We start from the raw sequence: 72,089 nt of genomic DNA, 5'->3' as shown, positions 1-72,089 counted from the left end.
TTATTTTTAAAGGCAGGTTATCACTGTCATTGGTTTGTCCTCTGTTCATATGGTAATAACCCTCCCCTCATAGGAAAGAGAATATCTAGATATAACTATGATTTATAATTTCCTCTGATATTTCCTGATGGAGGTTATACATTGTGCAAAGGACTAGCATACAAGATACTGTATCATCTCTCTCTCATCCTATTTTGTATCTTTTTTTCCTGCTTTCCCTGTGTTGCGATTTCCTATGTAGCAGCTGTGAATTTGTGCCACCTTTTGCTATTACCTAGAGCAAAAGAAGCACTTTTATATATTAAAAGAAAAGGAAAAAAAGAAGAACCCATCATACTTCAGGTGTTAAGTGAGGGAAATAACATGCAACTAGGAGAAGAGGGATATATATATATATGAGAGAGAGAGAGAGAGAGGTGGATAGATAGATATTACATGTACAGTCTAATATATGCATCCGATGAAGTGAGCTGTAGCTGACGAAAGCTTATGCTCAAATAAATTGGTTAGTCTCTAAGGTGCCACAAGTACTCCTTTTCTTTTAGTCTAATATATAACATTTTATTTGAGCCCTTACAATTACAAAAAGTCCTCAGAAGAGTTTACAATTTAAATTTCAGACATGAAACAACCAAGAACTTCTCATTAAGAAATCTTATTGTGTTTAGTCAGGAAGGTGAGGAGTTGAGTTAGCCGGTTGCATCACAACTGGGCAGCATTGCCAGAGATAAATGTTTTAACTACAGTGGCAGAAGTAACAAGGCATACAAATGAGAAGACAGTTTTACAGAGCAGGAGCTGCATCCTATAAAAATGGCTGACATGATTACAGAGCCATTTGAGGGAAAAACTGTGTTCACAAATGTTAGTCTCTCAGACATCTGAAGCACCTCTCCTGTTTAGGAGGAGTGGCTTTATTATAAAATAAATGTCAAAGATTTACGTTGTATTGTCCAGCCTATAAACAGAGTGGCTATCTGACACACACAGTTGGTGATAGTATACTGCCAAGCTACAAAAGTAAAGAGTAAAATTTACTGGCCAAACCCAACAGTGGGGTGGGTGTGCCCATGCAAACGAGATCAGCCCCTGAAGTCCTTTTCCACAACTCACCACCAGATGTCAGGGTAGAGCTCATTCTGACTTTTCTTACACACATAATCCCACTCTATGTCACGGGGACATCACAACAAGCATCTCTTTGTAGGAGCAGGATTGTATAATTGTACTAGAAGGAATGAAGGTATCAGTGTATGTTTTGATTTCATTCTAATAGCCACCCCATTTTGAATAGCACAAAGGAATGACCCTCTGGAACTATGAGAGATTCTGTTTCCCATGCATCACAAATTAGGCCCTTTTAGTTTTTGTTTTAAGGTTTAGTTAGTAAGACATAGGATCTTATATCGTGTGTATGTAAAGTAGATTAGAGGAATGTTGAAGACCTGGGCCCCAATGTGAATTGTTTTGGTTATAAGATGTAGTAAGCCTTAATTTACAACGAAGATTTAATTTACAATGTCTTTTCTCTTGATATAAAATACTGCTGTATTCTTAAAGGTCTCTGTGAAAGACTGTTTGTGTGAAAGAGGAATGTATGCATCAGGAAAAGATAAGGTGTGAAGGCCATTGTTAGACAGTCAAGGAAGGGGTAGTGAAGAGACTTAACACCAGAGAACCATCAATGCACATCCATAATGAAGGAAGGGCAGACTGAGGACCCTGATGTGGATGCTGGCAGCCCTAAAGACAAGATAATTGATTAAATCAAAACCAGGACAGGATGACCCTCTCAGAGGTGTTTTGGAATGTTAACATCAAAAGATAACACCAATTAAGGAGTAACTGGTCACAAACTGACACAGCAAAATCCATAGACTTCAACAGAAGAAAAAAAGACTATAAGAACAGGGTGCTTGGCCATGGGACTTTGGGTTCATCTTGCCATACTCCAAGAGCATCGAATCGCAACTGACAGAACCCGGCTCCCCTCTGCGACCAATCTGGCTGGCCACTAGATTGATCCAGACTCTGGACTGCTAATTATAAACATCAACTGGAGGGACTGTGTGCATGGTGTGTGTGTGTGTGTGTGTGTGTGAGAAAGATTGAAAAGCATATGCTAACTGTTGTATTCTCAATAAATGCGGCATGCTGCCTTCTCCCCTATAAAGATCCCATGTGCTTCTTATAAGTATAACATCTGGAATGTAAGGGCAGTTCAGTCTGTTCCTCACAAGTCCCAGGCCTCCTGCCCAGGCCCTGGCTGTGATGCAGGGATGCTGTGTGTTGGACACTTGCTCTGGCAGGGGCCACACACTCTCAGGTTCTAGGTAGCAGGACCCTTCTTCCCAGCATGGCCCCCCAAGTCTGGCCTACAAGGCTTCTTGGCTGGGGGCATCTCCCTGCACTGGGCCTGCTGCCCAGGGTCCCCCCTCACTTTTCCCAGCTGCTCACTGCACCAAGCTCCGGACTGCTCCAGCCCCAGCTCCACTCCTCTGCCTCAGCGCCGCTGCTGCTCCTCTGCCTCCAGCTCCCTGGGCTACTTCTCTGGTCCCTGTGGCTCTGGTTACTGCAGCTTTCCCCATAGGCACCGACTTCCCCTCTTTTCCATGGGTGCTTGACCCCCCACCTCTGCCCTTGCCCCCACTCCACCCCTTCCATGAGACCCTGCCCCCATTCCAACCCCTTCCCCAAAGTCCCCGCCCCATCTCCACCACCTCCCTGCCCCTATTCCAACTCCTTCCCCAAATTCCCCCCCCAACCCCGCCTCTTCCCCGCCTCCTCCTGGAGCTTACTACACTGCCAATCAGTTGTTCGGCAGCAGCCAGGCAGGAAACACTGGGAGGTAGGCGGAGGAGCGGGGACGCGGTGTGCTCAAGGGGGTGGGGGTGGGGAGAGAAGCAGGAGGTGGGGTGAGGGGAGCTTGTGTGCAGGTGGGTGCAAAGCACCCACTAATTTTCCCCCTGTGGGTGCTCCTGCCCTGGAGCACCCATGGAGTTGGCACCTATGGCTCTCCCCACAGGACAGGTCTGCTCTGTGAGCTGCTTCTGAGACTCCACTCCCAGCATCAACCTGCTCCCTGGGCTGCTTTTCTGGTCCCTCTGGATCTGGCACAGCTCTGCTCCCCACCTCACCTTGGGCTCCTGATTTTTCCTTAGCTCGGCCCCACTCTGTCTGACCCAGGCAATTCCAGCTCACCCAGAGGATGAGACCCCCTGGCCTCCTGACTCCCGCCCTGTCAGTCAGGCTGACCTGGAGCATTGGCCTCTCCCCATTGTTCCTGGGGACTGTCAGTCTCAGGGTCCTGATTTCCCATTGACCCTTCCCCTTACTTTTGGTACTGGGAGCTAGCAACTAAAACACCCCAACTGAGTTTTAGCTGTAAAGCTGGCTACCATGTGCCTAACTGAATGGAGATACTAAGTGCTGCCTGCCTACCCCTTAAGGCATAGGGGTGGAGTCAGCTATCCTTTTATGAAGATAAAAAAGGCCACTGAAATGGTCTAACTAAAATCGAGCATGGCCTATTGTGGGATCAGGGAGTGTGGGAGATTTCCATTAGTTTGGTTTCAAAACTTATTAGATTCGTCCCTCAGGTGAATGTCAGACCTATTTCCTTGTCCTTAGGTAATACAACCACTGACTTGGTTTCCCTGCCCAGCTGTTCTTCTCCATCTCAGGTGATATGATCCAGGTTTTCTTTATTTTTAAGAAATAAAATTATTTTCAGCAGACAACTCTTGGCCTATGTTTCAGCCTTTTGCTATTTGAAACATCTGAGAGATTGTTTCCATTATAAATTGCTAGCAGTTCCAGCACTTAAAGAGTAGTGATATAAAGATACGTCAAAAATTCTTTGAAATCTCTGAATTACTATCCCGTCTGCATCTATAAGATAGCTGGGAAAATATGTACAATCCTTGCACTTCTTCCAAGTGAAAAAATATTTATTTTTGTCAGCTACCTGAATTTCCTTTTCAGAATTTTGCAGTATTACAGTGCTTGGGATGTTGTTGCTATTGAGGTGGTTCAGTACTGTTGACTATATTTACAGTAGGTAAGTGTTCATTTTTCTTGCTTCCTCCCATCTACTGTGTGGTTGTTGGACATTGCTTTCATTATGCTCCAGATGTAATGAGATTCTAACACTGCTCCCCCCCCCACCCTTTTTTTTTTTTTTTTTTGGTTCTGCTTCTTCATAACTGGAGTGAGGGTTCCCCCCTGCTTTTTTGGCTTTTGCTTCAACATAGGGATAATTACCATGTGGTCTCCATTTGTCTGTACATTCAAGACCCCACACTAGATCAAAAACAAATCCAGTCGCCTAAAACAGCATTTCCCCGCAAAAGGCATTGATGCATATCTGGCAACTTTTCAATGCCAAATGAGTCATCAAAACATACAGATTGTAAGAATCCTTTTTCGCCTAATCCAATAATGGGTAGGCAGAGGATATAACTTCATCTTCAATATGCTTGCAGAATATATAGGAAAACAAAAGAAAGACATGATTGCAAGGCAGACAAGAACATGCTCTTGTGGAGACAGAAAATGAGAAAAACTATTTGAATCAGGCTGGGCTGAGATTTGAATTGCAGCAAGCTATTTGCCAGAGATTCAACCGCTGGGGAGCAAGTTTATTCCTTCCTCAAACATACATTCACACTCATATCCTCTCATATATTCTGGTGTATGAGTCCCTGTAACAGGGTCAGTACCACCTCTTGTGTGTGCCCCCTTTTCTCTGGCCAATAGTGCCTGCAAACACAGTTTTTCATGGGGGGGCCACACCCACCTGTCATAGATAGCCCTCTTTGGTTGGGCGTGAGTCTGCTTTTGGTTTTAGTTCTTATATTGGGGTGGCACTCACCTCTCACTAGCAACCCTCTGGCTGATGGTTCTCTTAGCAGTCTGTGGCAGCTCAGCCCCCTGGCTGAGCCACACATGCTGTCCCCCCTTCCAGGGTATACAGTCCAGAGTTCTTATCACAGCCCTGGTATGGGGCCAGAGCTCTTAGGCTTCTTCCCAGAGGCACTGCCTTCTTCAGACACCTAGCTGGGGCCATCTTGGTACCCTCAACTAGTCTCCTTTTCAGCAGTCCCCTCCCCCATGGCTCTGTCTGCTATCAGACCAGCAGAGTCCATCTTGGTACCCTTGTCTGCCCACATTAACCTTTCAATGGCTCTGCTGCTATGCTATGCTATTCTATCCAGCCAACCAGTCTTTGGCAGCCTTTGCTGGGCTCAGATCTGTCTGGTGAGTTCTCTGCAGTGAGCAATCTACAAGCCTGCTGTTCATCTAGCCATCCAGGCACCTAGCCCTTCCCCATCAAGCTCCACACAGCAACTGAAGACTCTGCTCTACTGCTTGCCTTTTATCTGGCCTTTGTGGCCCCTTATTGGTCACTCCATCAGCCCCTCTGATTGGCCATTCTTCTGCAGCCTCTCTAGGCTGCCTGGAGGACTTCTCGCTGCTCTATTCTCAGACAGGGTGATGCAGGGCTGTGAGGCCTCCAACAAGGCGCCTCCAGATGTAGTCCACCCTGCCACAGTCCCACATTAGGCTTGTGATAAAAGAACAAATTTATGAAATCTACTGATAATCAAAAGCTGATTCTCAGACTACAGATGAAAAGCAAAGTTTATAAAAAAAACTCTCAAAAATTCCACCAGAAAGTCAGTGAGGAAATTCAATCTGTTCCTAACACAAAAGTCAGGGAAGCTGCTGTTACCACAAGGTGATATTCAGGACAAAAATTATGGAGTCATAATGTGGCTCTAAACACACGTTAAAAAAAAAAGTACGAAAATCGAGTCTTGAGATTCAGAGAGGAAAAATGCATGTGAAACATGAGCCCAAAGGGCATAAGTTCCTTTTTATTAATTTGGGTACCATAGATTGAAAAAGGCAAAGAACTTCTTCTTTAGCTCCCAACTGGTGCTATGGCTACACTACGGTTTATGTTGGTACAACTTATGTCGCTCAGGGGTGTGAATAAGCCACCCTCCCTGAGTGACATAAATTACACCAACTGAAGCAGCAGTGTGGACAGCGTTAGGTTGGTGGAAGAGCTTTTCCCGCTGACAGAACTACTGCTGCTCATTGGGGGTGGATTAAATAGACATGAGAGCTCTATCCATGGGAGATGCAGTGCCTATTGTCTGAGATGATTGTCAATATCTCCTGGAGGTAGGGGGTGTGCATAGGTGCTGGAACTAGTGGTGCTGGGGGTGCTCCTGCACAAGATGGCTTGAAGTGGTTTCCATCATATACAGGGTTTATAGTTTGGTTCAATGGCTGTCAGCACCCCCACTATACAAATTGTTCCAGCACCTGTGGTAGGGTGCCAGTTTGTGTTAAAGGAGAGATGGCTAGACTCTAGCAGAAGAAACAGCCCATTATCATAGACAATCCTCCTAATTAGCTCCCAGTCATGCATCTCCCAGTTTTGGGTATAATTATCAAGAAAGTTGTGATGAAACAGCTCCATCAGGATTTTCATGTCTCTGACCCTGGGTTTTAGGCTCAAGTAGAACACAAAAACTGCTTTGGCTATTGTGAGGGATATTCTCCTCCTGGTCATGGAGGAGATTAAGAACCAGGTGTCCAGGCAGCTTTTCTGACATCTATCCAATGCCTTCTACACCACTGGTGATAAGGTCTTGTTGACATGCCTGCTGACACTATCTACGCTCATTTCTTTCTAAGAGATCCACAGATTTACTCATGCTGGGTTTCCCCAGTGGTCTATTTTATTGATCCGCTTGCTCAAGTGAGTATGGGCCAGGAGAAGTGTTCATAAGGAAGCATGGGTAAGAGGGTCTTTAGCATGCAATGACACATGGATTTATAATTAACTCTTTAGCTTTAGCCATGTCAGTAGAACAATGTACTAAAATCTAATAAAGATTGGAGAATAAGGTAAGGCTAACTGGGTGACTGTGGACTTGATCTTCAGATGGGGTCAATTGGTATAACTCCATTGAAGTCAACTGGCAATTTACATAAACGGAGGTTCTGGCCATGTGTTTTTAATATATATAATGTGCTTAGAGTATGGGATAGTAGTGAATCATGAACTGAACACAAGTGCTAAGTAGTGTTAAAAGAATCAGGAGTACAGAAAGTATCTGTCTCACACCCACCATTGCCTTTTTTCTTGATTTCTCATTTCCCCATGATAAACAACTCCCCCCCCCCCCCCCGCCACGACCTCTGGATACATATATGTTTGCAATTTATATATTTTCTACTTTAATTTTTAGCTTTATCTAGGAGATTTCCTTGGTTTGTTTTTTAAAAGAATGTTCAGTTTTCCCTATAGTTGGACCCTGTAATCCATGTTTTTTGCTTCAGCGGGTGGACCGGCTTTTCATGTTCTCCCTTGTTGTATAAAAACTATCAAAACTGCCACTGTTAATTCACAGTTTGAAAAATCAACAGACAAAAGGAGCTCTCTGTAACCCATGCACTTGGAATGCGAGGTGAGAATGGTAGCTTTTTGCAGCCTGCACATGCCAGGTGGCATTCCTCTGCTACAATGCAAGTTAGAAAAATTTGTTGTAAATGTCATATGTTTGATACATTATTATGGCAAGTGTTTGAAAGGGATGATCTTGTTTTATGTTGATTGCATGTTTCATTTTTAGATTTAACTAATATTTTGAATGATTTGGACATTTATCAACAATGCAACAACAGCAGCTTCAGCTTGCTGCAGAATTTTCCACTGGTGTCCTACACATATTAGGAGAATTTTGGTCCAAAATGCTGCCAAACAGAGTTGTAACAGGAATACAGAAAAACAAAAAGGCATCTTTCATCTTAAACCAGTAAGGTAGAAAAGGAAGAGATTAAAAGTCCATTTACCTTTTATATTGTAAATGCATTACAGTTACTAGTTCCCTACTAAAAAAAAGATTTAACAATTCAACTTTGCGAGAATTTTATATTGCTCAGCTGTCACTTAGGGCTAGACTGGCAAGTTTCAGCGCAGTAAAGCAGCTTTTTGCGTTCAAACTGCAGACGTGTAAGTTTGACTGCTCACTGCCAAGCCACTTTGTGTGCAAAAACTCCTCAGTTGCAGCGCTGCAAAAAACCGACCTTGACGAGAGTCGTAAGGCTATTTGCACAGAGGCTCCAGCGCTCAATTGCTAGTGTAGACACTTGATAGATTTCTGCACTGTAACTGGCCTCCGGAGCTATCCCATAATGCCTCAAATGACCGCTCTGCTCATTGTTTTGAACTTGGCTGCCCTGGAGACATGCGCTCCATCCCCTTCAAAGCACCGTTTCTGACAGCCATTGAGTGCTGTGCTGATCTGCTCCAGGACACAAAGCAAACTATTAATGTGGAATGCTTGTGCTGTTGAACACAGAGGCAGCTCTCTCTCTCTCTCTGTGAGCCCAGGGAGGGAAGCGGGGGTTGATGTAGGGGTTTTCCCCTCCCCCTGCCTCAGGATTGGTTGCTTCCTGCCACTATCTGAACTTACAAGACAGCATGCTGACACACTCTCTGTCCCCCAAAACACACTGTCTCTCTTCCCCCATCCATACACACACGCACTCCCCCCAAACTTCAGTTGGAAAGCAGCTGGCAATGTAGTAGGATGCCCATGGAACAATGGGATTGGGAAACCTGCATCATGTGATGCTGTGCCTGCCCCATGAGGGATCGCAAACCCTTCCCAAAGCACCCTGTGGCCAGTTGCACAGTGGGATAGCTACCCACAATACACTGTTGTCTTTGCCGTTGCAAGAGCTGCTAACGTGGATGTGCTCCAGCATCACAGAGAGCACAGTGTGGACACGCAACAGCGGTTTAATTCCAGCATTTCAATAAAAGTGCTATAACTTGTGGTGCAGAAACTTGCCAGTGTAGACATAGCCTTAGAGGGTGCTCACAATCCATTACATATAGAAATCTATCTAGATTCCAAAAACCCTAAAAGTTATTTCAAAGTTAAGGCCCTGAGCCTGCAAATATTTGCACATAAGCTTAATTTTACTTACATGATTCTACCCTTAGTGAAGTTCTGTTGGTTTGAACCTATAGCTTTGCACTAGGAAATTGAAAATGTACTTTTTAGCTAGGATTCCCCCTTATCTGCTATCAAAAACAACTATGTGTTAAGATAGACCAGATAAAACTATTTTCTATACTGTTTTAACAGGCATCTTTGAGAATTGGTGGAAACAAAGAGCCAAGATATAGGGCCAAATCCTGGTCCCTTTTAAGACAATGCCAAAACTCTCTGTGACATCAGTGGGACCAGGATTATCCCCATATCGCATCTATCTCATCAGTACCTCTTACTTTATTTCCTTCAGATTCCTCGGATAAGTACTATCCGGTCCTGGTTATTTAACGCCCTTGAATATCTCTACTTGCTTCCCAATTTTCTCTTTAGAGACCTCAGTTTCTATCAAGGCCACATTCTGATTACCTTTTAAAGATGGCTTTAAAGTTTCCTTGTTGTCTTCTACATCACAGAGGAGGCAAATGTGTAGTACTGAATCTGCTAGCTTGCCAAACCTTTTAACCTTCAGGTCATGCTGCAAGGCCTATCTGTTTTCCCAAATCTCTTTTTTTTCAACTTCTCTGGGCTGAAACAGTCTCCAAGGGATGGTCTGGTAGCTTGGGTGGCCAGACAGCAAATGTGAAAAATCGGGACGGGGGTGGGGATGGGGGCTAATAGGAGCCTATATAAGAAAAAGACACAAAAATCGGGACCGTCCCTATAAAATTGGGACATTTGGTCACCCTACTGGTAGCCCAGCATAGCTGGAGTGCAGTGGAGTCACCTATTCATGCCCATAGGGCCATCTCCAGCAGGCGCTCTATTGGTGGATAAGGTGGTCTGGGGGCATTCCACCAGCCCAGTGTCAGTGGGGAATCTCTATTATTCTGGGGAATTTCCTGCTGGGGAGATCTGTCTGTCTTCTAACCTCTTTACAGCACAGAAGCAGAGTAAAGGATCTGAAATCGAGCCCAGAACTAGGATTACTGTCTTTATTATCTTCAATTTTTATCAGTCTACTCCACTTGTAGTTGCTATTAAAGTGATTTGCAAAACTTTCTTTACAGACAATTTATTCTCTTCTTCTTCCTTCCTCCCCCTCCAGTCTTCACATTTAGCTATTAAGTTTTGTTTTCTCAGCATTTGGTAAAGCTTGTGATGTTTAGATCCCCTCTGGGTTAATATACTTTTATTTCCTCTATTTTTCTGGTCCACTTCATGCGTTTATAGTATATTTAACCTCCCCCCAGTGACCTTATTACTTTCTTTTGCATGATTTTTAAAAACATTCTTCTCTATTTACTTCTCTTTTGATCTTATTTTATCTGTTTCAGTGCTCAATATTATTTCCTCTTTGTCTGCTAATTTTAGCAGCTTCTTCCTTCCTTCTTTCTGCTTCAAAATAAAGTGCTTCATATTCTATAATCACTATTTTTATCTTTGTCTGTAGTAGGTAAAGCTCTCTGGCATAGCTTGGTCTGTTCTTTCAGCTAGAGTACTGACACCCCTTCTGTTCATGCGTAATCTATCCCCACCCTCCATATGGTTCTTCAAAGAGCTACAGCACCATTGGAGAGTCAGGGGATTCTGGGAAAAGCTATCAACAGAGGCGAAAGAATGTCACTCCTTGAGAGCTACTGGGTGGACTAAAGAAGCTTTGTTGCAGCTCACTTCACTTAACGCCCAAGACTCCAGACTTCACTACAGCTTTTTGAATCTCTTTTCACTTGTTTCAAGTCACTTGATTTTTATTGTCACCAGGTTGATTTTACACTACTGCATTGTCTCACCATGCTACCTGCCTTTCTCCTCCAACTCTTTGTCTCTTCCATTTCCCCTCTCGCATCCATCTCCCTGTCCCATCAATCTCCCTGAAAAAGTTCTACATTTAGAAATGTAGTTGAACCTTCAAGGCATGGTCATAACAAATCTGAGTAACCACTCAATCTCATCCTTCTCCTTCTCCTTCCCTGCCTCATCCTTCCAATTTGTTACACTAGTTATGTCTATAATTAGCCTGTACACTCTGTGGAGAATTATCTATGAAGTGCCTCGTACATTTCTGGATTCTCTATAATTAACAAATAATAGTCACTGAGGACAGGATTAACTGTTTAATCTTGCTGTTTTCCACCCTTCCTGGACGACTACACCATCTTATTTTTCCTCTGTTATCAGTAGGCCATGTGCCTTCTATAGTATACAAAGCAGAGACTCTCCTGCTTTGTGTGTGTTTAGTCTCCAAGTGGTAAAAGACACAGATTGCCTCAGTGATTAATGTTTCATTCTCCTCTGCCATTTTACAGCCTTGCTTTCCCAATTCTACACTAGCCAACAACCCCACCCCTGCCTGCACACATGTATTATGGACATATAGAGAGGGAAGCCAGAAGCCCCACCTGACACAGTCTGGAAATCACAGATTCCCACTCTGTTTTAGTCGACAATATCTTCGACCTTTAAGTTGTACAAACAAAAACATCAAAGAAGAAGAGGTAAGGAATCTTGATATAAAGACAGCAAATTAGACCATAATGCTTCACCCCATACTTTCCATGCAGTCAGAGTCATCTATAGTGCAATGGAAGTCAGTGGTCTAACAGATTAGAAGAACACAAATACATTTTACCCAGAGTATTCCAATTCCACAAAAAATAAAATAAAATAAAATAAAATACTCTGAGAATTTGAGCAAAGAAGTACATTTCCCTGACTGTCAGACATATTAAATCCCACTTTATTTCTTTTATAATGATCATCTGTTGTAATTGTTAAAGTTAATGATTTATGCAGCTCTTGAAAATAAAACCCAGGAATGTTAATACCCAGAAAATGTATTAAAATTTCTCATCTTTGTTTTCAAAACCAGCATAAATCATTATCTTTAAATATATGGCTATGTAATGCTTTTAGGGCTAACCCCATAGAAACCAATGTCAGCACTAAGTAGAGCGTTTGTTAAATTCAGTAGAATACAAACAATATAGCTAGTTAGAACATGTAGAATATAGCTACGCCAGTATAAATTTCAAGTGCAGACCAGGCCTAAGTGTGTTCTGATACTCTCAACAGAATTTAGGGTGTTTGTTTTCCACAGAGATCAACCTTAGATACAAGCAATTCCACTACTGTCTCACGTCCAGTCCCACTCCTACTGAAATTAAAGGGAGTTTTGACATTGACTTAAATTGTTTGCAAAGAACTTTGGATCCTTTAAGTTGAAAAGTATTATATAAATGTAAGATATTCTTAGCTCTATAATCTAGTCATACTTTACATCTCTGAACTGCCTCACAAAGAGGAGACTGACTAAAAGATCAGGATTAATTTAAATGCCAGAATAGTATACTAAATAATAACGCTGTGCAGTGATACAGATCTCTTCAGCTGTGTGCCTCAGAGCACTCTACGGACACCAACATCAGCTTTACAGAGATGCTGGGAGGTAGTGCAGTGGGACAGACTAGATGTTGAATTCCTAGGAGACCTTCTAGATTATTGGTACAGTCCTAAGAGGTCTATAGGCTATAAAACTAGATTGGTAAGGGTTAAATGACTGATGAATTGATGCAGTTGGGGCTCATTTAAGTTGCAGGTCTCTGCTGTCAGATATAAAAATGAAGAAGACTGAAAGGTGTGGCTGGTGATGGGGTATGTGGTGGTTCTCAGGGCACCCAGGACTCTGACTTACCTTGTTATCCCCTGCCTCCAGCGAGAGGGATTCTTATCCATGGTAGCTGCGTGTTGGCTCCCTAACACCACTAGCCTTTCAGTTACTCAAGCACTCTCCTCTGGCCCTGCCAGTCCTGCCTTCACCTTGTAGATTAACCATAGGTGCAGCCCAATCCCCGAGTTCCTTTGAATTGTTCAGCTGTGATGTTGTTTGCAATTGTCTTTAATGGTTTTCCATCGATAGTCTTGAGATTGAGCAAGGTTAGACCATTGAGCCTTGCATTGCATCACTGACTAACCAGGAAGGGATGACAACTCCTTCCAGGTTGAGTGAACCGTCACAGAGACGTATTATCCCCTGGTGACTAACTTTTACATTAAGACTACACAGCATACTTTCAATATAGTTCCATTATTCCTTAAATACTACCCATGCATACATTTCATAATGGTTATGAGTCTTGATAAGTTACAAGCTTTATGTATATACCTTACATTACCTCTTACGGATAAATATCCTGCAAGACGTGTTTGGTGTAGTGAGTTTGTCAGGCCTGAAACAAGAGTTCGCAAAAAACAGGGGACCCTTTGACAAAAGGCCTGTATGTCATAGGGGAGTACTGGTTTTAAACTGGAAGGTCCAGTTTTTTACTTTGGAGAGCTCTATTTTGCTTTTTTTTTTTTTCTTTTTGCTTGAACCCCAAAGGAGGAAATGTGGTTGTTGTTTTTTTTTTTCTGCTTGTACCCCAAAGAACAGAAGGGAGGGCCGTCTTTAAAAACAAACAATTATCCCAAGATGAAATAGGGGAAAGGGGAAAAAGACAACTTTATTGTGTTTGCTTCTTTGTTTACTTGGGTAGCTGCCCTTGCAGTGGGTCAGAGGCAGCCCAGCCGCTGCCAGGTAATTAAATATCCTTACACTGGTTTTAGAGAATTGTAAACAGAGACACCAACAGGTGAAATGATTTGCTCAAGTGTACACAGTAATGCCCAGATCCTCAAAGATATGTAGGCTCCTAACGTCCATTGATTTAAGTGGAAATTAGGAGTCTAAATACCTTTGAGGATATGAGCCTAGATCAATAACAGAGTTGGGAAGAGAACCCAGCAGTCTTAACTCCCATTCCCCTGCAAGTCAAAAAATGAAAAAAAAAAAAATCTCCTCCGTCCTTTATTGTTATTAATTATTTGCACTGTGGTAGTGCCTTGAAGCTCTAGTCATGGGTCAGGACCCCATTGTTCTAGGCTCTCTGCAAACACAGAACAAAAACACAGTCCCTGTCCCAAATTGCTTACAGTCTATATGATTAGGAACACTTGCAAAACACACTTGTACTGGGTAGCGGGAATAATTGTTGTTATGGATTTAATTTTGGTTTCTGGTGACCAGATTTGCAACTAGATTATATTAATGCTCTCCTTGGTTTGTAAATCTAGATTTTAGTTTTAAAAAAAGTGATTTTTTCCAAGTTTTCACAGCTCTTATTTCAGATGTCAGGAAATTTCTCTATTCTCCCCCGCCCCCATTTTTTAATTCCATGGTAAATATTAGGTTACATCTGAAAATCCAAGTGTTCATTTTGACTCTCACCTTCTGTGATTCCCTTGTGTGTGCCCCCACCCCTCATTCAGACTCTCTATTTGGGGACAAAAACATAAGTGCTATTATGAGTGATGTGTTATCCTTAGGAGTTTGGCTCAGTTGGTAAGTGCTATTTCCGCAGGATGAGGCAGTCTTACACAAGAACAAAACACAGTGCTGCACTGTTGGAGCTGCCTTCTTCCAAATGAAATGTTAAAGTGAGATCTCGGCAGGAATTAAAGATCCTTGTGGAACTTTTTGAAAAGAGTGGAGGATAAACCTGATGTTCTTGCCAATATGCCCTCCCTTTCCATAAAACAAGCTGTAGGCTTAAAGTTCCAAAGGGGATTCAATATAGCCTTCTTTTGTATGCTTGAAAATCTCTTTTGTACCTAGTTTTTGCACACTCTCACTTACACAGTGTATTATTTGTGTGTGTATTCAGAAACCCCTTTCGTACTTGAGCTGTGTGCTTAGATGGGTTTTTGATTGTGTACATTCTATAATATACAAATGAAAAGCTATAAATAGTTTGCAGGTAAGTGATTTCTGCACAAATTATATACTCACAAATAACTTAATTTTGAAAATTTGGCCTCTAATGTCCAAGTCTATACAAGTGCTATTTGTGGTGGGGTTCTTATTACATCCCAGAAAGCCTACGTTAAAAGAACATTACAGTTACAAAGTCAAGCATGCAAAAATTAGAAAATGACTGAATTAAGATGGCCTGTGCAGCTTTAATTTGGTCCCTTTGTGCATACACATTGTGAGACAGTCTTTAATTATGATCAAATTCTATTTTTTCTAAGGGACCCCTGCCTCATTCAGAGCACAGGACAGACATTGATCGCTGAATGGGGAGCTATTTAATGTGTTTTTATCCTCACCATACTGTGTCACCCCATTCATTGTGTATTCTGCACCATCCTGCATGGAATACAGAATTATTAATTTAATCATGGGCTTTTCTCTGCTGCTCGTATCATAGTGTCTTACTGCTTTACAAACATTAATGAATTTATCTTCACAACACCCAGGTAAGCTGAGATGGATTTATTATCCCTGTTTTATCCATGGGGAACTGGGGCACGGAGATTAAACTCAGAAGTGTCAACTAATTTTGGGTGCCCAATTTGAGAAGTCTACGATCTGATTTTTAGCATTTTATAGCACTTTATATATTCAAGCACAGCCCCCACTGATGTCAGTTGCACAGCTGTGAGTACTCAGCGCTTCTGAAAATTATACCCCAGATGTCTCAAGTTGGGTATCCAGAAAAAGGGAAATACACAATGGCCACCTGTGAAATTTTTGGTATATGTGACTTGCCCAGTGTCACATAGGAACTCTGTGGCAGAGACAGGGATAAAATCTAATTCTCCAGGGTAGCAATTAACTGTCTTTACCACAAGACCGTGCTTTCTCCTCTGTAGTCCTTTGCCTCGTTCATTACACACTTTTGTAGAGTGGGCTCTGCCAGGGGTTCTCTGGTCAGCGTCCCCCTCTGGATCCCTCGTTATTACCCTTTAACCCCACTCCCATCCCTGCTTTTTCATCTGTTGTCCCCTGTCATTGCTTGCCCCACCCCTCACCCTTCATCTCCTCCCCTCCCCTGACTTTGTTCCTCTCCTCTCTACTTTTGAGTCAGGCAACCCCCTTCTTTTCCTTCACACTGTTGGGTGGCACTTGAAAGCACAGGAGACGCTGTCTCCCAGCACTCATTTACAGTGTCGGTCATCACAGCAGCCACTGGCAGCTGGATGAGTATTGTTGGGCAAGTCCTTCTCCACCCCTGCAGGCCTGGGCTAAAGCATACCCAACGCTCTGTGGAGATGGTGCATGCACAGTCTGGTCATACATAGGAACTGTAATGGGATGGAATCATTCCCAGTACAGACAAAATCTCTGGAAAATTTAGCTGCCAAACTGTAAAAAGAGTCTCTTCTGAACATGCGTGGGGTGTGATTTTTCCAGAGGTTTATAACCTCGTGACAGCGGCAAAAAGGACCAGATTCAATTTTCTTAGGGCTTCCTTAAAGATTTAACTAACACTGGCTTGAGTCTCCACTCAGAAACCTGGAAAACTATATCTTCAACCCAGGGTACCCCGATGGGCAATACTTCCTGACTCACAAATGCTAAGCCCAGAGGCTTATGACAATGAGAACTTGATTAAGTGGGGGGAAAGGAAAGGACAATAAAACAAACTTGGGAAAACCAGCAATTAATAAATCCACCAATTCTATGATGTAAGATGCTCACCCCTCCCCTCAGTGGGCCCGTTACTCACAGTTAGCTGTCCTGGGTTGGAGAAGTCCAAGGACGCAGGCAGGCCAGTGCTGCTTGGGAAGCTTTGGGGCCCTCTACCAGCTGACCCAGCTGGGGAGATTTCAGCTTTAATTGATGGGTAGGGAGGTTAACCTCACCACAGTCCCTTAAGTACACTGCTGGGGCTTCAACCTGAGCTACATCAGCTCTGTTCCAGTCACCACTGCTCTACACTGTCCATTGCCTTAAAGTGGCTGCTCTGTGCCAGCCATTACCCCAAAGCTACCACTCTACACTGTCCATTGCCTCAAAGCCATTCTCCGATCTGTACTATCCACGGTTCTACAGCACTCTCAGCTCCTCTCTTTAGAGAGGAATCAGAAATATGTAAGACCCTTTACAGAGTTCTCATCACCACAAAAGCACTCCCAGCCAAAAGCAGCTCCCTAGCCCAACTATGCCTGACATCATTCTTGGTCAGGATGACACCAGGCACACTTGATGTCAGTGTCTTGTCCTGGTACTTCCCAAGAAGGCGTCTGGCACGTCATTTTCCCCAAATGCAAAATTTAACCAAAATGTCCCAAACTGTCACATCAAACTGAAATGCAAATGAGGCCTGGCCCATTCAGTCGATTCCCTTTGCTCTCCAACAGACGCCAGCAGAGAGTTTCCTCCCCAGTGAAGCTCCTGCCCACCTGCAGTTTTTACGCTGCTCTAGGCTGCTTTTTTCCCATTTTACCAACAGGTGACAATAAAGAGCTCTTTAGTCTGTCTGAGGCTTCAGGGCGCAGGGCTTACGCAAGTCATTGCCCCAAAGCATGGAGGTGCTGGAGCTTCTCAATGAAACAGTTGTAAGAATGTTTTTTTACCATGGACAACACAATACATTTTGCCTAATTTCATTGTCAGAAATGGCTGAGGGCTTTAGCTGAAACTTTCTAAATGATTCAGAGGCAGATACCCAGTGTGGAAAATTTCAGCCCAAAAAATTAATACTTGGCAAAGTTATTAGCAACTGAAAACAGAGTCTTACAAAGGGACGCGTAGGGCAATGTTAACTACAGGTGGCACTATATGCTCTGCCTATAAGTAAGGCAGAACTAAATTATTTTTATTTAAACATTACATAACACAGCAGTGAGAGCCTGTTGTAAGCTGCAGCTGGCTACACTTTTCTGTTTGCTGCAGTCCAGAACCCTTCCTTCCAAAATGAAAGATGATCTTTGATCCCTGCAGCCACACTCACGTTCTTAAACCGTAATGACACACATTTGCTTAGCACATGCCAGGCCCTGGTTAGTGACAACTTTTAGGCACTCAGACCACATGGACATGGTGTAAGAACCTATAGATTAGTGTTACTGCCCTGTCATTACCCCACTTGCTTTATACAATGCTTTGGCATACTGCATTTTACATATGAAGAGCACTTCTTAAAAACAAAATGTATTCTTATTCTGTTTTGTTAGCATTCATGCTAATGCATGCTCAGTGGCTCTAGTAACAAGGTTCTCATATGGGAAGTAGGCAGATGCAGGAAATTTGCTCTCCCCATGAATCAAACAGAGCCAGCATTAATGATTCAGCACAGGGAAAAAAAGAAATGTTTAACACTCAACACTAGAGGAGAGTGAAAACAGAACACACTTTGAAGAATTTCCTTATTGCTACATAGTCCTGCACAGGAGAGGAGCTACAGTCAGACTCAGAATGTTCTGAAGTTTCTCCATTTGTTTAATCTTTGGTTCTTGGCACTGCTGTGATTGACACAATACAAAAAAGTAAAGGCCCAAACAAGGCAAAGGAGGAAAAAAATGTCCTTGGGAAAATGTGAGACACAGTAAATCAAACTAAAACGTAGGCCAGCACAAAGGCTGGTGCAAAGATTGCACTGTTTAGCTCTGTAAGCAGGGAACCAGAGATGGTTTTCCTTCTCACAACTGAATGCAGTTGTTGGGGTTAAGGATGTGAGTTAAGGAAGGATTTTCCGAAAATCAAACAGATGCAGGGCTAGTGGAAAGTAGGGAAAAGCTTATGAGACCTAAATAATGTTTTGCCCAAATTAAGCATTTTCCCCAAAAGTGTTTAAAAAGCAATAAAAAGCAAAACAGAAAAATGATATGCTCTCTAAAATATCTGAAAAACATGATTTTTGAAAAAAACTCTATACCTTTACAGCTACATATATTAGACATCCAAAACTGCATGAGAAAATTCATACATGCTCAGATTTATATTTTTAATTATTTTTTATCAAAAATATTTGTCAGAACAGAACCCGAATGTTAAAAAAATCTCATTAAAAGGAAAAAGTAGCATAGCCTTAAACAGAAAATGTGCCATCAGAATAACCAGCTCATTAGTGTAACTATAGCTACTTACACCTGGTGACTTGGTGGCACAACTCAACTGTCTTTCCTTCTAAACCTGACCCTCTGGGAAAGGATGTATAACAGCAAAGTAGGATCACAGGGATTCAGAAACCCTTGTCTCAGTTTCTTGATAGTGGAGAACAGCTTCCTTTGTTTCCCCTAGTGGAATGACAACCTATTCGGACATTTTGGGTACATCTAAACAGGGATAAAAGCCCCATGGCTGGCCTGAGTTAGATGACTCAGACTCTTTGGGCATGGGCTGCAGAGCTAAAAATTGGCATGTAGACATGAGGGTTGGAGTCTGAGTTCTGGGACTCTCCCCGACTTGGGATCCCAGAACTCAGGCTCCAGTCCGAGCTCAAAAATCTACCCAGCAGGTTTTCAGCTCCAAAGCATGACCCTGTGTCAGCTGACCGAGGCCAGCTGAAGGTTTTTAATCCCTGTATAGACATATCCATAGTGAACCCATGCTAGGTAGCTCCCACGCTGTATAGAGAGGACTAGCTCAGCATTTCTCAAATGCACCCACCGTGGCTGCATGGGGCCACCAGGGGGTTTTCCTGTGGCCACGACAGCCTCCTGGGCAGAGATGGGGGAGGAGGCAAAGCAGCAGCCCCTCCCTGCAGCGCCCAGGGGCTCCAGGGGCAGGCTTCAGCCCTCCCCCACAACCCATCTTCAGCTGTGGTACTCCAGGGGTGGATCAGCCCCCTTCTCTTGGTTCAGCCAGAGGCTCAGCTGGCAAGCTTCACCCTCCCCCCATTCAGCTTCAGCCGGAGGCTCCAACAGTGGGCTTGAGCCCTGCCCCTGGCCTCAGCCACATGGCTCTGGGGGCGGGCTTCAGCCTCCCCCACCTAGCTTCGGCCATGGTGCTCCAGGGGCAGGCTTAACTCCCTTCTCCCCCTTCAGCCTTGGGGCTCTGGCGGTGGGCTCTGTGCTTCAGGGCCCCTTTGCCCCCCAGCTTCAGCTGCGGGACTCTGGGGGTTGGCTTCAGCTCCGCCTCCCTTGGCTCAGCTAAAACCTCTGGCTCTGGGCTTCAGCCCAGGTTGGCGGAGCCTCAGCAGTGCTGGCCTTACCCAGTGCTATGGTCAAGAGGCAAGGAGCGGGGTGAGCCTGGGGTGCCAGGCTGCAGAATAGAGCTCAAGGCAATGGGGAGGAGGGGGAGGAAGCAGCAGCACCCAGGGGAGTGATGGGGGGCCCAAGAGGGTGATGGGGGCCCCAGGGGGATCTGTCAGGGGCCCAGGGGGAGGCAGCGAAGGTCAGAAGTAATGGGTTGGGGGTCGGGGGAGGCAGCGGGGGCCAGGATAGTCCAGAATGGGGAAGGTGGAAAGTTCTATGTTGTGTCATCAAGGTGCCCAGCATAGACTCTCATTGATGGTGTCTGGTTCTCTGTAGGCAGCAGGCTAGTTTATATTTCTGATGTCACGAATCAGAGATCAAGGTTCTAATTTTAGACTTATCAAAGTTAATGGCAACAATCCTATCAACTTTAGTGGGCCTGGGACTTGTTCCCATTCCCTAAATAAAATAATAATAATAATAATAATAATAATAATAATAATAATTTTAAAAATCCCACAATAAAAAAAAAGTCAGTCAATCCTTTGAATCACTTGATAAGTCTTGGTTCACTGGCAGAAATAATGTTGGCTTTAGCTAAAGGCAATCATCTTACTAATGATTATTTTTGCTACTGCATTGTCCCAATTAAATTTAGGCAACACATTTAGGTATTATAAAGACACTGCAACAGATAAAATATATAGGGGAGGAATGTTCAAAAACATATACCAAAACTATTATTTTACCAGAAAACTGAAACACTTTGAAATAAATGTCCATGGAGTTTTTTGATTTGTCAAAAGTTTATGTAAAATGGGAGCATTTTAGCTTGGCTTGTATCCAGTATATTTTAAAATATTAGCAAGACTGGTTTGTATTTTATTTAGCCCATTATACATTTTTGTTCTTGCCACATACTTCTGACTTTGACACCTTACAATTTTAAATTATTATTATACAATATCAGCATACAGGATATAAAGTATATGAAAGCCAGAGTGCCAAATGTTAATCTTAGATACACTGGAGTAACTACCAAATTTACTTTGGATTTACATCAGTGTGACAGATCAGAATTTGGTCCAGTGTCCGTATAGCTGTTGGGAGCCTTTTTTCATAATATAATCACTGAAGGGTCAATAGATTGTAAAATTCATATTTTTCACTTCCAGACTGGAAATATTCAAATGAATAATAATTCTATTGGAACACTAAACCTTATTAGGGTGGTCCAGAGCACTAGTTATATCCTTTATTCAGTCAATTCATAGAGTGACCCTGACTTTTTTATGGCTGAACTGTAAACCCAGCTAGGGATTTGAACACATGATGATGACTTTCCAAGTTGCCTATGTGTTGATCTGGATGGGCTCATTTGGGTGCTAGATCCATAAATGGGACTTGAGTGTTGCTACCCTAATCCTAACTTTAGGTGCCTTGGTGCCTAATTGAATCCATGGCTTCAAGATAGGTACCCCAGCTGCCTAGAAGGGAGAATTAGGCACCTAAGTCAGCAAAATGAGTGGGGAATTGCCTAAACTAGTCAACAGGAAATGCCAAGGAGAGGGGTGTGGCCTAAGTGTTTGTATCTAAGTTGGAGGGAGGTGCCTATCTCTGCTTGGGATTCATAGTCATGAACCATCTCCTGGAGTTAGTTGCCTATGCTCTTTAGTACAAAAAACTAAGGAGGTGGTGTGGGTAACTTTATACCTTCTAGCCCAATGGTTAGAGCACTCACCCACAATATGAAATACCTAGGTTCAGTTCCAACCTCCTGCCTAGTTTGGAAGAGCAAAGCAGAGACTGGAACCCAAATCCCAACTCAGTGTGTATGGGATATTCTGGGATGGATCGCTCTTGATCTCTCCTGTTGAAATTATTCCACTTTTTATAAATAAGTGTTTGAGTAGGGACTTGAACACTGATCATCCATACCCCATGTAGGGTCTGTAACTACTGGGCTATAGAGTCACTCATGCCTGCTTTGGCCCACACATATCCCAAATTCCGGGCAGGACTGAACTCACAGTTAGCCCATGCCACCATGGCTACACTGCTATTTTTAGCACACAGGGTCAATTAAAGCTAGCTTGGATATGTCTACACATATGGCAATCACACATTCCAATTGCAGCATAGACATACCCTAAGATAATTTACCAGGATAATGAGCAACATTTCCCCACCTGAAATTGTCTGACCTGCCCCCTATAATCTAGAGGGATTATGGCCAAGGTATATGTCTGGGAATCCCCAGGAACAGAGATGAACCCAACAGGTAAAGCCGTCTGTAATAGTTCATATTTTATTAATCCCTTCTGTGTTAATGTGGGCACACCCTGAAACTGCTTAGTCTAGATACTGTTACCCTTTCCATTCAGGGAAAAGTGCAATCCCTAGGAGCTCCAGACCCTGTGACCTCAGCAAGACCATATATCCCTCCTTAGTTATGTTCCCCGTAGTGGTAGAATTTTGTTATGTGCCTGTGCTGATCATAAGAAAAAGAGACAATAGGAGCAGATGGCAGATCCATCCTTATTCTGAGAGAGCATCCTTTTCTTTTTAGCTATCCATTGTAGGCCATAAATCATTTTGTTTCTCTTTGTCCCACACACTTCTGTTTTAGATTGAACCTGCATTAAGGGCATGTCCTCAGGTCACCTTTAGCACTCTCAAATCATGGGCCCAGCTGAGGGTGGTTTGGCCTTTAAGGTCTTAAGGCTGCTTTAAGTTGTGTCCAACTACTTTTGGCCCCGGGAGCCATTCCAGAAGCTAGGGAATGCTGGAGCACAGCAATTAGACCAGCTCTGTATCATCAGGGGATTCCCAGACAGCTGGTTAAGCCATCTCTCTGACTAGTTTGCACCACCAAAGCAGTGCAAATCACCCAAGGATGCTGAGGCAGAGGTAAGAACGTGACTCCTTCACTGGCAAATGTCCAGCACATATTTGCACATACATTCTCAATATGCAATTTTGTTTTCCTTATCTCTGTATTATATCTTTTTTTCACAGAGGCCCAGTCACATCACATTTGAAGTTACAAATCTTCTGTGAAAATATGGCAGTTTCCAGCAATATCCTGGACAAACCTTATTGAATTAAGTTTAAGTAACTCAGGTTCTCACTGTATTAAAAATGCAAATGGTTATGTATTATTGTGGAATTGCATGAATGTCTCTAGTGAGGAGACGTGACCAACGTAAACACTGGGAAGTGTTATGAGCTTCATGCAACAATTCAGCCTTTTGATGCTTCACCCTGAAGATGACATCTTTGTCTGCAGATCACCTGTTACATGAAGATTAGATCAGAGATGCAGACTGTATAAAGGAAGGACTCACAGATTCATGGGTGGGCTTGTTTTGAGCTAACAGCTCTTACGAACTTGTGATCACAGAAAAAACCCTTGGCAGGGTTTGAAGGAGTGGTCACTGGCCAGAGCCCTTGTTGGAGTTGGGTGATCTCTGGTAAAGTTATTAGCATGTATATAGGGTTTTTAAAAATTGTTTTAATATGCTTTCTCGGTAATGTTTTCCCCTTAAGAATAAATGGGCTTGCTTAGAAAGAGCTGTGTGGTATCCTACACTGTTGACAAGTATGTTGTTTATAGCCTCTGAGGAGAAAAGCAAAGCATGCCTGCTTAGGCAGTTGGGAATTCACAATGTAGGCAGGGAACTGTGCAGCCTGAAAATACCCTGGCAGGGAGGGAGAGAGATGAGGATCTCTGCCCAAGAGAGGTGATGGAGTCGGAAGCCTGAGAGGGGGTGCCCATGGTGACCATAGAGGGGAAATATTGGTGCAGGTGCCTAAACTGTGACACTCTCCCCCAGAACAGCTGAGTTATTTGAGCACAGAGGGAAAAAATAATTGTCCTTATAAACAATAATTTATGAAATACCCACTACGTCAAAAGTCGCTGAATAGATTTTGTTCAAACTTTCTGCAAAAGGTCATCCATCAGCTGACACCACGCCTGAGGAATTTCACCCCCAAAGGAGAGGTGTTTTATAGAGTACATGATTAATGTCTCCAGGGAGGGATTTTAGATGCAGATGCCATCTCAGTCTTGGCTGGAGTGCTGCTTCAGTGTTACAGAAAAGATTGCATTATGGTGGCTGGGTTGGTGACAGGATAAGCTGTGAAGCTTATTTGTGACAGCGTAAAAAAATTCTGTTGATAATCAGCTCTTTTTTTTTAAAAAAAACACCTCTGGTCTGCTTGGCACTCTCCCAAATTACTAAACTGATAGGTTTCAGAGTAGCAGCCGTGTTAGTCTGTATCCGCAAAAAGAAAAGGAGTACTTGTGGCACCTTAGAGACTAACCAATTTATTTGAGCATAAGCTTTCATGAGCTACAGCTCACTTCATCCGAGCTCACAAAAGCTTATGCTCAAATAAATTTGTTAGTCTCTAAGGTGCCAAAAGTACTCCTTTTTTTTAGACTGATAGACATTTCTATTTAATAATCACACTTTGAAACTTAAGAAGTATCCCCTCTTCAGCTTTGTTAACAGGGAATCATTTAACACTGAACAAATAAAATATATATGCTCAATTGTTTGTATAGAAATAAACACTCTGGGCATCCCCTGCTGTTTAATGAACATGCACTGGGTTAACTAAGAGAGCTGCTGCCACTGACATCTTTGATTATTTGCTAGTGGCAGATGAAAGCTTAAAACTTGCTTGTTCCTATGACAATAAATATGAGTTCACCTTTTGGTCTCCCACCCCAACCCTCCTGTTTCCCTAGTCAAAGTTGGCCCAGCTGGCAAAGGCTTTCAGACTCAGGCTAACAAGTAAGCCCAGTACGGTCTCTCTTCAGAGTTTGCTTATTCTTTCTGGGAAAAAGTCTGTAAACAAAACCTTTAGGCTTCTGTCTACTAAACAATGCTTGGGAATATTTCCAGGCCACAATTTTAAGAAGTGGCTCCATTGACATCAGTTGGATCTGTGAATGCTCAACACAGACTAACATGGCTGCTACTCTGAAACATTTTTTGAGAATCAGGCCACTTATTTATGTACCTAAATATGGTCTGAGGAACCTAATCCTATTGGGATCCAGTTTTAAAAATGTTAATCTGTGTATCTTGCAAGCATACCCCAGCCATTTGAATGAAATATTTCCTGTACCCCATCCAGATGTCGTAGGGTGTATTTCAATGCAAGAATTAGCTTCCTGAAGCTGACACACCAATTTTTGCTCAGGACGTTGGGTAAGATCTTGCTAAACTCATTTATCTAGGTCTGACTTCCAACTCCCATGCTTCCTCCTCTAAAGCCATGATTCCTTTGCCTCTGCTGTGGTGACTCTTGGAAACCTGCTGGTTTATCTACCCTTGTTATGAAGAGTGTCCTCTTGTCCTAGGAGCAGGCACAAACATTTCACTGCTTTTCCCTTATGACTCTTTTTTCCAAAGACGATTGCACTCAACACAGACTCCCCTCATTCTCATGAGAGAAAACTAGATGAGAGTACCATAGCCAATGCTTTTAGCTAGATAAGATTGTAACAGGATGGCTTGCCCGGTAAGGGCTGGAGGGCCTGGGGCTAACCAATTCTGGTCACTGAAAGAGCCACATCTGCTAGGAATCAGGTGATTGCCCTATAAAGAGCAGCAGGCAGCTGCCGTTAGTGGGGATTTTTAGAATGGGTTATATTTCAGCAGAGTCTAGTCATTTGGGACTAAGACTCTAGCTAGGAATGGCTGGGGGTAGCCTGCTAAAGCAGGAGAGACCCTGAGCAAGTGGAAGAAAGACAGCAAAAGGTCTCCTGGCAGGGATGCCTGGGAATAGGAAGGGAAAATATTTGGCTGACTTTACCTTGGCACTTTGAGTTTTATTTTGAGTTTATTTTCTGTGAATAAACCCAGACTCCAAGGAGGGGTATGTTGCCATGGGAAAAAGTGTGTGGAATCTGTAAGCGGCCCTGAAAGGGGGAAACAGAGGCTGGGGATTGTTAAGTGACCTCCGGCCATCGGGGATGCTAAGAAGGCAGCTGACCCTGTTACAGAGACATAGAAAGAAAAAATGACAATGTGACATCTCCTCATACAAGTGAGTGTTTCTCCTAAGGGGAGGAAAGGCTAGCTCCTCTCTTCAACATTCATAGAGGGAGAAAAAATGATGCTCCACTCCCCCATCTTCAATAGCCTTTCTATCAGGCACCTTGAAAATCAAAATATTTCTCACTAATCAGGAAGGCCTTGAGACCTTTGCTTTGGTCCTGAAAGCCTTTTAATCCTCCTTCCCTATTATTGAGGCTTACACCAGAAAAAGGAAATTACTAGACCCCCAAAACTGTGGAATAGCATTTTAAATTAATGTTTCATTTTGGTATGCTTTTATACTCACTCTCCTGCAGCCCATTTAACCTTAGTGCCTTCTCTTAACCCTCTGCATGAACACTATATTCACCAAGTGACTGAGAAGTCAAGAACCTTTCTTCAGGGTCTACTGCAAGGCCCCTGCACAACAATTTGTTTGAGGTTATAAAAGACACTCTTCACTCATACTCTAAATCAGAAGGAGATCCCAGGAAACCAACTTGCTCATGAACCTAAGTGTCTAATTCAGATGGCAGCATGGCATTGCTAATGGATATATTAAAATGCACAGTAAGTTTATTCATAGAAATTCAAGTACATACCTGTGTAAGTTGCGGAAAAGTGGCCATTTTAAAAAGACTTTCTATTCTTATATCTGAGCAACAGTTAATAAATAGAGTATGATGTCAAGCTATCAAACAACCCCAAGGGCATAAGTGGTTACAAATATCCTAAGAGACTCTTTAAGTAGGGTATCCTGGAAGGCAAGGAGTGAAATGGACACAGGGCAGGCAGGGCAGATTGTCCCACATCATTCACCAGAAACCTCTGGAGCTTACTAAGAAGCAACAATTACTTGCTCCAAAATCATGGGAGTCCAATTCATAACTCCTTTCTTGGAAAAATGGAGTATGAGAGGCTTCAGGTTAAGGAGGGGGTGGGGGTCCTCAAAAGGCAGTCACATAATTTGAGGAAAACCTGGGAGAAAATAAAATTATAATGGATAGACAGGGCTTGTCTACACCTACAGTGCTCCAGTGGTGCCACTGCAGGGCTTCGTGAAGATGCTACGTACATCGACAGGTGAGCTTCTCATGTCTGCCTAGTTAATCCATCTCCCCAAGAGGTGGTAACTATGTCAACATGAGAAACCCCATAGCACTGTCTATGCTGGGCGTTAGGTTGGTAGAACTACATCGCTCAGGCGTGTGGATCTTCCACACCCCTGCGTGACACAGTTATACTGACAGGAGTTGGTTGTGCAGAGCAAGCCTCAGAAACTTTTCTCAGCTATAGAAATTTTTTTCTAGGTTTCTACTCTAATTACCATCATGTCTGAGCCCTTGTGAGAGCAAAGGACTCACATAGAGACATAAACCTTAAAAATTCAGACCCTGTCCATGCTCAGTCTCCACGGTAAAAATATATGTTTAAAATATAACATGTATGGTTTTGTTTTTCCTCCTGCTATCTGAGACTTGCTCATCTCTCTACCTTTAACCACCTTAGTCTTAATCTACCTGTGTTGCAATGAGGGAACTGACCAAGAAAAGCCAATGTCTGCTTTGCATTGGCCATCCAGAGGATTTAAATTTAATGAAGTTACTTTAATTCAGATTTAAAACAGTTGTGTGGAGATGTGCCAGAGTAGGCTAATAATGTGGTTCAGAATGTTCGGATGAAGTCATATTTTCTTTTATTTTAATATCACCTTTCAATCAGCTGTTAAAATACTTTTTTGTCCTTTATCCATTAGATAATTAAATGTTTGGCAAGAAAGTATATTTATGACAGAGAGCAGTGTCTGGAGAAAGTCTTTAATATTTACTCACATTTCTGAATCTCCTCAGAATGTACAAAACCCTATAGTGATTATCTTAATAGCTCACTTTCATTTCAGGGACTCCTGGATGCTCTGAATACTCAGCATTCTGTGTCCTTTTAGGTTCTGTCATTTATCCTGAAGCACATCTCCCAGATTACAGCCACTGAGTCAGGACAAGCCCAGTCAGCTTAAGTGCTTTCCATCATTATGAAAATTTCAGAGGCATAATTTTTATGCTATGAGGTCCCTGGTGGTAATCAACACTCCGTCATTCCATATTTAACTATATTCTTCTTAACCTCTTCCTTGCTGCAAGATTGTGTTTGTATCTTAGTATAATGTCCATTCTAAAGGACAGATATTGATGACTTATATTATATAGAACCATTCATCCCAAAATACTCTACATGTGTGTGTAAATTCCGCACCATTGAAATACAGCCATTTCTAAACTGAAACACTGCAATTGTTTAACAATGCACATCTACACTAATGTTTAGGAGAGTAAAGAACAATAGCATATCTAACTAAAAACCTTTAGGGTAAACAAGTAGACCGAAAATAATAGCTGATGTGGTATTTGGTCAAAATATTGAAGATGATAATCTCTGCTATTATGAAAAGTGCTGTAGTATTTCTAATGAGCACAAGTGGTCAGTACTTGAGTTCCTTTAATCTTACTGAAAGATCTTTAGTACCATTCTGGGGCAGCACTGGGGTGAAGTTCCATTTACTGAATTACAGGCACCATTCTCATAGACTTTAAGGTCAGAAGGGACCATTGTGATCATATAGTCTGACCTTCTGCACATTGCAGGCTACAGAACCTCATTCACTCCTGAAATAGACCTCTAACCTCTAGCTGAGTTACTGAAGTCCTCAAACCATGGTTTAAAGACTTCAAGTTCCAGAAAATTCACCATTTACACTAGTTTAAACCTGCAAGAGATCTGTGCCCCATGCTGCAAAGGAAGGTGAAAAAACCTGTGTCTCAGCCAATCTGACCTGGGGGAAAATTCGTTCCCTCTCCAAATATGGTGATCAGTTAGACCCTGAACATGTGGGCAAGACCCAGCAGCCAGACACCTGGGAAAGAATTCTCTGTAGTGACTCAGAGCTCTCCGTATCTAGTGTTCTGTCTCCAGCCTTTGGGGATTTTTGCTACTGGCAGTTGCCAATGGGCCACATGCCATCGTAGAGAGTCCCATCATACCATCACCTCCATAAACTTATCAAGTCAGTCTTGAAGCCAGTTAGGTTTTTTACCCCCCCTGCTTTCCTTGGACAGCTGTTCCAGAACTTCACTCCTCTGATGGTTAGAAAACTTTGTCTAATTTCAAGCCTAACCTTGTTGATGGCTAGTTTATAGTCATTTGTTCTTGTGTCCACGTTGGTGCTTAACTTATATAACTCTTCATCTTCTCTGGTATTTATCCCTCTGATGTATTTTATAGAGAGCAATCATATCTCCTCTCAGCCTTCTTTTGGTTAGGTTAAACAAGTCAGGGTCTTTGAGTCTCCTCTCATAAAGTAGGTTTTCCATTCCTTGGATCATCCTGGTAGCCCTTCTCTGCACCTGTTCCAGTTTGAATTCATCTTTCTAAAACATGGGATACCAGAACTGCACACAGCATTCCAGGTGAGGTCTCACCAGTGCCTTGTATAATGGTACTAACACTTCCCTGTTTCCACTGGAAATACTTTGCCTGATGCCTTCGAGGAGTGCATTATACTTTTTCATGGCTGCATCACATTGACAGCTCATAGTCCTCTTGTGATCAACCAGTACACCCAGGTGTTTCTCCTCCTCTGTCATTTTCAACAGATAAATCTACAGTTTATAGCAAAAATCCTTGTTGTTAGTCCCTAAATGCATGCCCTTGCACTTTGCATGATTAAATTTCATCCCATTTCTATTACTCCAGTTTACAAGGTCATCCAAATCTTCTTGTATGTTATTTCGGTCTTCCTCTGTATTGGCTATACATCCCAACTTTATGTAATCCATAAATTTTATTAGCACGCTCTCACTTTTTATGCCAAGGTTAGCAATAAAAATGTTAAATACGATTGGTCCCAAGATCGCTCCCTGAGGAACTCCACTAGTTACCTCCCTCCAGCCTGACAGTTCACCTTTCAGTATGACCCATTGTATTCACCCCTTAAACCAGTTCCTTATCCACCTTTCAGTTCTAATATTAATCCACATCTTCTGCAATTTAACTAATAATTTCCCATATGGAACTGTATCAAATACCTTACTGAAATCCAAGCAGATTAGCTCTACTGCATTTCCTTTGTCTAAAAAAAATAAGTTATCTTCTCAAAGAAGGAGATCAGGCTACTCTGGCATGGTCTACCTTTTATAAAACCATGGTGTATTTTATCTCAATTACCATTCACCTCTATGTCCTTAACTACTCTCTCTTTTAAAATTTGTCCCATTCTGGGGTAAAGGACCATTTACTGAATTACCAGCACCACTGCTCACCTGGATTTTCTTTTGGTAGCTCTCATTCATATGGGAGATACAGAATGACCTGTTTAGACTGTGAAATCTGAGGTAAGACACATGGTCCTATATGGCTGCTATATGTGTTACTGTCAGAGATGGCTGGGAATTTTCCATTTTGACAGGAAATGCAATATGGATAACATTTAAATGTTGTCAAAAGGTTTTGATTTTTCAAAATATTTTGGTTTGGGTTGCTTCAACCCAATTGGAATATTTTGGTTTGTTGAACTGACATGAAACATTTCCGTTCAGATCAGTTTAACATTGAAGTTAATTTCCCTATCAGGCCCATTGTCTCATGGAAGTTGTAGTTCTGGTCCCCATTCTCCCCTACTGGCTGACTTCCTGGCTGAACAACATCTCTTATGATGCAGTGTGGACTTCCCTCTGACCAAACTTCATGGTGCATTGTGGGAATCACATGACTGCAGATATGGCATTTTGGGATGTATAAGTAGGGGCATAGCGAGCAGATCGAGGGACGTGATCGTTCCCCTCTATTCGACATTGGTGAGGCCTCAACTGGAGTACTGTGTCCAGTTTTGGGCCCCACACTACAAGAAGGCTGTGGATAAATTGGAGAGAGTCCAGCGAAGGGCAACAAAAATGATTAGGGGTCTAGAACACATGACTTATGAGGAGAGGCTGAGGGAGCTGGGATTGTTTAGTCTGCAGAAGAGAAGAATGAGGGGGGATTTGATAGCTGCTTTCAACTACCTGAAAGGGGGTTCCAAAGAGGATGGCTCTAGACTGTTCTCAAAGGTAGCAGATGATAGAACGAGGAGTAATGGTCTCAAGTTGCAGTGGGGGAGGTTTAGATTAGATATTAGGAAAAACTTTTTCACTATGAGGGTGGTGAAACACTGGAATGCGTTACCTAGGGAGGTGGTAGAATCTCCTTCCTTAGAGGTTTTTAAGGTCAGGCTTGACAAAGCCCTGGCTGGGATGATTTAACTGGGAATTGGTCCTGCTTCGAGCAGGGTGTTGGATTAGATGACCTTCTGGGGTCCCTTCCAACCCTGATATTCTATGATTCTATGATTCTATCTCTTCATAGATATAGTCCAGGCAGGGAGCTCAGTCCAGGTGCTACTACTCCAATGAAACACCATGGCACCATATGAAAATGTAGACTAGCTCCTTTCCTGGATGTACTTGGTACAAACTGGAGCAGCTCCTTTCCTGGAAAAAGCTCAGGCCTGCTTCACCCTTAATAATGTTTGTGTCCCTTTTTATGAAGAGGGAATTTATTTTGGAGAGACCTTTGGGCATATATTAAGAGAACTCAATTCCCATTTGAAATGTTGACAATGTTTTATTATATTTTCTCTGTGTTGCTACAATAGAACATATCATGAAAATTGAATGTGCAGGTTATAATTCACATTATTTAGATGAGTTGTCTTTGTGTTGCTTTAATGTTTCAATCTGTTTTGAAATGAATCTAACCATCAATTGTTTTATGCTGTGTCCATTTTCTTTGTATTATTTGGACCAAATTGATTGGTGTTCCTGGCTGGAGCCAGATTAAGGGTTGCAAGGAGACATTTTTTTTATTTATATTTTCCAACTTGAGGTCTCTGTTACACTGAAGGTTTGTGTGTAGGATCATGTAACTTTTGTCTTAATTGATTAAATGGGTTGTTTGGAGTACCACCATAGAATTGGGCTAATTAAATATTGTTCAAATTCACCACTGGGGAGTTAAGCAGCCACTGAACCACAAACAAAAGTACTGCAGCTCAGAAGCTATGTAATTAGAAGTTTAGGAGAATAAATACCCCTTCCTTTCTTAGAGGAATGGGGTAATCAACTCCTAGCATTTTATCGACACATGGGAATGACAATGTAACCAACTGGAGCTGTCTAAGGAAAGCTTTTGTTGCAAAATAGACATGTTTTTCAAAGAAGTAGGTGAACTCTGGTAGAAATGACACTTTTATCTCATTGACTCTGTCAGTGAGAGACTTTTGAAGGGGTGTCCATTTAGGGCTCCTTGCTGTTTAAGACGTTCTAGTCATTTCAATTGTACTCATATAGCCCCTATCATCATAACATCTGAGCACCTCAAAACCTTTACTGAATTAATCCTCACAACACCTTGGTAAGGCAGGGCAGTGCAATTATCTCCACTTTTCAGATGGGGAACTGAGACACAGAGCTACTAAAGAATATTGTGGCACACAATAGCTTAGTCTCCTGTGGGTTGTAATACTTTGGTCTAATTTCAGTTTGTGATAGGTTTCTTGGGGTGCAACCTAAATGGTGGGACTGCTGAGCCCTCTGTCCCACCAACCTGGGATCCCTCTCACACTGTGATGCTATTGCTTAGCCACAAACCTCTGTCAGGTACTGTACTTACACAAAAAGAAAAGGAGTACTTGTGGCACCTTAGAGACTAACCAATTTATTTGAGCATGAGCTTTCGTGAGCCACAGCTCACTTCATCAGATGTGTACCGTGGAAACTGCAGCAGACTTTATATACACACAGAGAATATGAAACAATACCTCCTCCCACCCCACTGTCCTGCTGGTAATAGCTTATCTAAAGTGATCAACAGGTGGGCCATTTCCAGCACAAATCCAGGTTTTCTCACCCTCCACCCCCCCACACAAATTCACTCTCCTGCTGGTGCTAGCCCATCCAAAGTGACAACTCTTTACATAATCAAGTCGGGCTATTTCCTGCATAGATCCAGGTTTTCTCACTTCCCCCCCACCCCCATACACACACAAACTCACTCTCCTGCTGGTAATAGCTCATCTAAACTGACCACTCTCCAAGTTTAAATCCAAGTTAAACCAGAATATCTGGGGGGGGGGGGGGTAGGAAAAAACAAGAGGAAACAGGCTACCTTGCATAATGACTTAGCCACTCCCAGTCTCTATTTAAGCCTAAATTAATAGTATCCAATTTGCAAATGAATTCCAATTCAGCAGTTTCTCGCTGGAGTCTGGATTTGAAGTTTTTTTGTTTTAAGATAGCGACCTTCATGTCTGTGATTGCGTGACCAGAGAGATTGAAGTGTTCTCCGACTGGTTTATGAATGTTATAATTCTTGACATCTGATTTGTGTCCATTTATTCTTTTACGTAGAGACTGTCCAGTTTGACCAATGTACATGGCAGAGGGGCATTGCTGGCACATGATGGCATATATCACATTGGTGGATGTGCAGGTGAACGAGCCTCTGATAGTGTGGCTGATGTTATTAGGCCCTGTGATGGTGTCCCCTGAATAGATATGTGGGCACAATTGGCAACGGGCTTTGTTGCAAGGATAAGTTCCTGGGTTAGTGGTTCTGTTGTGTGGTATGTGGTTGTTGGTGAGTATTTGCTTCAGGTTGCGGGGCTGTCTGTAGGCAAGGACTGGCCTGTCTCCCAAGACTTGTGAGAGTGTTGGGTCATCCTTTAGGATAGGTTGTAGATCCTTAATAATGCGTTGGAGGGGTTTTAGTTGGGGGCTGAAGGTGACCGCTAGTGGCATTCTGTTATTTTCTTTGTTAGGCCTGTCCTGTAGTAGGTAACTTCTGGGAACTCTTCTGGCTCTATCAATCTGTTTCTTTACTTCTGCAGGTGGGTATTGTAGTTGTAAGAAAGCTTGACAGAGATCTTGTAGGTGTTTGTCTCTGTCTGAGGGGTTGGAGCAAATGCGGTTGTATCGCAGAGCTTGGCTGTAGACGATGGATCGTGTGGTGTGGTCAGGGTGAAAGCTGGAGGCATGCAGGTAGGAATAGCGGTCAGTAGGTTTCCGGTATAGGGTGGTGTTTATGTGGCCATTGTTTATTAGCACTGTAGTGTCCAGGAAGTGGATCTCTTGTGTGGACTGGACCAGGCTGAGGTTGGTGGTGGGATGGAAATTGTTGAAATCATGGTGGAATTCCTCAAGGGCTTCTTTTCCATGGGTCCAGATGATGGGTCCAGAAGAGTTCCCAGAAGTTACCTACTACAGGACAGGCCTAACAAAGAAAATAACAGAATGCCACTAGCGGTCACCTTCAGCCCCCAACTAAAACCCCTCCAACGCATTATTAAGGATCTACAACCTATCCTAAAGGATGACCCAACACTCTCACAAGTCTTGGGAGACAGGCCAGTCCTTGCCTACAGACAGCCCCGCAACCTGAAGCAAATACTCACCAACAACCACATACCACACAACAGAACCACTAACCCAGGAACTTATCCTTGCAACAAAGCCCGTTGCCAATTGTGCCCACATATCTATTCAGGGGACACCATCACAGGGCCTAATAACATCAGCCACACTATCAGAGGCTCGTTCACCTGCACATCCACCAATGTGATATATGCCATCATGTGCCAGCAATGCCCCTCTGCCATGTACATTGGTCAAACTGGACAGTCTCTACGTAAAAGAATAAATGGACACAAATCAGATGTCAAGAATTATAACATTCATAAACCAGTCGGAGAACACTTCAATCTCTCTGGTCACGCAATCACAGACATGAAGGTCGCTATCTTAAAACAAAAAAACTTCAAATCCAGACTCCAGCGAGAAACTGCTGAATTGGAATTCATTTGCAAATTGGATACTATTAATTTAGGCTTAAATAGAGACTGGGAGTGGCTAAGTCATTATGCAAGGTAGCCTGTTTCCTCTTGTTTTTTCCTACCCCCCCCCCCCCCCCCCCAGATATTCTGGTTTAACTTGGATTTAAACTTGGAGAGTGGTCAGTTTAGATGAGCTATTACCAGCAGGAGAGTGAGTTTGTGTGTGTATGGGGGTGGGGGGGAAGTGAGAAAACCTGGATCTATGCAGGAAATAGCCCGACTTGATTATGTAAAGAGTTGTCACTTTGGATGGGCTAGCACCAGCAGGAGAGTGAATTTGTGTGGGGGGGTGGAGGGTGAGAAAACCTGGATTTGTGCTGGAAATGGCCCACCTGTTGATCACTTTAGATAAGCTATTACCAGCAGGACAGTGGGGTGGGAGGAGGTATTGTTTCATATTCTCTGTGTGTATATAAAGTCTGCTGCAGTTTCCACGGTACACATCTGATGAAGTGAGCTGTGGCTCACGAAAGCTCATGCTCAAATAAATTGGTTAGTCTCTAAGGTGCCACAAGTACTCCTTTTCTTTTTGCGAATACAGACTAACACGGCTGTTCCTCTGAAACCTGTACTTACACAGACATCTATAGACAGGGACACAGCCAACTGAGTTACATGAATGCTTCCCCAACCACTCATGAATCAACAAAAGAGAGGCTCCAGCCAATTCCCCCCAGCTCACCAGCCTTACACCCAAGAACTGTACCTTCTTGCACTAGTCAGAAGCCTGACCAGTGTAAGTTCATTAAGGTCACCATTTCTACAAAGTGGACGTGCAGCAGCCTTTGAAACCTAAGCAGATTTCCCAAGCACTTCAACCAAAACACACAGTTTTAGGTAAAATATAAAACAGATGTATTAACTACAGCAAGATAGATTTTAAGTGATTATAAGTAGTGAGCACAGAGATCAAAGTGGGTTACCTAAGAAATAAAACAAATTTGCAGTTTTAGTTCTATAAACTAAACAGGATTTGAATCAAGCGGTGTCTCACCCTGATAGATGGTATAAACAGGTCACAGATCTTCAATACACAGGCTGGGACTCTCCTCCAGCCCAGGATCACCTCCCCAGTTCAAAATCTTTGCCTTCCAAACATGTTTCCAGGTGTTGAGTTGTGGGGGGAGTGAGGCCAAGGGATGATGTCACTTCCCCTCTTTTATGGTTTCTTCCAGCTTGCTAGAAAGATCTTTGCTTGTGACATGGGGGGTCCGCCCCCATTGGTCAAGCCTTCTCATCTGAGAAGTTTCCATTGTATACAGTTTCTGGGATAGTGGATTCTCTTTAATGGGCCATCAGCACATCTGGCTGCTCCACTGTTGGACCTGAAAGGCTGGTTGCGAGTGTTCCCAACCTCACAACTTATTTCAGTAACACACACATAGCAAAACTTCATAATTTTACATACAATGATAGCACTTACAATCCAACAGGATATTAATGTTCTACAGATCAAGACTTTTAAAATGATACCTGACAAGGCATACTTTGTACAACACATATCATAATTGTATGACAGTGGTGAATATGGGGGGTTCCAGGGTGTTGCTTTGAGGCACAGAGTGCCACACAGTTGTTGGGTTTAGTGTATGGGTGTTGGGTGGTGTTGGTACCCTGTGAAATAAAGGAGGTCAGACTAGATGATGTGGTGATCCCTTTTGGCCTTAAACTCTATGACTTGCCCAAGGAGTCAACAGCAGAGAATTATACCGGGGTCTCCTGAGTTCCAACCTAGCACCCTAAGCAAGCTGGGAACATTTAATCTCCACTCCTGGAACCTGGTACTGGGGGCTGTATGGGATGGGGAACTGCTAAAGCCCAGTGTCCCTAACTGGGTTCCTCATAGTTCCAACGATGCAGGACTGAGTAGTCCCCACTTTGCCTGCCCCTCTCCCCTGCTATTACCACACCCTGTTTGTAGTGGATGTGGCTGAACATTTTTAAATGAAAACAGTAAAAGGTCACTTTGTCATAACTACCTCAAGGCTTTCAGGGATCAGTGTTATGGCTACAGCACTGGGAACACCTGAGAAAGAGAGAGAGCATCTTGCAGTGACTATTCTTAGGGTGAAAAGCACAGAAGAACAGACTCCTAAATGACAATAAAAACAAACTCATATGATATAAATTATGGCCTTTCAACAAAGGAAGATCTCATGGTACCATAACGCCCCTTGGGGTTTAGAGACAAAGACCCCTTTCAAACCTTGTCCTGAGGAAGTGCTGGCTGTTCCAAGGGAGAGTGACAGGATGTGTGTGTCTGGAGCTCCAGACAAGAGGGCCTACAGTGAACAGACTCGCACGTACTGAAGCAGCCAAGAACCAGCCCAAAATCTGGGAGGGACAGAGTGGCTGTCCAGGGACACCCTGGGACATGAATCAGGAGGAGCACTGTGCCAGGGAGAAATTATCCAAAAAGGACAAACTAGAGCTGGACCCAGTATCACTGTCGCCCAGAGCTGTATGGGGCCATGAGTACTGGGGCTTGTAACCTTGGATTGGGAATAAGGAGTAGGTAGGTATCCCTCTGTAAATAAATATTTCCCTTTACTACGTTCATTGTACTAATCCAGTGTGTGGGTCTGTGTGTGTGTGTTTATGTGTTTACTCTGGGAGGTCTGGAACAGGTGCCCTGGGTGGAAGGGAGTTTCCCTGCTGCATTTCTGCATGCACCTTTTCTTGGCTGGAGCTGGCTGCAGAGTGAACTCCAGATTGGGCTATGATGGTGCTATAGTCACAGTACTTTTTAAATTATCAATAAAAAACATTCAGGAACCACTGTGAATACAGACATTAAAATAAGAATTTATTTTTTACGTGTTTTAAAAAAATCCTCATGAGCTCATTCTTCAAAAATTTGTGTTCAGATCAATCCAGATATTACTACTCCCATAAATACAGAGCTGGCTAAAAATTGTGTCAGATGCAGACTAAGGAGAGGCTGAAAAAACAGTAAGGACAAGTGATTGATGGAAGAGAACAGATACTGTTTATTTTAGTGAAATTACATTCAGGTTCAGACTTGTGACTTCATCAGTCAATCTGCGTTGCTGTGAATTTTTGAAAACATATTTGAACACACTAAAATTCTGCCCTGAACAAAATATTATAAATAATAATTGTTATTAAAGAGAACTTTCCATCTCTTCTTATTCAAAATAATTTTAAAAAACCACTGCTAGGCTAAGCATGCGACTACAAGCCAAATTCTGATCTCAGTCCAGTGTAAATTTGGAGTAAATGACTTCAGGGGAAATACTACAGACCTACTTTGTTGTAACTGATATCAGAACCTGGCTTATGGTTTAAACTCTTTGACAATGGTCTCTTTCCAGTAGATTGGCAGTTCCTGTAATCACAGAATCCAGCCATGCCTGGCAACCCTACCTTGGCTGATTTTTCCCCTTATATGTTCAGCCCATTATAAAAAGTTACTATATGCAAACAGACAATCTAGTTAATGCTTAGTCTAGTAGCCGAAGGAAGAATTTCCCATGTGTATTTTACTTTTAAAAACATCTGTCTGCCCTTGAATTAGTTTGTTCTTTGAACAGCAATCACTCTCTTATCTGGAGAATCTCTGACACACCCTTCATTTCTAACAGTGCATCCTGAATCCAGCAGAGATTTCTTAATGTATAGAATAGATGCTAATTTGTTTTTACCCATTTATTACATCTGGAGCATTCCTCAAGAGCCCGTGGACATTTCCCGTTTTGCTGAGTCAAAGTAATAGCAGGGAGTTGCAAAAGCAATGCAAGTAATCTGAGCTGTTCTGAGGCAAGAGTGAAGGCCTGTCAGCGGTAAGCAAGAGCTTCCTCCCTCCTTGTTCAAGTGTGAATTTTGACCTCTCTGCTGTTGCCAGCTCCTTTTGGGGGCAGGGTGAAGGTGGAAAGAGTGAGAGGTGACTTAAGTACATAAGAATGGCCATACGGGACAGACCATTGGTCTGTCTAGCCCAGAATCCTGTCTTCTGACAATGGTCGGAGCCAGATGCTTCAGAGGGAATGAAAAGAACAGGGCTATTATCGAGTCAGTCATCCCCTATCATCCAGTCCTAGCTTTTGGCAGTCAGAGATTTAAGGACACGCGAAGCATAGGGTTGACTCCCTGAACATCTTGGCTCATAGCTATTAATCTGTCCTCAATGATCTTATCTAATTATTTTTTGAACCCAGTTATACTTTTGGCCTTCACAACAACCCCTGGAAATGGGTTCCACAGGTTGACTGTGCATTGTGTGAAGAAGTATTTCCTTGTTTTTGTTTTAAGCCTGCTGCCTATTCATTCCAGTGGCTGACTTCTGGTTCGTGTGTTATGTGAAGGGATAAATAACACTTCCTTATTCACTTTCTCCCACCATTTGTGGTTTTATAGACTTCTACCATATCCATCCTTAGTCGTCTCTTTTCTAAGACACATAGTCCCATCTTTTTAATTTCTCCTCATATGGAAGCTGTTTCATACCCCTAATCATTTTTGTTGCCCACCTCTGTACTTTTTTCAATTCTAAAAAATCTTTTTTGAGATTGGGCAATCAGAACTGCATGCAGTATTCAAGGTGTGGGCCTACCATGGATTTATAAAGTGGCATTATGATATTTTCTGTCTTATTATCTATCTCTTTCCTAATGGTTCCTAACATTCTGTTAGCCTTTTTGACTGCCACTGCACATTGAGCAGAGAAATATCAATAATGACTCTAAGACCTCTATTTGGTGGTTGGTGGTGGTGATAGCTAATTTAGAACCCATTGTTTTGCATGTGTAGTTGGGATTATGTTTTCCAATGTGCATTACTTTGAAATTATCAGCATTGAATTTCATCTGCCATTTTGATGCCCAGTCACCCAGTTTTGGGAAATACCTTTGTAACTCTTTGTAATCAGCCTTGGACTTAACTTTCATGACTAATTTTGTATCGTCTGCACACTTTGCCACCTCACTCTTTACCCCTTTTTCTACATAATTTATGAATGTGTTGAACAGCACTGGTCCCAGTATAGATCCTTGGGGACCCCTGCAATTTACCTCTCTCCATTTTGAAAACTAACCATTTATTCCTACCATTTGTTTCCTATCTTTACTGATCCATGAGAGGACCTTCCTTCTTATCCCATGACTGCGTACTTAAGGTGCCACAAGTACTCCTTTTCTACTTTCCTTTAGAGCCTTTGGTGTGGGATCTTGTGTGACTGTAGTAATGTAATACACATGATCGATATAAAGAGATTAAGAAATAGTTTATCATTGCAATATATTTACTGTTGAATTCAATTGTGAAAAATTGCTTGGTTTCATTTTCTGTTATATTTGTGTGAAATCTACATATTTTCTTCATTTTCCTAGAATTTAATTTTTTTTACCAGTTTTTAAAAATGCCATTAAAAAAATAACTACATAGTATAGAACAAACTTTACATTATATGACTTCTAGAATTGGTATCTGGGTAAACAAATGAAAACTACCACAAAATCCCAACAATGCTAATGAACTCTAAAGAAACTAGGATAAGCTTGCATAGGCAGAGTCTAGTACCAACCACAGCAAGGGCAAGGTTAGGAATGGATGTGGTGGGGATTCTCTTATTCAAGGTAAAATTGGCACCTAATGGGAACAAGGAACCATTTTAAATACTCAAGAAATTGCTGTCAAGACTGACAGACTTAAACTTTTGCCTAGGGTGGGATTTTCAAAAGTGCTTAGCGTTGGCCTAACTCTGTTGAAAGGAGTTTTCCTGCTGGCTTCAGCGGGAACTGAATGCTTTTGAAAATCCCACCCTAAAATCACCATTGTTTATACTATCCCTCATGCCTAGACTAAAGATTCCAAGATGGATAATATTCAAGTTACTTTGTTGGGATACCCTACAGTAATAATCAGAACACAATGAAGGTGTTTTTAGGACTGGTCTACACAAGCTTTTCAGACATTGTCTCATCTATAGATGGTTTTAATTTAGTTACAAATAAAACCCTGTGTGTGGGGCCAACCAGGTTGAAATTCTAGCTTAGAACATGGTTTTTGAACTCTGACAGAAGAAGTTTTATCTGGAACTGAGTTTAAACTATGGTGCTCATGAGACATATCATCTCTTCTCTCTACCTCTCTGGGCCAGTTTCAGCCTGACAGTGACACTCAAACGAGAATGTGTGTAGTGGAGGGACGAGGCCCAAGGAACCGTCCACAGACCATGTAAGGGCCAGGCAAATATGCAGCCTGTGGATTGAGTGGACTGCTCCCTCCCAAGTTTCCTGGGGCATCTGGTTCTCCAACAGAAGAGAGGGGAGGCAGACAATAGGAGAAGGTATACCTCCATCCACTCTATGCACTGGCCTGCAAAACTGTCCAACTACATGGAGTGGAGGGGTAGTAATCTGGACCCCATTAAGTGTTGTAGCAGTGGGCACACTGCATCTTAGTACCTGGGAATTCCAAAAGGCATTTTGCCTTCCTGAAGCAGAATGCTGCCAGATGCAGCTCCACCTCACCTAGAGAAGAACAGCTCCTCACTTCATCCAGCCCAGGACTGTGCGTACCAGATCCAATCAAGTCATGCTTGTGACTTGTCAGCAGACTGATACCGAAGGGATAAGAAGTCTTTTCTCTGAAACAACAGGAGGGAAGTATATTTCATTATCTGCCTGCATTTAAGAATGGCAAAAAGCAGAGGAATAATATGACATGAGCACCTATGCAAACCATCCCTGGTGGGTCTAATTTTCTAATCTTCACAGCATCCCTTTATACAGGCTCAGACCTAAAAAACCCAGCCCAGCAGTAGGCCACAATGGTTCTTCAAGTAGCCACTGGCGTAAAAGCATGCACTGTACATTTAAGTAGAATCTTACCAAAATTTGCATTAATATAAAGCTTCCATTTTCACTCATTAAAAAAATGCACATACATTTTGATTCTGGCAGTGTGAAATTTTTTGCACACCTGTGTCCACAAGTTTCACATTCAATCTCTCTCCCTAGCTGCTTCTTTCTTATCTTCTATAACACAAGGCAGTCAGAGAGCTTTTGCCAGAAGAATAAAAGAAGAAATGTATTTTTCTTAAAGGAAGAGCCCAAAAGTAAAAACACAAACACCTCCTTTTCTCCTCCCCACCATTGAAAGAAACAGTAAAACTTTAATTATATGTTTTAGTAGTATAGGTCAGTATGTAGGTGAAAGTACATAGACCTGCTAGTACTGTAGAGTCAAACTATGAGCACAGTTAAGTACTAATTTCAACCTTAAGAAAAATGAGTGGTATAATTCTGATAGTTTTGCCATAAGGAGTGGAGGGTATGAAAAAACGGTAAAGATAGATTTCAATTTCTCCTTGAGCAAACTTCAGAAATTCTGTCTGATTTGAATCTGTGACTGACTCATACAAGGCAAAGCTGCAGCTCCTGTCCATATTGATATCATGAGTTTTGTATTCTAGTATGCGCAGGTCCAAGAAGGGAGAAAACTCCCTTCTTGAAAGTATCTGATTCATGAAGAAGAGCTCAGTGTAATCTCAAAAGCTTGTCTCTTTCACAACAGAAGTTGGTCCGGTAGAAGATGTTTCCTCACCCACTTTGTTTCATTGGACAGAGGTAATTCAGGCCAAATTCTCACCTCAGGTTTTTTGCATAGCTTCGAAAAATCCACTCATGCTATTCTACATGTGTGCAAATATCTAAAACCTTAGTGCCTTTTTGGCTTACATATTAAAGCTCTGAGAATTAGGGGTGAAACCAAATAAGTTGAATAGTATCAAGTTTAATGATTAATCACTGCTTAAAGTAACAAACTGACTGTTACTTGTTTATCTAATTCACACCATCTGCCTTTCTATTCTAATGTTACAGCATACTGCTTTAGTAAATAAATTAATTCCACAATCATGAGAAAACATACATGGAATTTGCTTTACTTCAAGACAGAATGTAACTTGGTAGGTGACCCAAATGAGTGAGCAGCAGAACTATGGGGAACTTCAGCAAAATTACTGGAAAGCTACCATATTCAGTGCAACAGTAATTAGGCAAGAGCTGGCAGGAGGTAATGGTTCTGCACTTTTAAATAAAACTTGATATTGATTAAAATGCCTTGGCTAGTGATTAACTTTCTTTGCCTAATATTCATTATTGTTCCAACAGCCTTGACATGAGAACTGGCAGAACTTTGAAAAAGCTCCCATAGAAACAGTGGAGAGTCCTAAAGCTAACTGCCACTTTTTGCACCTAAATCCCAGAATCTGGCTCCATTGGGGTACACAAATCCCTGCTCAACTGCCACCGAATCCTGTACACTCTTGGTGCCTAAGTTTGTGCAGTAAGAGTTGCTTAGGTGCCTATGTTTCTGCCTCTGGGCATGTGTGTTGCTGTCTTTTTCTAGGCATCTAGATGCCTGAGCCCCAGTGCGATACATGCACCTGGGGAAGACAGGCATTCCTTTAACTCACCTATGGGGCCTAGTCTGTTAGGTATGCTCTGAGATCAGGTTTACAAGCACCTCCCTCGTAACTTTTACCCAAGTTCTTAGGACACTTAGCTGGGATGTGGGAGAACCCCCGCTTCCCATTCAAGTCCTCCCTCAGTTTGAGGGGGAGGAGGAGTTTGAAAAGCGATCTGCATTCTCAGGAAAGTACATTAGCCACTGAACTATGGGATATTCTAATACGGGCCTTCCTCAGTCTTTTAGTTATTGCAGCCTTCAGATTTTGCAGTTCTGTCCAATATTCTCTTAACAGCTAGCAGGAGATGCTGTCATTATTTTGGGGATCTTGATACTCTAATCTAAAAAAAAAAAAGCTCACGTAGATGCACGAGGATGAGCCCTGGTCTACGCTATGAGTTTAGGTCAAATTTAGTAGCGGTGGATCAATTTAACCCTGCACCCATCCACACAACGAAGCCATTTACTTTGACTTAAAGGGCTCTTAAAATCTATTTCTGTACTCCTCCCCCAACGAGAGGATTAGCGCTGAAATCGACCTTGCCGGGTCAAATTTGGGGTTGTGTGGTTGCAATTTGACGATATTGGCCTCTGGGAGCTATCCCACAGTGCTCCATTGTGACTGCTCTGGACAGCGCTCTCAACTCAGATGCACTGGCCAGGTAGACAGGAAAAGGCCCGCAAACTTTTGAATCTCATTTCCTGTTTGGCCAGCGTGGCAAGCTGCTGGTGAGTGCAGATCTCATCAGCAGAGGTGACCACGATGGAGTCCCAGAATTGCAAAAGAGCTCCAGCATGGACCGAATGGGAGGTACGGGATCTGATCGCTGTATGGGGAGACAAAAAGACAAAATACCCAAACATTTGAAAAAATCTCCAAGGGCATGAAGGACAGAGGCTATAACAGAGACCCGCAGCAGTGCCGTGTGAAACTTAAGGAGCTCAGGCAAGCCTACCAAAAAACCAGAGAGGCAAACAGTCACTCGGAGTCAAAGCCCCAGACATGCTGCTTCTATGATGAGCTGCATGCCATTCTAGGGGGTGCAGCCACCACTACCCCACCTCATGCTTTGACTCCATCAATGGATTATGATGCAACAGGGATGCGCATTTTGGGGACGAGGAAGGTGAGGAGGAGGAGGTTGAAGATAGCGCACAGCAAGCAAGCAGAGAAACTGTTTTCCCCGAGAGCCAGGAACTGTTTCTCACCCTGGACCTGGAGCCAGTACCCCCTGAACCCACTTGAGGGCTCCCGGACCTGCCAGGTGGAGAAGGAACCTCTGGTGAGTGTACCTTTGTAAATATAATACATGGTTTAAAAGCAAGTGTGTTTAATGATTAATTTGCGGCCAGTACAGCTACTGGAAAAGTCTGTTAATGTGTCTGGGGATGGAGCAGAAATCCGCCAGGGACATCTCCATAAAGCTCTCCTGGATGTACTCCCAAAGCCTTTGCAAAAGGTTTCTGAGGAGGGCAGCCTTATTCCATCCTCCATGGTAGGAGACTTTACCACGCCAGGCCAGTAGCACGTAGTCTGGAGTCATTGCATAACAAAGCATGGCAGCATATGGTCCTGGTGTTTGCTGGCATTCAAGCAACATCCATTCTTTATCTCTCTGTGTTATTCTCAGGAGAGTGATATCATTTATGGTCACCTGGTTGAAATAGGGTAATTTTATTAAGGGGACATTCAGAGGTGCCCGTTCCTACTGGGCTGTTTGCCTGTGGCTGAACAGAAATCTTCCCCGCTGTTTGCCACATGGTGAGGGGAAGGGTGAAGGTGATCATTCCAGAGAATTGGGTGTGTGTGTGGGGGTTTAGTTGGGTTTGTGCTGCAGGTTAACCTGAAAACCGCAGCCCCTCCTTTTAATTGCCAACCCATTTTAAATGGCCAACCCAACGGGTGCTTGGTATGGGAAATGAGGGCGCGGCTGTTTGAAACCATTCCCACATGTTATGAAGGTTAAAGAAGCCAAAAGACTGTGGCTTACCATGGCTGCCTGCAAGCCAAATTCTGTTGCCCGCAGGCCCTGCATGTGTGATCTCTCACACCAAACCGGCAGACCTTCAATATAAGAGGCAAAATGTGACCTTGTACCAAATGCACATGTGCTATGTAATGTTAACAGCAAGGTTCACCCTGAAAGAGTCTACCCATTGTTCTCTAAAATGTGTCTTTTTAACTACTACTCTCCCTTTTTTTTTCCTCCCACAGCTGCAAATGTTTCAACGCTCACACTATCATCTCCTTCCCAGAGGCTAGCGAAGATTAGAAGGTGAAAAAAATGCACCAGCGATGAAATGTTTTCTGAGCTCATGCAGTCCTCCCACACTGAAAGAACCCAGCAGAATGGATGGAGGCAGACAATGGTAGAGTCCAGGAAAGCACAATATGAATGCGAGCACAGGTGGTGGGTTGAAGATAATAAGAGGCAGGTTGAAGATGATAAGTGGCGTCAGCTTGCTGACAGAAGGCAGGATGCAATGCTGAGGCTACTGGAGGATCAACCTGATATGCTCCGGCATATGCTTGAGGTGCAGGAAAGGCAGCATGAGCACACACTGCTGCTACAGCCCCTGTGTAACCAACCGCCCTCCTCCCCAAGTTCCATAGCCTCCTCACCCAGATGCCCAAGAACGCAGTGGGGGGGCCTCCGGGCACCCAATCACTCCACCCCAGAGCAACAGAAAGCTGGCATTCAATAAGTTTTAAAGTGCAAGTGTGGTCTTGTCCTTCCCTCCTCCTCCACCCCTCCCAGGTTACCTTGGTAGTCATCCCCCTATTTGTGTGATGAATGAATAAAGAATGCATGAATGTGAAGCAACAATGACTTTATTGCCTCTGCAAGCGGTGATCGAAGGGAGGAGGGGAGGGTGGTTAGCTTACAGGGAAGTAGAGTGAACCAACGGGTGGGGGTTTTCATCAAGGAGAAACAAACAGAACTTTCACACCGTAGCCTGGCCAGTCATGAAACTGGTTTTCAAAGCTTCTCTGATGCGTACCATGCCCTCCTGTACTCTTCTAACCGCCCTGGTGTGTGGCTGCGTGTAATCAGCGGCCAGGTGATTTGCCTCAACCTCCCACCACGCCATAAACGTCTCCCCTTACTCTCACAGATATTGTGGACCACACAGCAAGCAGTAATAACAGTGGGAATACTGGTTTCGCTGAGGTCTAACCGAGTCAGTAAACTACGCCAGTGCGCTTTTAAATGTCCAAATGCACATCCTACCACCATTCTGCACTTGCTCAGCCTATAGTTGAACAGTTCCTGACTACAGTCCAGGGTTCCTATGTATGGCTTCATGAGCCATGGCATTAAGGGGTAGGCTGGGTCCCCAAGGATAACTATAGGCATTTCAACATCCCCAAAGGTTATTTTCTGGTCTTGGAGGACAGTCCCTGGCTCAGCTGTTGAAAGAGACCAGAGTTCCTGAAGATGCGAGAGTCATGTACCTTTCCCAGCCATCCCACACTGATGTTGGTGAAATGTCCCTTGTGATGCACCAGTGCTTGCAGCACCACTGAAAAGTTTCCCTTTCGGTTTATGTACTCGCTGCCTTGGTGCTCTGGTGCCAAGATAGGGATATGGGTTCTGTCTATCGCCCCACCACAGTTAGGGAATCCCATTGCAGCAAAGCCATCCACTATGACATGCACATTTCCCAGAGTCACTACCCTTGGTAGCTCAGTGATTGCATTGCTACTTGGATCACAGCAGCCCCCACAATAGATTTGCCCACTCCAAATTGATTACCGACTGACTGGTAGCTGTCTAGCCTTGCAACCTTCCACAGGGCTATCACCACTCGCTTGTGAACTGTGAGGGCTGCTCTCATCTTGGTATTCTGGCGCTTCAGAGCAGGGGAAAGCAAGTCACAACTTTCCATGAAAGTGCCCTTACTTATGCGAAAGTTTTGCAGCCATTGGGAATCGTCCAAGACCCGCAACACTATGCGGTCCCACCAGTCTGTGCTTGTTTCCTGGGCTCAGAATCAGCGTTCCATGGCATGAACCTGCCCCATTACCACCATGATGTCTCTTCTTTGAGAGAAGTCTGTGTCACTCTCCTCACCGCGCTGCCGTCACCTGCTTGCCCGCTTTTGCAGGTTTTGGTTCTGCAGATACTGCTGGATAATGTGTGTGGTGTTTAGAATGGTCATAACTGCCGTGGTGATCTGAGCGGGCTCCATGCTTTGGCGTCTGCAGGAGAGCAGAAGCGGCAGGTGGATGATGATGCTGATAGCAATATGGCGCCAGCACGAAACGATCGTTGGCCATTGCTTTCACAGAGGAAGGGGTCAGCTGGCAGCAGACAGTGCAGTATGACTGCTATCATTGTCTCCTGGGTGCTCGCGGTGCTGCTGGCTGCGAGAGCAGCCTGAGGCAGAATGGCCCCCTCAGGGATTGAACTCACAACCCTGGGTTTAGCAGGCCAATGCTCAAACTACTGAACTATCCCTCTGCCAATATTTCAGGGAGGACTGAATCTCCATTAGACAAAACTTAAAAAAGAGAAAGACCTGAGTCACTCCTGTTTATGTCCAGGCTCCCCTGACAGACCTCACTGAGATCTGCCAGGAGCATGCATGTCTGCCCAGCCACCGCGACCGACCTCACCGAGGCCAGTCAAGAGCACCCAGGAGATGACGAGGACGGCTACCAGTCGTAATGCACCATCTGCTGCCACAAGGCAATGAGCTCCTGCTGTGTAGCAATGCAGTCCCGCATCTGCCAGCACCCAGGAAACATACGGTGACGATGAACTGAGTGGGCTCCATGCTTGCCATGCTTGGTATGGCGTCTGCATGGGTAACCCAGGAAAAAAGGCGCAAAACAATTGTCTGCCGTTGCTTTCACGGGGGGGGGGGGACCTGACGACATGTACTCAGACCCACCTGCGACAATGTTTTTGCCCCATTAGGCATTGGGATTTCAACCCAGAATTCCAGTGGGAGGCGGAGACTTCAGGAACTGTGGGATAGCTACCCACAGTGCAGTGCACTGAAAATCAGTGCTAGCATCGGTACTGTGGACGCACTTCGCTGACTTAACGGTCTTAATGGTCTTAAGTGGGGGGGGGGGACACAATCGACTGTATAAAATTGATTTCTAAAAAATCGACTTCTATAAATTCGACCTAATTTTGTAGTGTAGACATAGCCTTAGTTTTAGAAATGTCTAATACTCAGTAATGCTGATGATATAACTCCCTGCACTGCTGTCTTATCAAGCTTTGTGATCTGAGGAAATAATTTAAAATAGATAGCAGGCATGTCAGTCAGAGCTCAGAAAGTCTTCTCTTCTCTTCTGTGTACCCCCGGTTTAGCAACGTTTTGGCATCTCTTCTTTGTACCCCCAGTTAAGGGACATTTTGACGTTTCTGATGGAGACAAGGAGCTTAATTCTGCCTTCAGTTACATTAGTATTAATCCAGATAATTGTACTGGAGTCAGTAGAGTTAATCTAGCTTTAAGAAGGTTTTAAAAAGGCTTAAGTGGGAGCTGAATTTGGCCCAAGGTCCGCAGAGTGAGGATCCTTAAAAATGTGGGGCTGTTTGTGAAACCAATAAAATAAAAAATAAAGTTCTGGATTTGAGAGGAACAGTGTTGTTGTGGGCCTAAGGGCTTGTCTATATGAGAAGGTAGCGTGCAGCAAACTGGGTATATGCCTAGAGCACTCCAGTGTGCTGCCCACTAACTAACTGTCTATGTGGTCCCTGCTGCCGCATAGTCCACGTGAAGCTTTCACTGTGCAGCAGTAGGGTCTACATGGACAGCTAGTGGGGCAGCCCACTGACGCGCTCTAGATTTACACCCCAGCTTGCCACGCATGAACTCATAGTATAGACTTGCCCTGAGACTCTGAGGCCTTGTCTACACGACAGTTCTTTCCCCTAAAATTTCTAACTATTGTTAACATACACTGGTGTAGCTTCACCAGTGCTAGTGTAGACAATACTCTGGTGGCCACTGATGTTTTTACCATCATGTAATCTAGACCTGAGTCTTGTCTACGCTTAAAAAGGTTTAGTGGTATAGCTATACATGTGGAGGTATACCAGCAAACCCACCAAGCAGAGAACCAACTCATACTGGCAAATGAGTTCTTTTGCCAGTATAGCCTAAACCCAGTTCCCCAAAAGGAGTAAGCAATACCGGCAAAAGGACTATATGGCTGGTATAACTATCTACACTAAGGCTTTTGCCAGCATAACTATGCCGGTTACCGGTGTGATTTTTTTTTTCCACACTCCTAACTGCCAGAGCTATGTCAGTAAAACTTTTTAGTGCTCTGAGCAAATTGAGATGGCACAGCAATAAAAACACTGAGAGTGCCAACAACTTGTTTTTCACTGGCATGCCCAGAGTTGTTATCACTGGCACAGCTGCATCAGTGTTAGCATTGGGGGGGGGACGGGGACATTTCAGGGTAAAAAGACTAGTGTAGACTAGACATGGTTAGAAACTGCCAAATGTTTTTCACAGGAAATTTCAAAAATGTTTTTCCAAAGCCTCCCATAAAATTACAGTATTCTGGATTTTCAATGAAAAACCAAAATCAAAATCTAGAAAATATTCAGTTTTAAAAAACGAAGTGAGCTGTAGCTCACGAAAGCTTATGCTCAAATAAATTGGTTAGTCTTTAAGGTGCCACAAGTACTCCTTTTCTTTTTGCGAATACAGACTAACACGGCTGTTACTCTGAAATCTGAAAAATCAATTTTTTTCCTGCCTTTCATTGAGAAACAGGAAAAATCTGAGTGAAACAAAAATGTGCTGTGAAAATTTTCATTAAAAAACGAAGTCTAGTTTCTGTAAACAAAAAAACAAACAAAAAGTTTTGATAGAAATTTTTCAATCAGCTCTAGTGTATACATGGCCTGATAGCTTGAAGAGACTTTTCTCTTTACGGTGATCTTCATTTGTCAGCTTGCACTACAGTGGCAATTGGAACAGTTCAGCATCAACAAAATAAATGTATATAGAATCCTCCATAAGAAAGTTGCAGGAAAGAGTGCAATTAACTACTACACTATTATTATTTAAAACAGCATAGATAGGCCTAAATCTGCTGCCACATACATCTGTGTAAACCAGCCATAACTCCATTGACGTTGATGTAGGCACATTGGTGTGAGAAGAGAATCAGATCCATAATTCTTCAGTCTGATTTTAAATCTCAAGAGGACTAGGCATTCCCAATAGCAACAGGAAATGAATTCTATAATGAGGCTAAAATCGTTACTGTAAATGCCAAAAAAAAAAAAAAAAAAAAAAAAAAAGCCCAAAGAAGGTATGCTGTGTTGAGGATCCCTTTATTAATTAATTTATTTTTAATGTTATTACTTCTTCCAGCTAAACTGTTAAGAAGAGCACAAGTATTCCCTGTGCCACTCCAAATAAATTTAGAACTGTCCTCAGCTCCCATAAAGTCAGCATGTGCAATCCTGAGGGAGGTGGAAATTCCCATAAAAGGATCATTCTAAATCCCCAGGATAAGTTTATTTGGCATGCTATTCAAGCAAAAGAAGCATTTCAATTGTTTTCCTTGACCTTTTAACCCACTCTTCTATCTAAACTGAGGTCAAAGGACAAGAATTAGCTTCTATTTTAACATCCCCTCCCCCTCCCTTCCACAACATTTTCTACTTCAAGCCCAGAACATACCAAACAGAAAAAGGAAAGAGTTTAACTGATGCAGTGAGAAACAGATGTCTGTACAGCGTACAATGAGAGGGCTGGGGGAGGGGAGAAAGAGGAAGTGGGAGAAAGGTGCCTTAAAGCTAGTATAATGACAGGTTTCAGAGTAGCAGCCGTGTTAGTCTGTATCTGCAAAAAGAAAAGGAGTACTTGTATTTTATATTATATTACTTATATTACTTGTATCACAAGTAAGTTGTAGCTCACGAAAACTTATGCTCAAATAAATTTGTTAGTCAATAAGGTGCCACAAGTCCTCCTTTTCTTAAACCTAGTATTTACTTAATTGATCATTAAGCCTGGAATAGAAAAGAAAAATCGAAGAAAATGTTCTTGTTGGCAAAGAAAGTAACAGGGATTAGAGTACTTTATGTAGTGATATTGATATAAAAGTATTTTTCTCTGCTATTTTCAAAAGGTCAAATCCTGCAATACACAGGGTGATTGTGTCTGTCTCTGTGCTGCTATATAAGAGGCGGGGGTGGGAAAGAGTGCAAGGGAGATTTCTCCAATCTTGCATTACTATATAGGGCCCAGACACAATCCCAGGCCTTGTTTACATTTTGAATTTGGCCCAGTTTCAGCCATCAACCTAGCTGCAAACCTGTAGTGAAGACAAGGAAAATCTACTTGAAACTGGGGTAAGCCCCACTAATACAAATCACAGCTTTCCTTCTCTACAGTAGGCTGATGGCTGAAATCAGGGCTAATTGCATGTACAGACAAGGCCGAAGTCTTTGCGTCTGACTGGGATGTAACCCCATGCATGTAACCCTGATCAGAGCTTAATCGATATGGTGGATAAAACGGAAGTGGAAGCCGCAGCAGCCTGGGGCCCATGTTGCCAACATTAAGCTGAGCTAGTGGGACATTTATGAAAATTTCCCAGCTGTAGACAGGACCAGAGCGTGCAAGGATTGCTCCAGGCCTGTGCTGATTACAGTGCAAGCTTTCCCAAAGGAGCCGGGAGAGAGTCAGGGCTACAGTACCAAAGTGGTGGTCACTCCTTCCCATGCTTTCCCAGAGTTCTTCAAGGCATTGTAAACATTACAGAAGGGTACAGAGTGCTTCTGACAGGTCCCATTGGGGAAGTGCATGTACTGATTCCCAATTCTAGAGGTTCTGCCTTAACTTCCCATTCACTTCAGTGCGAGCGTTGACTAGGTAAGGACTTCAGGAGCTGGCCCTGCATTTGGCTCTGCGGACTTGTCATGTGCTAAGGTCACAACAACAAGGGCACTTAAATGCACATTTGTAAGGACAAGGTGGGTGAGGTAACAGCGTTGATGGGGACCCACAAGGCTAGAGCTACACAGCATACAATATTTGTAAGAACATCAGTCAGAACTACTCAGCCCTGAACGTGTTGTTTTTTTTAAAGCAAGATTCTCTCTGCCTCTGAAGCAGCATTCCCCAAAGGCCAGCTACTGTAAATCTCAGACATATGAGGTGCCCTGCTGCAAAAGTGCATTGCTAAGACTCTGAATTTGCTGGTTCCTTGCTTGCAGTTTTAATTGCAGGTCTTCTTAGGTTAGACATGTATCACCAGGAGGATCACATTAAAGAGAGCAGAGGATTAAATCCTCCTCCAGTCAAGAAAGATATTTGCTTGCAAGCAGCAGAGAGTGCCCGGCTTTTCGAGAGTTGCTGGTAATTCCTCCCCTGCTCTGGGAGCTGACGTTGACCTCTTAACAAAGAACAGGTTCAATCTGCTTCCCCTCCTCCACCCCAGGAGACTGATGAGGGTCACATGACCTTTCTAGACAGCACAGAATTTGGATGGTAATATGTGATGGTGGGGGAGGGGAGTAGGCAGCTCACACACTGCCCTGCTGTACTGAAAGCTTAGTGGGGGAAGGGACCAGACCCAGCTTCATTCCACAGATTCATTAAGATGCAAATGCCAAATATGTTTACCAGACTGTATAAATTTACAGTTTCCTTTTCAGCTCGCTCAGGCAGACAATGTTAAAACACATTAGGTTTTCTGACTGCAAATCAAACAGGGGCTATCTCTGCTGAGGCCTAATTAAGGGATTATAGACAAACGTTGGGAGGGAAAAAAGATTTAAAAGGAGAAAAAAAGAGAGAGAGAGAGAGAGAGAGAGATCTCCACTCCTAAGAATCCTTCCTGGAATACAGATTATTTGAAAAATAAAAAAAGATGTGGAGAAATAACCAATGTTTAAGGGTTTTTAAAATAAACCTGGATTTATTCACCACCTAATATTTATCCATGGATAATAAGATAGAAGATAGAAGATAGATAAGATAGAACTATTTCCCCCCCTCTCCCCCAGAAGTGTATTCACCCTGCACTACTGTTAAGGTGTCATCACTACTATAAATGTTTATGAGCCCCGGTTTCAGGGTGCCATGACGTGATCATGAAAACTCACTCTGAAGTACAAATTTACATCTAAAGTAGCAGCTTGGAGGTATCCAGGCAGCCCCTTTCACTCACAACCCCAAATAGGTTTCAGAGTAACAGCCGTGTTAGTCTGTATTCGCAAAAAGAAAAGGAGTACTTGTGGCACCTTAGAGACTAACCAATTTATTTGAGCATGAGCTTTCGTGAGCTACATCGGATGCACTTCATCCGATGAAGTGAGCTGTAGCTCACGAAAGCTCATGCTCAAATAAATTGGTTAGTCTCTAAGGTGCCACAAGTACTCCTTTTCTTTTTGCGAACCCCAAATAGGAAACAACATTGATTCTTCTAGCCAATTATTTAGTTGTTTAAGACTTTAAAATGCTATTTTGTGCTCATATGATTTCAAAATATCTCTGACATTTAAAAACAAAAAGGCAAAGGGTGAGTCCATATTCTGCTTCAATCATTTAAAGCCAAGTTCATAGAATCATAGAATATCAGGGTTGGAAGGGACCCCTGAAGGTCATCTAGTCCAACCCCCTGCTCGAAGCAGGACCAATTCCCAGTTAAATCATCCCAGCCAGGGCTTTGTCAAGCCTGACCTTAAAAACCTCTAAGGAAGGAGATTCTACCACCTCCCTAGGTAACGCATTCCAGTGTTTCACCACCCTCTTAGTGAAAAAGTTTTTCCTAATATCCAATCTAAACCTCCCCCACTGCAACTTGAGACCATTACTCCTCGTTCTGTCATCTGCTACCATTGAGAACAGTCTAGAGCCATCCTCTTTGGAACCCCCTTTCAGGTAGTTGAAAGCAGCTGTTAAATCCCCCCTCATTCTTCTCTCCTGCAGACTAAACAATCCCAGTTCCCTCAGCCTCTCCTCATAAGTCATGTGTTCCAGTCCCCTAATCACTTTTGTTGCCCTCCGCTGGACGCTTTCCAATTTTTGCACACCCTTCTTGTAGTGTGGGGTCCAAAATTGGACACAGTACTCCAGATGAGGTCTCACCAATGCCCAATAGAGGGGAACGATCACGTCCCTCAATCTGCTGGCAATGCCCCTACATATACATCCCAAAATGCGATTGGACTTCTTGGCAACAAGGGCACACTGTTGACTCATATCCAGCTTCTCGTCCACTGTAACCCCTAGGTCCTTTTCTGCAGAACTGCTGCCTAGCCATGCGGTCCCTAGTCTGTAGCGGTGCATGGGGTTCTTCCATCCTAAGTGCAGGACTCTGCACTTGTCCTTGTTGAACCTCATCAGATTTCTTTTGGCCCAATCCTCTAATTTTTCTAGGTCCCTCTGTATCCTATCCCTACCCTCCAGCGTATCTACGTCTCCTCCCAGTTTAGTGTCATCTGCAAACTCGCTGAGGGTGCAATCCACACCATCCTCCAGATCATTTATGAAGATATTCAACAAAACCGGCCCGAGGTCCAATCCCTGGGGCACTCCACTTGATACCGGCTGCCAACTAGACATGGAGACATTGATCACTACCCGTTGAGCCCGACAACCTAGCCAACTTTCTATCCACCTTATAGTACATTCATCTAGCCCATACTTCTTTAACTTGCTCTCAAGAATACTGTGGAGACTGTGTCAAAAGCTTTGCTAAAGTCAAGGAAGAACTTGTCGACTGCTTTCCCCTCATCCACAGAGCCAATTATCTCATCATAGAAGGCAATTAGATTAGTCAGGCATGACTTGCCCTTGGTGAATCCATGCTGACTATTCCTGATCACTTTCCTCTCCTCTAAGTGCTTCAGAATTGATTCCTTGAGGACCTGCTCCATGATTTTTCCAGGTACTGAGGTGAGGTTGACTGGCCTGTAGTTCTCCAGATCCTCCTTCTTCCCTTTTTTAAAGATGGGCACTACATTAGCCTTTTTCCAGGCATCCGGGACCTCCCCCGATCACCATGAGTTTTCAAAGATAATGGCCAATGGCTATGCAATCACATCCGCCAACTCCTTTAGCACTCTCGGATGCAGCGCATCTGGTCCCATGGACTTGTGCTCGTCCAGCTTTTCTAAATAGTCCCGAACCACTTCTTTCTCCACAGAGGGCTGGTCACCTCCTCCCCATGCTGTGCTGCCCAGTACAGTAGTCTGGGAGCTTACCTTGTTCGTGAAGACAGAGGCAAAAAAAACCATTGAATACATTAGCTTTTTCCACATCCTCTGTCACTAGGTTAATCAAGTGGGGTCTCCTCCAGCATACCTTACTTAGAGAAATCTTCCATCCTAGAAAGAGTTAGAGGTGAGTCGCATCATATGCGCATTTAACTTACACAAATTCAACTATATGCAGTCTGCAAAAAAAAAAAAAGAAAAATAACAAGATACCTGTAAATAGTGTGGGCGATTCTGCCCACCATTCCTCTCAATGAGCTTATGCCCCGGAGTGAGCGTGAGATGGGAGACGTGAATCTGCTGTTCGTTCAGTCGGTCTCAGTTCCTGTGTGCCTCTCACAGTATAAGCATGTTGCTTCACTGAGTGTGATTCTAGTGTTTAAAGTTACGTATTTTTCATACAACATGGCCCCTAAACGCAAGCCAACTACTTCATCTGGTGCTCAACCGAAGAAACTGATCTGTTCCAACGCTGGAGGAAAAAATGACTGTGTTGGACTTTTTGAGAGATGGTATGTCGGTCTCCAACTTGGCGTGTAAGTATGGCCGCAACAAATCTAGCATCTGTGCCATCAAGATTCGAGAGAGAGAAATTCATCAAACTGTGGCATCAAGTGCTCCAATAACTGCTAAGGTGACGAGCCAGGTGCATGATAAGACTTTAGTGAAGACTGAAAAGGCATTAAACTTATGGCTGGAAGACACGAACCATAAACGTGTGCCTATCGATGGCAACACGTTGCGAGAAAAGGCTCTTAGCCTCTACGTGCTGTTCAAACCTCCCACCGAAGAGGGACAGCCTTCTGATGAGAAGGAATTCAAAGCCAGCCAAGGTTGGCTTAACAGTTTTAGGAACTGCTTCAACCTCAAAAACATGCAGACTACTGGTGAAGCTGCATCTGAAAATTAAGAGGCAGCAAAAGCCTACCCCGAACAATTAAAGGAAATCAAAGAAGAAAAGGGCTATCTTCCGGAACAAGTTTTTAATGCTGACGAGACTGGGCTCTTCTGGAAAAAAATGTCCAACTGCACTTACATTTCGAAATCAGAAAGACAAGCCCCTGGCTTCACAGCTAAAGACCATGTGACCATATTGTTTTGTGGCAATGTAGCTGGGCATTTAATAAAGCTGGGCTTGCTCTACAGGGCTGCAAATCCCCGTTCCCTAAAAGGCAAGAACAAAAATCTCCTGCCTGTGTTCTGGCAATCAAATAAAAAGGCTTGGGTGATGGCAGAATTATTTCTGGATTGGTTCCACAAGTGTTTCATTCTGGAGGTCAAGCGGTACCTCGAAGAGAAAGGACTTGACTTTAAAGTGTTGCTGATCATAGACAGTGCTCCTGGCCACCCTGAGGCTCTCAGGTTTGCACATAACAACATTGAAGTCATCTTTCTCCCCACCAATACCACCTCCATCCTGCAACCTCTCGACCAAGGCATGATTCGCTGTTTCAAGGCCACGTACAAGAGACTTACATTCTCACGGATACATAGCACTATGGATGCTGATCCCAATCTTAATGTGATGGAGTGTTGGAAGTCCTTCAACATTGCTGATTGCATCACTTATATTAAACAGGCAACAGATGCAATCAAGCCTGAAACAGTCAATGCATGTTGGCGAAACCTATGGAAAGAATGTGTGAATGATTTTATGGGTTTCCCGACCACTGAGAAAGAAGAGAAATGCATTGTTCAGTTGGCCAGGCAAGTGGGCGGTAATGGCTTCGTTGACATCCTTGAGGAAGAAATTGAAGAATTAATTGAGAGCCATAGAGAAACATTAACTAACGAAGAGTTAGAGGAATTGATAAAATCGTCGACAGACGATGAAGATGATGACGACGAACAGGAAGAGCCAGCAAGTTGGAATCTTCATAAATTTGCTGAAGTGTTCCAAGCAGCGAAACACTTGAATGATTTAATTTCCGAATACAGTTCCCCTATGGAACAAAGTCTCAAAATCACACGTAGTATTACGGACCATTTGAGACCATATCAAGAAATGTTTGAGCTGCTCAAGAGACAACAGTGACAGTTGCCGATCATCATGTTTTTCAAGGAAAAACAACCAGCAGCAGATAAGCCTACGCAATCAACTTCTCGAGCTGAACCAGAGCCAACCACTTCATCTACGACTCGCTCTCTGTTACCCAAGCTCTCAGTCACCTCCGTCTCCTGGAGCGACATCAAGCCCTGACGACCCCCTGTAATTACCCCCCTGTAATTAAAAATACAGTACTTTAAAATTATATTTTGCATATGTACTCTTTATTATATACTGTACATTACTGTATACATTATACATTTATACATATTACTGTACAGGGTTGTATACACAAAACCATGTACAGAATACTGTACTTTATGGGCAATTTAAGGGATTTTCAAGGGTAATTTTGACTATATGCTATTTTCGCCTTACTTGCTGACTTTAGAACCTAACCGCCACGTAAGATGCGACTCCACTGTATATTTAGCGCTATTAAGTTTGTGAACTAGGTCAACAAAAGGTAACAGGCCAAATTCAGCAGTGACATAAATTGGCATTTAAGTTACACATTAAGTTTAAATTGAGCAGAAAAGCAGCATAAACTGGTGTAAATGGTAAAGTATTTTATTTTGTGCCAGTATGGCATTCAATGGATGTACAAAATGAGCATACCATACACTGGTTTGATATTCTGTACCCACCAAACTTAGCCCCTGGTATACATAGATGCAACTACAATTGAAGGGAATACAAGTTGTATCTCATAGACTCATACACTTTAAGGCCAGAAGGGACCATCACGATCTACTGACTCCAGGTCTAGAATTTGGCCAAGTACTGTTGGGGATGGCACAGCATCTGCATAAGTACCTAGATGGCTTCTTTATCTTACACCATCCTTTACTTGCTTTTCCTACTATTCCTCTCTGATCACCTCAGGGCCAAATTCTCTCTGGTGTCAATCAATGCAGTTCCTTTGAAGTTCATGGAGCTGCATCAATGTACATCAGCAGAGAAACTGGTGCTCCAGGTCTAAGAGATTTATTTTCCACATCCACCAAATGCCAAATAGTATACTTCTGTGGTGTGACGTTATACACTGTTTAATTCACACACAATTTGGCCAGGACCTTCCATGGGATTTGCACCCATTTACTACAAGCTATATTTGGGAGAACTTAGTCCAGTATTTTTATTTTAATTTATTGTACATTTAAGTGAATTTGAGGGTACACAAAAGGTGACAGGATGACATTATTGGGAAATAAAGTCCTCTTTTTATTCACCCATATGCAGAGGATAGCACAGGCCCACTAAGTTCTCCATGACATGAGAGCCCTGTGATATATAAGCACAGAATATGAGTTAAAGAATTGTCAGCCTGAATTTATGTGATATTGTTGGATTGTGTCCCATTACTTAAACCAAGTTTTCCATGGTAATTTCCCTTCTTTTTTTTTTTTCTTCCCACCTCTTAACTGGAGTTTAGAATCTTCTGGGAACCATGGAGAGTCTACCACATAAAAATACATATTTATGTACACAAATACAGGCAAAGTATTGACCCAATGGCTGTGCCTATCATATAAAGACATACTTTAATCAGAGCATTTTTACAGTACCTCTTATTTATATGATAGATGGTAGGTGCACCAGGAGAGCTATTACAGCCAATTGTACAAATATGTATTTACAATGTTTTAAAAACACATGCAAGCATAGAGAATTAAAATGAGGCTACAGCATATGGTTATTTCACTGTGAAACATGACTATCTTAACCATTAACAAGAAATAATTAAGGGCCAGGGTGAGTAAAAATCCTGCTCAGCTTCTGCAGCATCCAAGCCCACTCAAGAACGAGAAAACAAACTCAATTTGAGAGGGTGCTTGCTTAACCTGGCACAGCAGTGTGAGCTTTTACTGGGGCCGGTTTTGTTCAATATCTTCATAAATGATCTGGAGGATGGTGTGGATTGCACTCTCAGCAAATTTGCGGATGATACTAAACTGGGAGGAGTGGTAGATACGCTGGAGGGGAGGGATAGGATACAGAAGGACCTAGACAAATTGGAGGATTGGGCCAAAAGAAATCTGATGAGGTTCAATAAGGATAAGTGCAGGGTCCTGCACTTAGGACGGAAGAATCCAATGCACCACTACAGACTAGGGACCGAATGGCTAGGCAGCAGTTCTGCGGAAAAGGACCTAGGGGTGACAGTGGACGAGAAGCTGGATATGAGTCAGCAGCGTGCCCTTGTTGCCAAGAAGGCCAATGGCATTTTGGGATGTATAAGTAGGGGCATAGCGAGCAGATCGAGGGACGTGATCGTTCCCCTCTATTCGACATTGGTGGGGCCTCATCTGGAGTACTGTGTCCAGTTTTGGGCCCCACACTACAAGAAGGATGTGGATAAATTGGAGAGAGTCCAGCGAAGGGCAACAAAAATGATTAGGGGTCTAGAACACATGAGTTATGAGGAGAGGCTGAGGGAGCTGGGATTGTTTAGCCTGCAGAAGAGAAGAATGAGGGGGAATTTGATAGCTGCTTTCAACTACCTGAAAGGGGGTTCCAAAGAGGATGGCTCTAGACTGTTCTCAATGGTAGCAGATGACAGAACGAGGAGTAATGGTCTCAAGTTGCAGTGGGGGAGGTTTAGATTGGATATTAGGAAAAACTTTTTCACTAAGAGGGTGGTGAAACACTGGAATGCGTTACCTAGGGAGGTGGTAGAATCTCCTTCCTTAGAGGTTTTTAAGGTCAGGCTTGACAAAGCCCTGGCTGGGATGATTTAACTGTTTTGAACAGGGGGTTGGACTAGATGACCTCCTGAGGTCCCTTCCAACCCTGATATTCTATGATTCTATGATTGATGCAATAACAATTGGAAAACTTGAAAGATCGTAACAGAATCTAACCCTTAAGGTGGCCAGATGCCTGGTTTTCGACTGGAAAGTCTGGCCCAAAAGGCGACGTGATGGTGTCTGGTCAGATCAACTGACCGGACATCCAAAGTTCAGTTACTAGAGGCGAGGAGGCGCCAGGTCATCACCCACTCCAGCCCCTACTCAGCCGGGGCCATCTCCTATCTTCGTCAGGCGGCTGCAGCTCCAAGCCCCGGCTCTGCAGGTGAATCCCTCCAGACCCAGGGATGGGGCTGGTGGTGGGAAGGGAAAAGCAGCGAGTGACAGGAGGTAGGGGGGAAAAGGAGTGGATGGGGGTCAGGGCCTCGGGGGAAGAGGCAGGGCAGGGGTGAAGCCTCGGGAGGAAGAGGCCGGGCAGGAGACCATCCGACATTCCTGCTGGAGGGTCTGTTTTCTAAATAGTACCCGGTTGGCAACCTTGGTTAAAAATTCTTATAAACCATATTTTCTGGAAAGTAAGAGCTATTAATATATATTTTGAAGATTTTTATTTGTACAGTCTGTTTGATCTCTTGCTGCTTCAGCCACTTTACTCAGTCTGACATCTGAAAAAAAAAACCCCATTGTAAAATGGGCACATTGGCAGGAAAATAAGACCTAATAATGGAGCAGATGCAAATGAAAAGCCTGCTTACAGTTTGTTGAGTATCCATCAGAAACACTGGACACATTACAAACACCACTAATGCTCACATTTGTAATGCAAGTAATAAAGTAAAATAAAATAATAATAATAAAAAGCCATTGAAAACTCCTTGTGTATCCAGACTGAGTGCAATTATTCTATGCCACATAACTGAGTTTTAGTATTCAGTTGAACTCACTAATGCATGTACAATTTTTGTAACTAAGCTAAAAAAATAACCCTCAGTTCCAATACAGTTACTGTATAATAGAATGATGCTAATGCATCACAACAACTGAGATCTAAAAGGAAATTAACTTGAAGAAAGATTACAGTGGAAAAGGTTCTCTCTCTCTCTCTCTTTGGTGAAATAAAGTTTCTTTCAGAAAATTATCAAGAAGGGTTTAAAAAAGTGCATAATTGCAGCTGCCATTAAACTGATCAGATTTTTCTTTGTGTGTGCATGTCTGCCTTCTTCACTCATGTTCTAGAGAACTTTCACACCACGCTACAATTGATAAAGGGATTAGCTCTCTTACTGAAAATCCCTGACCCTGACAGTCAAACTGAAACCTTCTCCTAACTAGTCATCACAGTCTTTTGAAGCATATCTTTCTGTTTTGTTTTTGTTATTAATTTTATTTAGTAGCAAGAAAATATATATAGTCCTTTGGATTCACTAGCGTTGGTGCAGTGAGATGCATTGTGCCCGAGGAGGCATATGACTGTGACTCTTCTTTTGAGGTTTTGCTAGAATGGGGTGGGGATGCATACTCAGCTTAAGACCAGACGCTGTAGCATCCTCGCCAGTTGACATTTGTAGGGGGATGTGCGGAATCAGCAAATTCTCTGGCTACCCTGCTCACACATCCTTCCCAACTCGTACTACCGAGTTTGGGGGCTGTCCTGGCTTCATCCCTCCAGTGCAAAGAAAGCTGGGACTTCATGTCACTTCCAGCTTCCTCTGGCATACATTCCACAGCTGACATAAACCAACGAAAATCCAGGGTGTATGTGGGATCCAGCCATCAATGTGATCAATATATATTATACAGTATAACCTGACTTCTAGCTTTATTTATAACTACTGTACTATGAAAACACTTTAAGGGCAAAACTATGACTCTCTGTTTACAACTAAAATTAAATTCTGCTCATTTTCTTTTGAAAGCTAGGAAAATTGTTGACCTACTTTTTAGGTGGCAAGAAAAAGAGACACAGAGACAGCAAGCTGTTTTGTAATATATGATAAAAATGATCTTTCTTCACAAGGTCATAAACAGTTATTTGTATTCAAATGGTTTTGGCCTCCCCTACTTGAGTGTCTCCTTTGATTTCTAAGATGTTGCTTTTGGAAGTGAATGGCCACAGATTGAGGGGGTACATGTGTTCTAATTCCTTTAAAGAAAAGCTTAGCATGTGTGTTTTTCTGCATCTTTGAAGGCTGATTTGTTGTTGTTGTTGTTGCAGACTCATATTTTGAGGGGATCAGGCAAAGGCTTGGTTATGTGATCCTTCAGCCCTCGAGCCAAGATGAATGTAACAGTAAAGCATTTATGAGACCTATGGGTGTGCTCAAATAAGCAGGTTTTCAGACTCAATTAAATGATGACTTGCTGTGCAGGAGAGGGAGGCAGAGGATCAGAGCTGAGCCTGAGTCCCTCAGCTGCTGATATAGCCAGGGTGGGGTCCCTGCCAAAGAGAGACAGCAGTTTGTCATTTAATGCCTTCCACTTCAGTTTTACCTAATCAATGGAAAACTGAGGCTGGAGCACAAAAGCTACTCTCTCCAATTGCCCTCTGGGTTATTTAATACTGTGCAGAGCTTCAGCTTCTTAACTGACAATTTCATCACCTTTCCTTATCTCACTCCCACATCCCCCCTTAGTTACCTAAGAAAAACACAAAGAAAATATACATGTAAGCGGGGGAATAGTCCCACTATTGTGAGGAACTTTCCTGGCTCCTGCACTACCCTGGTGAAGTGGGCTAGCGAAAGGATCTGAGTCCTCGCTCCCACTTCCTTTACCCAGTGGCCTCCCTGCCCTTGAGGACTCCTTCTCCCATATGGCTCCCTTCAGAGTCTTTATCTTTCAGGATGAAGATGCATTTCCCTGGCAGTGTCTGGCCCATGTAGTCTATGTCTGCTTCGAGGCATCCCACCACTGGGATTGCCAGTCCATTAACTGCTGTTAGACGTACAAACTGTGTGCTGTGCATGGTCAGCTCCTCGTCTTTCAAATATTTTTGAAAATGCGACTCAGTAATGGTGGTGACTTCTGAGCCAGTATCTAACAAACATCTGGTCTTCACCGCTGCTATATATAATTCAGCAGTTAGACAGTTTCCAAATGCTCGCTTACAGAAGTCACTAGATATGCTGACACTGCCCACATTCCTTTCAACACTGTATGCAGAGTGATTTTCCACCAAGGAGAAAAGGAGTACTAGTGGCACCTTAGAGACTAACCAATTTATTTGAGCATAAGCTTTCGTGAGCTACAGCTCACTTCATCGGATGTAGCTCACGAAAGCTTATACTCAAATAAATTGGTTAGCCTCTAAGGTGCCACTAGTACTCCTTTTCTTTTTGCGAATACAGACTAACAAGGCTGCTACTCTGAAACCTTTCCACCAAGGAGAGGCCTAGGAATCCTTCTGCCACTGCTTGGCCTTGTACTGTAGATGGACCACTTGCTCCTGGTGCCTCATTGGTTTTCAGTGGGTGGGACTCTGTTCTCCTTCTCAATGGACATTCCTGGCTAGTATGCCCTGGCTTTTCACAAGTGTAACAGATGTACCTTCCCAGCTCATCCTTTAGTGGGGCTCTTCGGGATTCCGGTGCCCTTGGATACTTTGACATACTAATGGGATTTTTTTCTTTCATTAACTCAGTCATCACTTTTATCATCTCCTCCTGTTGGACAGCCAGTTTTTGGACAGCCTTACTTAAACTTTCCAGTGTTAACTGTGTTTGGGGCCTTTCTCCAGCAGCTGTATTCACTAGGTCCCCACTTTGTGTACGGGGGTTAGGCTTGGCTGTCTCTGTCACAGGAACTTCCTCTTCTTCTAACCACATAATGGCAGCCTGCATGAGTTCATGAAACTTCTTATTGGGCTCTTCCTTAAACCTCCTTTTTATTTCGCAGTGGAGGGAATCATCCTGAAGCCCCAGCACTAACTGCTCCTTCAGAACCGTATCTGGGTCTGGAACTCGTTGAGGGTCTCGCCGCTCCACTTTGCTCATCCTCTCCTGGAGGTCATATGCATATTCCTGGATAGTTTCACCGGGCTCCTGCTTTCGCTCAAAGAACTCCTTTAGTCGGGTTCCAATAGGTACCTTATCTCCATACACTTCCAGGAGGAGTTCAAATACCTTTTCCACATCTTTTTGTCTGCCACTGCCATGAATTTTACTGTGGCCTCGGCCTGGCCCTTGAGGTGCTCCTCTACGAAGTCTACACAATTTTCTTCAGGTACTCTTAGCACACGCAGAGCCGCCTTCACAGATTTGACCCACTCCTCTACCATAATGTCTCCTGGTCTAGTCGGGAAGCCACCAAACTCCGTGACCTTCCGCTCCCATGGGACATCAATAGTAGGGGGTTTCTTAGCTTCTGCTGCCTGTTGGTCTATTACCTCCTTAGCCAGTGATAAGGCTTCTCTCTGTTCTGTTCTAGCTTGTTGTAATGCCTCAGCTTGATCTGACAATCTGCGCTGAAGTTCAGAAAACTGGGCCCGTAGTTCCTCAGTTCCAGCCATGGCAGGGTTCTTGACTAGGCCTGGACAGTGCTACCAGAACTCAACCAGTAAACCAATGGGGTGGACCCTGTGGATAGGATCCTGTTCGTGCTGCCAATTATGTAAGCGGGGGAATAGTCCCGCTATTGTGGGGAACTTTCCTGGCTTCTGTAGTAACCCGGTGAAGTGGGCTAGCGAAAGGATCTGAGTCCTCGCTCCCACTTCCTTTACCCAGTGGCCTCCGTGCCCTTGAGGACTCCCCTTCCACTTTCATGTCTGGCGGAGTCCTCATAACCCCAACAAGGCTGGGCCCAGGATTCCTGGGGGGCTTGACCCCCAACCCTGCTGTGGTCACCTAGGACAGGGGCTAGGGTGTCCCCACTCTGGGGTACTCTCTCTGCACTAGGTACTTCTCTGACCCACTGACCATTACATACAAGTTAAAGCAAATGCAAGTTATATATCCTACTGTACTGGTGCTGTTATTTAATCAACAATTAATTTTAAAAAGAATAAGGAAAAATGGGAAAGGTTAAAGGAAACACATCAACCTACACTTGCTCTGGTAGGACCCCTCTACCCAGTGTCACCCCCGCCCTGTCGGGGTTACAGTTCAAGCCTGGCCTGCAGAGCCTCTTGGCTGAGGCGTCTCCCTGTGCTGGGCCCGATGCCCAGGGTCCCCCTCGCTCTCCCCAGCTGCTCACCACACCCAGCTCTGGACTGCTCCAGCCCCAGCTCCACCACTCGGTCTCAGCACTGCTGCTGCTGCTGCTGCTCTGTCTCCAGCTCCCTGGGCTGCTTCCTTGGCCCCCTCTGCCTCTGGTTGCTACAGCTCTGCTCCCAGGACAGGTCTGCTCTGCAGGCTTCTGTGACTGTTCCCAGCACTGACCTGCTTTCTGGGCTGCTTTCCTGGCCCCTCTGGCTCTGGTTGCTGCAGCTCTGCTCCCAGGGCAAGTCTGCTCTCTCTGGACTGTGCCTCTGGCTTTGGGGCTGCAGCTCTGCTCGCAGGACAGGGTCTGCTCTCTCTGGGCTGCTTTTCTGGTCCCTCTGGATCTGGCATAGCTCTGCTCCCCAGCTCAACTTGGGGCCCTGCTTTCTCCTTAGCTCAGCCCCACTCTGTCTGACCCAGGCAAATCCAGCTCACACGGAGGACGGGACCTCTCTGGCCTCCTGACTCCCTGATTAGCCTGCTCGCCCTGTCATTCAAGCTGACCTGGAGCATTGGCCTCTCCCCATTGTTCCTGGGGGCTGTCAGTCTCAGGGTCCTGATTCCCCATCGACCCTTCCCCCTTTTTAGTACTGGGAGCTAGCAACTAAAACACCCCCACTGAATGTTAGTAAGGGGGCAACAGTCCCCTTACATACACATGAAAAATAATTTAACTAAATGGCCCTCAACCCAGGGGGCTGAAATGTTCAAAACAGACGAGCAAGATTATGCAGCTATGCAATAGGAATACCATAGCAGGGGCTCTAGGGAATTACATCAGCTTTTTTTTTTTAAGGAGGACGAAAAATCCTGACGAGGGTTACGAGCTGTCTGGGTCTAATCTGCATGGTCCTCACTGATGTCAAAGCATCCTGAATGAAATAACAGGGGGAATGTACAGGGCTGTTGTAACCCACTGTTTTGGTGCTGAGAAAATCCCAGGCACATACTTTCATATTAAACCCTATAGAACTGAAAGGAAGATTTGAAGCACAGTTTCTTTCTAAATAATCCTGTTTAAATGTAATCTATTTCACCTTCATGCCCTCTTTGTCTGTCTCTCTCACTCATGACTTGGCAATGCTTTTCATGTCTCTTTGTATGCCTCCCTCCTCCAGTGCTCTGAGATACCTTATTCTCCTGCAAATCCCTCCTCAGAATCTACTTCTTCTGCCTGCCTGCCCTCACTAATCTCTACTTGGTTGCTGCTCTTTGCCACTTTTCTCCTTAGACCACAAAATAGAATAGCATTTCAGGAGGAAAAAATACCAAACTCCCCTCCCCTCAAGATGTTCAACATTACAAGATAATGCAGCTGATTGCAAATCAAATTAAGAACCACATTGAGTCAACTCTGGGAGCAGATATGTCTTGGAAGGGGTTGGGACCATGCTTCCCAGGGACTGACAGAATGAAGGGTCAATCTGCCCAGTCCCCAGCGAGACTTCAGGGAGGAACTGTACCTCAGTAAGGCTCAATCTCTCTTGGTTCTTTGCTTGATGTAGCCACAGTCTAGTCCAAAGAACAAAATAACTTTTTCACCTCTCCCATCCTGCACTGACAACACCTTGCTTCCCTTTGTGTGGCTGATGTTGTCATTTGTTTTCACACCAATTGGAGTGCAAGCACTTCAGGGTGGGGGGGCTCTTGTTTGACTTTATACCTATATAGCACCGTCCACACATAGGGCTCTAAATAATAATCATAACTAAGACTACGATTTAGTCATGGGTATTTTTAGTAAAAGTCATGGACATGTCACAGGCAATAAACAAAAATTCATGGCCCGTGACCTGTCCATGACCATTACTATAAATACCCCTAACTTAATCTTAGCCGGGGAGTCCCGAGGGGGCTGCTGCTCTGGAGTGCCTTGGGGCGCTGCTGCTTTGTGGGGCCTGACGCCAGCCTCACTGTCCACTGCTCGGACCATCTGCGTGGCCAGTGGCACTAGTCACTGCTTGGGTGCCCCCTGCTCTGACCATCCCCAGGGCTGCTGCCCAGGTGGTCCCTGGGGCCAACTGCCAAGAGCCACTGAGCAGCGGGTGCTCTGGCCACCCCCTGGGCCATTCACTGGCCACTGCTCGGGCGGTCCCCAGGGCCAGCTGTCCGGGGCCGCATGGGTAGTAGCTGGTGCTGCTGGCCCCGAGTCCGCTCCAGCAGCGGCCAGCGTGGCTGTCCCTGGGGCTGCCTAAGCAGTGACTGAGAAGCATGACTTCCGTGACCTCCGTGACAGACATGCAGCCTTCATCATAACAGTAACCAATGTGATGGTTCTGACATGCACACAAAGTAAAGTAACTGAGAAGGAAATTGGTAAGCAGCCAACAGCAGAACCACATTGATCTGGAGAGAAATTTTAATTAAGCCCTAGAAAAGAGGTTGATTTTACAAAAATGGAAATTGGCAAATAATTTATATCTTGGAAGATGGCAGAGCGAACAAATCTAAAAAGTCACTTTCAGTTGTATCTTAATGAAAAAAGTTGGTCATAAAGAGAAAAATAAGGTCTTTAATCTTAGAGTATGTCTTCAACGGAGCTGAAAGATGTAAATTCCAGGTCCAGGAGGCATATCCATGCTGGCTCTAATCAAGTTAGCGTGCTAAAAATAGAAGTGTGGCCACAGCAGCATGAGTGATGGGAGAGGCTAGCCATCCTGAATACATGCCTATAGTCTCAGATGGGACAGCAATCAGGGCAGCTAGCCCCTCCCGCTTCCATGTTCTATTTTAGTGCAATAGCTTGATCAGAGATGGTGTCCTCACAGTGGAATTTATAGAGCTGGAGGCAGTGCAGACATACCCTTAGTTATATTTTGAGCTTGATCCTGTGAGCGTTCAGAGCTTACTCGTCTCATTGACTAGCTTTGTGAGTGGAGGGCTGGCAGAATCAGACCATGTGTGGTGAATGATTAATCCTACAGTAGTGTGATAGTTGTGTACTTTGTGGTAATAGTGTAATAACTTAATACTTCACATGGATATAGCTTTTCAGTAGATCAGTAGATCTCAAGGGCCCAGATTCTCAAAGGGATTTAAGTGCCTAACTCCCTTCCACCCTATTTCCCTTTCCCCTCCCTGAAAAACAATACATTCATCTTTTAAAGCAGAAAGTATTTTTAATTATTAGTATTTGTATTGTGGTAGTGCAGAGGCTCCTTATGTTATATAATAAAATCTAGCTCTTATATGGCATATTTCCTCAGTCAGTATCATTATCTCCATTTTTCAAATAGGGAAACTGAGGCACAGGGTGTGACTTGCCTAAGGTCATCCAAAGGGCCACTGGCAGAATTGGAAATAGATCCCCAGCTCTAAGATTCTGATCTGTACCAGAATTCAAAACCTGAAATTGATAGGGGGCTCCAAAGATATTTTTAAGCCACTCTTGCACCCAACCCACCCTGCACTGCGCCAGGGACTGGAGAAACCTCTCACATAATTTAGACAGCTGTGGGGGCCTAAGTAGCCTCCCTCAGTAAGGTTGAGGCTTTGCCCCTGACACAACCCACCTACCCCCAGCCCTGTTCCTGGACCTTCCCTATGCCCCTAATTGCTAGGGGATTCTCAGAAGGCAGCCTTACAACTGTCCTCCAAAATGCCTGCATCATTGGAATCCTCCCCCAGCCACAACAAGGGCTTTTAGAGTCCTTTAATACTTCTCAAGATTTTTTATCTGACATAAAAAGACCTGAGGAATAGGGCTGCCAGCCGTCCAGTTTTCAACCACAACGCCCAGTCGTAAAGGGACCTGGCGGCTCCGATCGGCACCACCAACCGGGCCATTAAAAGTCTGCTCAGCGGAAGTGGGAGCCCGGGGTTAAGGCAGGCTCCTTGCCTGTCCTGGCTCCATGCAGCTCCCGGAAGCAGCTACCAGGTTCTTGTGGCCCCTAGGCGCATAGGCGGCCAAGGAGGCTCCGCGAGAAGCTCCCTTCCCAAGAGCCAGCTCCGCAGCTCCCATTGGTCAGGAACTGCAACCAATGGGAGCTGCTGGGGCGGTGCCTGCAGGTGCAAGGGCAGCATGCCGAGCCTCTCTGGCTGCCCATGTGCCTAGGGGCTGCTGGGACGTGGCGGCCACTTCCTGGGAGCTGTGGTAAGTACAGCCGGGACCCCATCCCCCAACCTCCTGCCCCATCCCGAGCCCCTTCCTGCACCCCAAATCCCTCATCCCCAGCCCTGCCCCAGAGCTCAAACTCCCAGCCAGAGCACTTACCCTCCTCTCACACCCCAACCCCCATCCCAGCTTGGTGAAAATGAGTGAGGGTGGGGTAAAGCGAGTGATGGAGGGAGGGGAGATGGAATGAGGGGGGGTGGGGCCCCAGAGAAGGGGTGGGACAGGGCTGCAGGGGAGGGGCAGGGCAGAGGGTGGGGCAGGGGTGTTTGGTTTTGAGTGAATAGAAAGCTGGCAACCCTACTGAGGAATGGAGAGAGGATGTAGTTGAGAGTCCCTTTTTTGAAGGCCTTATAATTTAATTACTGGCAATCACAAATTAAGCATTTATTTATCTTTATTTTTTCCATGCATGGGGTAAACTGCCGTAACAATTTATTTAGTAATGTCACTATGTCAGTAGTTATCTGTGTGTCACTGCCCATAGGTGGGTCAGCATGCAATGCAGGGGAGGGGAGGGGAAAAAGCAGCAAAAGAGAAAAAAGGGTAAGAATTGGCATAAAAGGAAGCACTTATACCCAATGTGAAGGGCCAAATTCTGCTTTCAGATACACTATTGCAAAAAAGCAGAGATTCATAAATATTAATCCAAATAATTTGAAATATCACGAAAGACTTTCACTCTCAACTAGCTAGGCATGGGCAGTTCCAGCCTCCACAACTGGAACTACCTGCCCCCCCCCCCACACACACACAGTTGCACTGTGGGCATCATTACTACAATCAGGAGCTGTTGGACAATTTTTAACTTTGGTTTTGTAATGGAAAGTTCCTTCCCAGATGACTGTGGTCCAGACAGGCTCTTCCCTATTCACTCCTCCCATGGCCCTGCCTTACTTTTTCCTTCTCAGACAATAGTAGGGAAGGTGAGTACCCCTTCAAGAGATTATGCCAACAAAACTATATTAGATTAGATTAGCTGTTATCACCATCCTTCCATGTGTGGGCCTGAATTTTTCTATCCAGGCAAGAGAGTAGCCCCATACTGTGACCTCAACTTGTGGTTTCCTGCACTGGGGATGAGGCCTTCAGACCTTCTAGCTGGTCAAAATATTTCCATTCCGTGTGGCATAAACTTTGTTTTTCCACATCGAACATGCAAGACACTTAACAAAAAACATAAAAGGTTCTGGTGGCTAATGCAAAGGAATTAGTATTCTCCATCTGTGTTTGAAATCCTCCTAAAAAGTCACACTATTCATAATGTAATCTTTCCTGTCAGCTTTCTCGAGCTGGTTGTTTTTAAGAAAGCTTCATCTTTCAACTGCTGGTTGCTACCTTAGATGATTAAAGAGGGGATTTCCTCTGTACATCTAGGTCTGTGAATGTCATTCTTTTTTCTACCTATTTTAAATGTTTGGTCAGACCAGCAATTTGTGTATTGTCTTAGAAGAGAGATAGAAAGAGGTTTTGTTTTTTTTATTTTAGTCAATAGATTCATTTTCTAATGTAGAATGAGTTTTGAATAAAATGCTGAGCTAAACTGCACAGAAAGAACATACCTGGGTCTAAGCAGCTAATCAGAACTACCAGTACATACCAGACACAGCAAAGATTACTAAATGCTACTTTTGTGGCACATCTGTGTTCTTCCACATATCTGAAAGTCAGGAAATAAGATAGGAGCCAGAAAGTTTTACAGAAATATTACCCTGTTTATATTTTATTATGGTCATAATGATGTAATTCAATATAACTTTAATCACAGTAATAGCCAGTATAATAAAACAAAGCACATGACAGAGTTGAGATATTGCTTCAACTCCCCTATTAATAACTCTGGAAGCCCCATGGAGCCTTATGTTTAGCTGATAGACTATAAGAATAGCAGAATTGTGCAGAAGGTCTAACACAAACTATGTTTAGTAACTCTTGCAGTCTTTGGTTTTTCTCCTCATCATCTAGATTTCCTGCCGGCATTGTTTCTTATTTTCCCGCTGACAGCCCAAGTGTAGCCAGTTGCACTTTAAGTTAAAGTACCATATATAAATGTCATAATTAGTCATGCAACGACCACCACCACAAACAGCAATGTGCTTAAATGAAGAATGAAGAAGCATTTTGGCAAAAAGAAGTAACAAATGTCTAGCATAACTATGATAACTGTTATAACATACATATTCCATCAAAAAACCATAAAAGAACATTCAACCATGTTAAACTGCACTCAGATCTCGCCCCTTCCCCATGTCATTACAGTTAACATAGAACCCATCATGGATTTTGTACGTTTACCTTGCAGTTGTTTACACTGAATTTGATCTGCCAATGTATCTGTTCCCCAGTTGCCTAGATTAGTTGTGCTTGCTTGAAAAGC

At 43.6% G+C, this 72,089-nt stretch overlaps 1 long non-coding RNA gene across 1 annotated transcript; it reads right to left on the bottom strand.

The window, feature by feature from the left end:
- Window positions 1-35,831: 35,831 nt before the first annotated feature.
- On the bottom strand, window positions 35,832-66,014 carry LOC142072922 (uncharacterized). Its single transcript, XR_012669526.1, has 3 exons — window positions 65,782-66,014; window positions 41,450-41,565; window positions 35,832-36,984 (listed from the first exon to the last, which is right to left on the bottom strand). It is a non-coding gene; the product is annotated as an uncharacterized LOC142072922 (long non-coding RNA).
- Window positions 66,015-72,089: the final 6,075 nt, after the last annotated feature.

This window comes from Caretta caretta, chromosome 1, assembly GCF_965140235.1.
Source record: "Caretta caretta isolate rCarCar2 chromosome 1, rCarCar1.hap1, whole genome shotgun sequence".
NCBI classification, from domain to species: Eukaryota; Metazoa; Chordata; order Testudines; family Cheloniidae; genus Caretta; species Caretta caretta.
This window is presented reverse-complemented; position numbering and strand designations above follow the sequence as displayed.